A 71,192-nucleotide genomic window follows, 5' to 3' on the forward strand; every position below is an offset into this window, starting at 1 on the left:
TTGGAGGATGTGCTTTCTGCTAGCAGGGTGCCTTTGCTTGCAAGCCTCAGGTGTGCAGAGTCTGCAGTGACCTGGTCACAGCTCTCTCTGGCCCTGGGGTTGTGCACATTGGGTCACTCAGCTGCAGTTGTGTAGAGGGCTTGGGACTGTCAGAGAGGTAAAGCTGACGATCCCCATATTTGTGAGTGGCAGGGATTGCAATGTTGGGGGCAGAGCAGAGATGCCTGATGGCTGAGGTGTGAGACTTGAGGAGGTGAGACATGCAAGTCCAGGAAAAATGCATTTCTTGTGCCTCCTGAGCTGCTTACACAGACTGTCTGTGGTCTCTAGTACAGTTTTGGGATTTGGGTATTGACCAAGACTGTAATTTTTCCATTCTCAAAGTGTAGCTGCTTTTTTCATTGCTTCAGGTGAAATTCTGAGACCTTTCCAAAGTGGAGTGCAAAGATGTATAACATGGACAAATAAGATAGAAAAAAGGAAATCTTTGCTAATCAATACTCTTCTGGAGCAATTTTGTCTTATTGTCATGTACCTCCAATGCCTCTACCTCTCAGTGTTAAATAGGAGCTGATCATTTCAATTCTCTTTTCTTTATCTAAAAATGCATCAGCAGACATGCTTTGTTCTGTATTTTGTAGGTGGTACTGGCAGAAGGAAAAGAGAGAACCCTATGTGAAATTTATGGACACAAATTACCCACCTGGCTTCAGCTATGAAGATTTTGGTCCTCTGTTTACAGCAGAATTCTTTGATCCCAACCAGTGGGCAGATATTCTGAAGGCTTCAGGTGCAAAATATGTTGTCTTAACTTCAAAACATCATGAGGGTAAGTGGAAACTGTGAATGTTAGTAATTGCTGCATTTCTGTCAAGAGATGTAAAAAGCATGTGGCTTTTCTACCTTCTAAGAGACATAGAGAAAGCCAGGCAGGCTTAGCTGCCCCACCACAGCCAAAGAGGAAACAAAAACTTCCCAAGAAATCTGCAGGTGTTTTCCTGACTCTTACACAAAAGCTGTAGCCATGGAGTGTCTATTGCATAGGAGGAGCAATAGATTGTGCCACTGTTCTCTTGCTGTAGGTAAGACAGCCCAAAGTGGTGCTGGCAGCTGAGCTTCCTGCAGTGGCCATAGTTTATTTTCTATTTCTATGCAATATACTGCTGAAGGAACCATAAAAGTGAAATCTGCACTGTTTAACATTTGGAGAGGTGCAGGGAGCAGACAGTTAACAAACTTCTTTGGTTTTTCCAAGGAATTTAGGAACATGTTCCAGGAGTCAACTTCAGATTTAGGATGGTATATCTCTTCCTGATGTAGTGTACAGAAGCCAAAACCTTGAACCAGATCTGTAGTTTTACAGGCACAATTTTTTTTTAGCACTGCAATTGTAAGGTACTTTGTAGAGAAAAGTAAAGAAAAAGAAAGCTTCTGGAAGGAAATACAGTAGCATAGAAAGTATAAAGCATTAAGATATTGTACAATACATCTAATGAATGTTGTTGGTCTTTGTGGGATGTAGGTTTAAGGCTGGCAACTTGTGATGTGTCAATTTTAATCTCAGCTCTGACACACATAATTCTTGATCTTGAATTTCACTTGGGGTGAAATTCCAAGTGACTTCAAAAGAACCAAGATTCATTTAGTCTGTCCAGTAGCCTTGTGCACGAATTTTTAGGTTGTTTAGTCAGTACAGATGCATGTATCCAGTTCACGGAAATAGCACAAGATTGATTAGACAGTGAGTATAAAGGGGTTACAAGGTGAGAGTGGGGCTCCTCTGGCAGTGGTCTGAGTCTGCAGTGCAGTCGTATTTGTAAGTGGTTGTGCTGGACTGATGGATGTCTGAAAGGCCAAATCCCTTCTGATATTTAATCTTGACGTTTTAACAGCTGTTTCAGGAGTTTTTGCCTTCTCCTTATACACAGTTGTTGATTGAGCTGTTGTAAATATCAAGGCAAACAAAAAGTGAGCGTTTGCATAAGATGGAAACAGAAAAGAGGAGAACAGTCTTTGAATGCAAATGATAGCTTGGGCTTTCTGCAGCTGAGAAACAGTTCTATCTTTCACTTGCTGATTGTGTATTTACAGTTCACATTTGATGTAGATGTCTCAAAAGCTGGTGTATTTTTGGTTAATTTCGCAGTCGTAGAGTTAGAGACTGCCGTGTGTTGGAAGGGGCCTTAAAAGCCATCTAGTTAATTTAATTGGCACATATGAATAGACTGAATAATTAAAGAGAAGGAATAATTCTCCTAAGCAGTACACAACTGGCAAATATAAATGTATATGTATAAAAAATACATGGTATTCTGATATTAAAACTACTACCATTGTGCATAAACAGGTTATAGGCACACTTTATACCATGACAGCAATATTATTACATACTTAATTTTTATTATTTTATTTTTTGCAACACTTCCAACCACTTTTCCAGAAAGAACTGTAATGTCCTCTCCTTTTCTTTCTTATCTTCTGATTTTTCTCTTTTTAGGCTTTACTTTGTGGGGGTCCAAATATTCTTGGAACTGGAATGCTGTTGATGTGGGACCAAAGCGAGATCTTGTTGCTGAACTAGCAGCATCTGTTAGAAACAGGACTGATTTGCATTTTGGGTTATACCATTCCCTGTTTGAATGGTTCAATCCTCTCTTCCTTGAGGATGCCACCAATGCCTTTAACACAAGCAAGTTTCCAACCAGCAAATCATTACCAGAACTCTATGAAATTGTGACCAAGTACCAGCCAGAAATAATTTGGTCTGATGGGGATGGAAATGCTCCAGATACTTACTGGAACAGCACTGGTTTCTTGGCTTGGCTGTATAATGACAGGTACATAATAATGCTGGTTCAGCTCCTTATCTGAAATTCTGCTGCATCTAGTTTGTTTCATTTTCTGTTTGTTTTTTGGAACCTGCTACTTCTGCTTAAGAGGACTTTACAAAATATTAATTCTCCTGAAATATAGAATCCAGATTTTTCCTACAACTATCAAAGCTGGTTTTAGAAAAAGACTGGTTTGTATTTTTTAAATACATTTGCAAATTAATCATTTAAGATGGTGTTGGCTATTCTGCTTAATCATAGTCTTCCCTAAGTATTTGCTGTTGCACAAAAACAAAGAATAGCAGGACAATTTGAGAATATGGATACATTGTTGTCATCACAGACTGAACATCTGGCAGTAGTTATGAAGTGCAGAGTGATTTCTGGCAGAGCTCCTGTAAAAGTCTGGAGCTTATTTCCCTAAGAAATTCTGATCTGGACCTTTTATTAGCAAACCATGAGAATAGAATTCCTGACACTGCACTTAATCTTATTGTAGTAAATTAACAGTACAGAAGTCATCCAAAATGTTAGTTCCTGGGAGGGATGTGTGTGGGAAGGGATTACGCTGGCTGTGACCGCGTTTCATAGAATAAGAATACTAAAACTCCTCTGTTCCCAGCCCGGTCCGGGACACGGTAGTGACCAATGACCGCTGGGGAGCTGGCAGCATCTGCGCCCACGGCGGCTTCTACACGTGCAGTGACCGCTACAACCCTGGGCACCTCCTGCCCCACAAGTGGGAGAACTGCATGACCGTGGACCGCAGCTCCTGGGGCTACCGCAGGGACGCGCGCCTCCGGGACTACCTCCCCATCGAGGACTTGGTGAAGGTACCGCGGGCCACAGCAGCTGCTGCTGCTCCACGTTCTCTCTCCTGATTGTTATGTTGTGCTGTTTAACTGCTCGATTATGTATCTATTTTTGTGAATAAGATGATTTTAATTCAATAGTGAATCTGTGAAACAATAAATAATTTTGTTAATTTCCAGCCTTAATGCTGGCAGGATGGAAAATCCATGTAATTCTTTCTCTTTCTCTTAGTCATTTCTGTAGAATTAATTTCTAGTAAAAATTCAGTCAATGTCTCAGAAGCTGTTTTCCCTGTGAGTAACTGGCCAAGGACTGATCTTCACAGTCTCATCATTACCTTTTCAACTAAGTTTCTCTGGTAACTGCATATGCAAGCTGATGAGAAGCAAACAGTTGCAGTTTCACAGCTTCTGTTTAGGAACTCCTGCTGGAAGGCTACATCTTTCCCCCTGTACAGATAGAAACAGTTTATGACTCAGCAGTAGTTTTACTTTGTAGTGAGACACTTTCCTTACAGACATACAGGTAAACACTACCAGAAGCAGACAGCTGATATTATTAGAACATTGATTCTCTTACTAGGCTGAGGTATTAAAAAAGATCTGAAGCTTAGGAGACCGGAATGGAAGGAAGACTGATCAGTCTTCCAGAATAATGCATTCAGTTGCAGAATTCAGCCAGTAAGGGAAAGATTGTTACTGTTGCTTAATATTGTTGCTGTTTCTAGTGCTGTCCTCACAAAAGACAATTTGAATTTGAAGTTACCTCTTTTCAGAGGCAAAAGGTTTGAATTAATTCAGCAGCATGTCTGCAGATGTCTATTTTTCAGACTTAGGCATCTCAGTCTGTGATCTCTGGAGGGCAGTGTGGATGTGAACACAAATTTTGTAGGCTTTGTAGGAGGCTTCCTTGTGTTTTACAGGTGGTTCTATAAAGTAGGAAAGGCATCAAACAGGAGGAAGGAGGAAGCTGCTTTTCTAAGATTCAATAAAGATGAAGTAGCAACTATTTGCCTTATTTTGCTCTGGTGCAGAGAAGTCATCTGTCCTATTGGTAAAACCCTCAATATATTCTTGCAGAAGTTGAAATGATAAAGAGTAGCAGAATCTGATTCTAACGTGGATTGAGGCAGACATGTTGGTGCAAGAAGATATTTGGGGCTGGTTTTGGATGTAAAAATAAATTGACAGTAGAGCTTTGTTTTATGGGACCTGAAATTTTGTATTAACTTTTGGGATGAATCCCACAGTCTCAGCATGCAGCAGTAGCATAACTCATGTGGTTCATCATTCTGAAGCAGTACAGCAGACTTCAGAAAGTGCTTCAAGTATGTGATGTCAGTTCTCATAACCATATGCTCTGTGTTTTTAAAAACACTTCAGCAACTTGCAGAAACAGTGTCTTGTGGAGGAAATCTCCTGATGAACATCGGGCCCACCCACGACGGTCGCATCGCTGTTGTGTTTGAGGAGCGCCTGAGGCAGGTGGGCTCTTGGCTGAAGGTCAATGGAGAGGCCATCTATGGAACAAAACCATGGAGAGCACAGAATGACACTGTCACACCTGGAGTCTGGTAAGTCTCCTGAACCAAAATGCAGGCTCTGGAAAGGAGTGCTAATGTTATGTGAAGCTTTGAAATCCCTAATGATTTGATGCTACAGAAATTACTGTCTTTGTATGTGGTGAAGGAATGAATGCTTTTGTTAGTGTAAGTAACTGCATCTAAAATGGGTATAAAGCTGTAGGTGGAGACTAGTTTTGGGATGATGCTGAGGCTGAAAAGAAAGCTGCAAGCATTTCTTTGGTCATCTTTTGCTTCTTGGTGTAGGCTAATCTGTTAGGTAATGCTGTTGGCTTCTAGCGGGCAACAGAAATGAAAAAAAATCTGGAAATACAAGGTTGCTATGAAGTGTTTATCTGAACAAAGGAATACTCAATGTCACTTGATGTTTAGATAGAAAGTGGGAAGATAACAGCAATTATTTGGTTGCTAAATACAGTCAGTCTCTGGCCTTCCCTCTGCCCTTTTTACTTGTAGCTTCTCTTAACACCTTCATGATCCATCAGGGGCTTGGTCTTGGCCCTCTTTTCTCAGTGGGTGTTTGGCCATCTGGCTTTAGCCTGGAGATGCTGAACTGTTGACTGTTTAGTAAAATCCCTTCCAAGAGCAATAAAAAACTGTAACTAAATAGGAAGGAGGGAGGGATGTTTCAGAGGTATGCCACAAGATTTCCAGTGGCATAGTGATGAAAATAGTATTTTTAAAAACTAGCTATGCAAAGTGGAAACTCTGTTGCTCATACTATTATTAAATGCGTCTAGTCTGCATGTTAGTGTATAGATGGGAGTTACCATGTTTTTCTGAATGTAACAGAAACATGTTATCTGTTAATGATTCCCCATCCTGCAAGTATCTCCTTCCTATATGGCTGAGTTGGTACAGTGTGCCAAAGCTACAACAGATATTTACCTCTGAATTCAGTTCTTTAATAGTTTTCATTACCTCTAGTTTGTTGAAACAAATTTTCAAGGAACAGCACGTTATTAAAGAGCATAATTCATCTGACCAGGTGGTTATGTGTGTGAAAATGTAATTAATCCTGACTTTTCTAATCCATTTTTCCAGTCTTGAAAGCACTCTTATGTATCACTTCTAAAGATTTACAAGGAAAAGCTGACATGCCTTTTTGGTCCCCATTTCCAACCAGGTACACTTTCACCCCTAAAGAAGGGAAAGTCAATGCTATCTTCCTTAACTGGCCAGTCTCTGGGATTCTGGAACTTGGTGAGCCACGGGCTAAGCTTGGAGAAACACAGGTAAAAGAGAGTGCACACACACACCCCTCCCTTCCTTCTAGGATGTGTCATATTCCAACTTGTTTATTTAAGTTTCTGGCATCTTTGGGAATGCATAGCTCTTAGGACAGAGTACTTTGGAAGAGACTCAGCAAAATGTTTGTTTTCTTTCTGGGACCTCCTGGTCATAGTCCTCTCAGTGGGATGTTTCTTATCCAACAAAGTTAGACCGAGATGTTGCTGGGATATGTTTTATCTTGCAAAATAAGAATCACAAAGAGGCCAAGGAGCAGGGGAAAAAACTGTGCCACCCCTCCTGTTTCCTGTGTAGACTCCTAACTCAGCATGACTTTTCTTTAGAAGTGGCTGTCCTCATGACTTTGGTGATACCGGAGTTGCTGTAGTGGTGCAGTTGTTTGTCAAAGCCTTGCAGGAGGGGAATGTACACAGAGGTTTTTGTTGCCCAGGGAGGCTGGAGAGCAATCAGTGTTACCCTAGATGTGCATCTTATACCAAGTGGAGGTCAGAAGATGAGGACAGTGATACCACACCTACACTGGCAAGTAGCAAGTAACCCAATGGAAGCAGAAGTTGGTATCAACTCTGTGCATTTAAGGAGAGATTCACTTTGGCTTAACTCTGCTCTGGTCTCACGCACTGCACATCCATTAGCTGCTGAAATGCATTAGGAGTGTTTCCTGGACTGCCCCCTCTGGTCTAGTTCCATATGAAAGTAGTCTGACTGGTGCCCAGACAGCTCTGTGATAGTGGAGAAGGAGTCATTTCAGAAGTGATGAAGATGCCTCTGGAATTTTAGGGGGGCAGGTCTGTGTGTACTAGAAAGTACTGTTCCCCAGCAGCAGAGACTGGTCTGCAGCCACTCCAGCAGGTCACCAGCGGCTGTAGTGACAAGATCAACCTATTTGTGGTTTTTAGTTCTTCAGATCAGCTTTCTCTGAGATACCTGGCTGCCCTCTGTAACAAAGTCATGCTCATTCAAGACTATAAGTTTCACCACGGGAAGCAGGCTGTTTGGGAACAGGAAATGCAAAGCTCTATACTGTGGCTGCTACATCTCTGCTTAGACCTAAATCCTACTCCAAATGCTTCCAAGAGGTGTTTATTCACTTTCTACAGCCCTAAGTCCTTCTCCTACTCAACATGAGTAGCTTTTTCTTGCATAACTACTTGCAAATGTTTTCCCATTATCTTTAATAATTATCACTCATTTGTTGGTAAGTGGCATTTTTAGGATACTTGGTGAATAAGGTAGCTATGGATCAATAATTATTTTGTCAATATTGCACTTATATGTACTTTAAAAAGGCGCTGTTCTAACTATAGTGTGTGTTTCTATTTTAGGTGAAGCTGGCTGGATACAGGGAGCTGCTGAAATGGGTTGCCCTGGGAGAAAAGGGAATGGTTATTGCTCTACCTCAATTGACTCCTCAGCAAATGCCATGTCAGTGGGGCTGGACCTTACAACTGACTCATGTAGACTGAGCCATACTCTACTGAAGTCCTGGCTAGCAGGGAGTGGTAATGCTTTGCTCTTTCCTATCACTGGTTTTAAACTTGTTTGACTGAGAAAGACCAATAAATTCATTTTTTCTATGAGAGGTGGGCTGTTATTAAAGGATGGACTGGAACAAACCTCACAAAGTCTAGCACTAGATAACCTCACTAGTCTAGCACTTGATCCTCTGCACAGAGTTTGTTTCTCTGAACTTGTGTGAAACACTGAGCAGCTACCCTCGACCTCTACACTTGGTTTAGTCAGTTTCTGGCCAAGTTATGTGAAGAATGAGGTGGGGGGAAACAGGCATAGATTTTCAGAGACAAAAGAAAGAATAAAGCTCAAGCCGGTAATCAAATGCACCTAAGTCAGTTGTACACCCTCTTTAATGCAAGAAATTTACCTTCCACAAAACTGCACAGCAAAACCTGACAGTTTTAGAGAAAAGAATTTACTTTTTCCAGGTGTGTTTAGCTAGTGGCAGCTGGCAGTTTCAGCTGAATAGGGTAATGTCTGCAAGAAGCCTGTAAGGGTTAGGAATTCATCATAAATGCATACAGGCAATGCATATGTACATCATAATTTCTTATCATGGAAGTAATTAATTTTACATGTTCCTATTCTTGAGCAACTCCATCCATTACTGGGACACAGGTAAACTGGGAGAGGGTTGGGTTTTATATTTTGTATAATTTTACATGGCATAAAACTTGCCTCTTGTTTACAGCCTTTGTTTATACACAGTTACCAGGGTGCCTTCTGTAGCCTATTAAGCAAAATATATACTTCAGTGACTAACTCTTGAAAAAGAGAAATAATCAGGAGTTGCTAGGGATCTTCAGCTTTGGCAAAGAAACAACATTTTAAGCAGAGAGTAGACTGCATCCAACTTGAAAAATTTCCAAACTCATCATGTGTCATGATTTGTAGGGACAGACACACAAGGTGAAACTTGCAAAGAGGAGGAGAAAAAGGACAACAAAAAGCATGAATTATTTCTGTTTCAGTGTAGAGATTGAAGGTTTATTTTCCCTGAGTAATGTTTGTGAGTGCAACATTAGTACTGTATAAGTTAAATTTATTCTTTCAACTCTGTCAGGATTTTGAGTTGATTGGATAGGTCAGGTTATTCTCTTCCCTAGTAATGTTAATACACACACAAATTATACATTAAAATATTTTATTACAATACAGACAATTGGGCTCAAAATTAATACAAATTAAGATAAAATATTTACAAGGTAATGTGTACAGTGTAGCTGTTTGAACAGCATAAACAAGAGTATGTCTAAAAAACCACATTCCTTTAGTACTAAGTAACAGAGAGAGCAGACCCCCAGCTTATTCAAGGGGAACATGCATCCATTGCTAAAGGCTTTCTGAAGAATGTGAGACTTTGGAGCAAGATTTGTAAAGTTAAGGGCAAAAATATTTACTTCATGGAAAGAAAAATCTGGGGGAAGAAGAAGAAAAAAGCATTACTTCATTTTGCTGCTCTGCGCTATTCTTAGATCACTATCATTAGTTCTTCCCCAAACTTACACAGCCCAGGCAAAAAAATGGCTTTTTTAGTAACTTGCTGTAATACTGCCACCAGATGCCTTTCAGATGCAATAAAAAATAATCCAAGGAATTACAGAAGAGTTTAACCACTTTTTAAATAGAAAAGTCTTCACTTACAATGTTTCTTTCAACAAGAACATTTTTAATGGGTGAAGTATGATTTGGTTAGAAGAAAATATGGGCTCACTCCCACCTTCCTCAGAGTGCTCTTTCTGCTGGTCTGCCACTCCTACACCATTATAAAATTAACCCAAGTCTCATCAGTAGTCACCAGAGATTTGTTATAAATACATCATCCATTTGTAAAAATGTGCAGGTCATTTCTCTAGTTGCTGAGGGGTACTAAAAGCTTCATAAACATTAGCAGCAAAATCTTTCACTTGTTCCATCATCAACAGGTCCTGGAAGAAATGTATAAAATAAACGTCCTTAATCAAACACATTCCCCACTATTCTGCCTGTACTGCAGTAGAGAATTCCTAAGAAAGGCACCTGGCACTCCCACAGGCACAGCTCAAACTTCTTGCTTTAGAAAGGTTTAGGAGCAGACCTGCAGGTAGAACCAAGGCCAAAAGTTTGTGCTTCTGCATGGTTCAGCAGAAGAAAGTTTTAGAAAAACTGTGTATTTTTGGAAGATACCAGTTGACAAAAAGTTTGTTACGGCAACTGTTTTCAATTTATTTTTTAAAGCCACTGAAATGAAACAAATTCTTAAAAAGAAATTTACAACATTAATTTCAAGATTTTACTTGGGATACTGTAAATAAGGCAGATTCTTACCTGAACAAAGTGACTGGGTGTTTCACTGCATACTGAATGGATCTGTCCATTTATTATTGGAATTATCTTGGCTAAAGGAAGACTGACACTGGAAAGACTAGGAAAGAATAAAAAATACTGACCTGCTCAGACACAGATGAAGCTACTAAACTGTGACTATGTAATTCTAAGTAATTAGAATTACTTAAAAAGTAAGAATTGAAAGACTGTAAACTAAAATGTATGGATGAAGGTTTTTTTCTCCATATCAAGGTTTTCCTTTAATATAGAGAAGTACCAATTCAATTCCAGTCCATGTTCCTATTGCAGTTTCACACTTGCTTCTCATGCAAGAGTATTATGGTTTAGTCAGAGTCATTGCATGTGTATGTAAGTAGACAGGTCATAGACGTGCCTGTCTACAATTTCATACTATTTCAAACTAAACCAGACTTAGGCAGATAGCCAAACTACAGACTGGGGTATTTTAAGTGATGTAAATAGTATATATTTAAATTAAAACATAACTCTCTGAAAGCCAAGTTACAATAATAAACACACATAAACCCAGTTATCATTCCAGGTTTTAATTTTAATATTTGAGAAAGATTATTTCAATTATTTGAACTCAGCTTTTGGATTTGTAATGCTCTCACCACACTGCTTAAAACACAAGTTAACTTCAGTTTAAAAGCTATTTTTAAACACTCTTGTAGGAGGATGTAGAAAATCCTACATGTTACTGCATTTTATCTGCATACCAGTGAAACCTAAAGCTCCATGGCAGCTTTGGCTCCCTGTCACCAGAGGATCAGGGAAATGCCCATCCCCCTTCCCTGAGAACCACAGGAACTGATGGAGGCTGGGGTGCTTGGAGCTCATGGGCTGCAGGGGAGGGAGGGCTCTCCTTCTCACAGCCTCACTGGGCACATCGGTCAGGAGTCACCACCAGAAGGTGAGCCCTCCCCAGCCCAAAAGGCAGCCCGCCTGTACTGTGCTCAGGCAAGAAGTGGGTACAGGTCATCTGATCTCTACTTCTAGGAATGCAAGTAAAGGTGGGAAAGAACATCACCCAATTCTAGTGATTTCATGGATGGGAGGAAACATGAATCCTCCTAGCTGCCTACTTGGCCACAGCAAGGAGAACCCAGTGATCCTTGAAGAAGCAGAACAATATTTCCAGCAAAAGAACTCCAAGAAGGCAGGAAAATCAAGAGCCTTTTTGGAATTCACTATGAACCCAAAGCATTACTGACAAAAGAACCACAACAAATGAAAACATTTACCTATTTACAGAGCTGTTTTGAGAAAGGTCCTTTTCAGTAGGTCTAAAAAATTCTGCCATATTGTCCAGCAGTCGACTGAATCCTCTATTTAAACATGTGCTCAAAACTGTACTGAAGTCTGGACTGAAAAGAAAGAATTCCTCGGTTTAGTTTTTTTTCAAACTAAAAAGCCCTGCAAGTGTTCAGTGCTACAGGTGTGCCTCCCCTCATGGGTGATGTGTGAGCCAGACAAATGCCACTAGCATTGTCACCTCATGAAACACCAGCACCCTGAAGAACCTGAACTCTATGCTAAGGTTACTAAAACCCAGATAAACCTGAAGCATTCCTCACTTCTATTTCTTACTAAGCAATAACATAGAAGTGACTTAACCTTGAAGTGCCCCACATCCCTAGCAGCTAAACTGTTAAGAATAGTTTGGCATTTGTCTCAATTCCCTCATATCCTATTTTTATTATAGGAGCCTCACTTTTACCAGCTCTCTAGTATATACATACAACCACCCTCAAAACCATGCATTAAAAATAAATTCCAGTAAGCCAAAACTGGTGTTCACTTTATCAAAGCAAGTAAATTCAAGAAAATTACTCTCAATTTACCCTGCTTTAGCAGAAGAGAAGTACTCCTCTGTTCCTACATTACTACAGAGTGGGTGAGGAAGAGATAATAGGTCTGATTGCCAAGGACATCCTGGGTATCTCATTAAGACAGCATTATTTCTTTAAAAGTTTCAGAGCTCACAAATTTTGAAAATCCCAGCCTACAACTGATAAATAGAAAAATTTAATGAAGAATGGTCACATTTCTCAAATGAAAAGTTGGCAGCTTTTTGTATGGAAGTAATTGTCTTACATAAACAATAGTTTTGAGGAGGAGTTTAATGTGAATACATCATATTTCTCTATACCTTTCTAGCATATCTCTAGTTTCATTCAGTAATTTAATTGTAGCAATGTCTCTTTCTGTGAGTCCACAGGCCTGGAAAAACCAAAGACAGACACTATTAGCAAGTGCCATCAGCAACCATAACAGCAGAAATAGGAAAGCTGAGTACTATGGAATTAAGTCAAGATAAAAGTACAAGTCAAATATAAAAGAAAATATTGTTGTAAATTAGAGTCTTTATAATTTATTTTTTAAATGGTCACTGTAGGATTTTTTAACTAAAAACAATACTAGCTGGAAATACCAGACTGTTTGAGGAAGTAATTTTTCCAATTCTGACCTTCAGTACTCAAATCATCCCAGGGTATCAGACAAAGTTAAAGCAATAAGCGCATGTAGCCACATGCTGAAGCCCAGGTTTCCTCATTACACCAGTGTAACACCAAGTGAAGAATGAGTTTTCTCCAGCCTGTCATGTGGATGGAGACAAACACCTTCACAAAATTAAAGAAATTAATGTTGCAACTGAGATTAGATACACTTTTCTCTTGACTCCTGTTCATTTTTCAGCCCACAGGACTCCAGCACAGCATTCTCTTGTGCACCAGCCAAGATGCTCCAACACTCCATGAATACTGCTGGTACACAAGTGTGGACAACACAATTTATCTTAGGGCTGAGTTAAGCTGTGCTGTGTCACAGCTTTATTCACAGGCTAAAGGCAGTAAATGGGCTGCATTTCTGAGCACAAAGCTGACATTCTGAGGGTGAAACTTGTTTTCGATCAAATCTGAATAAAATACAACTGTGCCTAGGTTAAAATGATAAGGACATTTGATTTATGATGGAAGAGGCTTCGCCATTTATTGAAGACACAGATGTCATGGTATACTAGAGGACTGTTATGCACCCTTCCTTCTCCAAAAAAACTCCAAAAAAAAAAAGCAGAATGAAAAAAGGTGAAAGGAACTGAGTCAAGTACCTGGCTGGCCAAAGGGTTTTCTTCATCTGGCATCAGATAATGACATAAGGGAGAATAAGATGCAATCTGATCTGAATCTTTATGTTCCACTACTTCCCTGATATCTTTAAGTTTCTGTTCCAGTTCCAGAAGAGACAGGGTCTGCTTAAGGGAAATACTGGAAAGGAAAATGACCAGTTTTGATTGCAAAATAAGTAATGCTGCTTTCTCTTTCTACCAATAACATGTTTACAAGTAACAAAATTCCAATCACCTATGTGGGTTTGCACTGGCAAACACAGCCAGCTATAATAAAAGCATTGTTTTAAAAAAGTCAATATGCCTGCTTTTGTTTCCCCCTAATTCTTATAAAACTCTTTATTTTGGGAACAATCATCACAATAAAACTTAGGAGCTAACCACAGAGAAATACAGGCTCTTACCTTCCAAAAACTTTATGCACAGCTTGTTTAACAATAGTTATTAACTCAGTCAGTCCTAAAAGGAAGAAAGTAAAAATTATTCTAATGATTTCTTCAAGTCCCAAAAAAAAGCAGAATTTTGTAAGTGTAGTTAGGTCTTAATAAGCACCATACCATCTCCTAAAAGGTGCTGAATGCTTGATAAATATTGCTGCTGGACTTCAGGGGGTGCTAGTGGTGTCTGTGGGGGAAAAAAAGCCAACAGGTCTGTAACATGTCAACAGTAGAGAACAATGCAAAAATAATTTCAACAATCATTTCCCTAATCTTTTTAATACTCTTCAGAAAACAGATTGCCCCACTCTCTTCAACTTTGTACTGACTCTTCCTGCCCATCAACCCTTGGATCTGTCATAAGTCTTCTGGAATTCTTTTCTTCAAACCTATACAGATTTCTCTTCCATCTTCAGTGGCACAGAAAAATCTTTCTCTTTTCATTCACCTAAAGGAAACTCTCTTAAAAACCTGCATTGCAGGTGAAACTGGACTCTCCACAACCCCAGAAATTAAATCTAGTGGAGTAAGGTATTTGTGCTGAAATCTATTAAAAGTTTATGTGACAGAAAAGAAGCTTTCAGAAACCAAGACAGGATTCCAGTTAGTCCCAATGTAATGCCTCAGAGTTAGCCCTGTCAACCCACTTCTGTATGAGAAACTAACAGAGAGGGAACATTTCTAGCTCAAACTCATTCTGCCCTTCTAAAACAGCTTTTTCAGGTTTTACAAAATGAAGCACTACCTCAGTCAACTCTGGCCTTCCTATTGAAAGCTCTTCTCCATCCTGCATTGACATGCTGTTCCTTGACTCTCAGCAGGAGCTATCACAGGGGGGCAGATGAGAACTAATCAGCTTGTATCCATTATTTTTAGATGAGCCATTCAGCAATTTGCAGGACCCACTCTCTACAACGGGTGTTTGCTTACTGTGGGAGTGATCTATTTTTACTGAGCAGTGATACACTATATCAACAAAAACCAGCTCTTCTACCTTGCTTGGCCCCACCAACAGACATTTAGGTAGATGATCTTTTGGAGTGAAACCAAACAGTCAAAATTTCAAAGACAATATTTTTCTTCTTCAATCTCAGAAAAAGTTCAGTGGAGAAATTAATGTATGTACTAGGAAGACCTTATATTATGTATACCTTTGCTTTCACATCTTGAATCATTCATATGGTATTACCATTTCACAAAAAAATCAAAGCAAAGAAATAATTTCATGTTGGTGTTTAGACAGAAAGCAGCCTTCTTTAGGCAAGACAAATGCAGACAAAAGGCATTCTCCAATATTGCTGGTATTCAGGTAAGCAACAGTATCACATCATCCAAATTTAGATGCTATTAAAGGACATCAATATATCGCGCTGCCAGTAATGCTCCTATGTATCCCACTCTTGTAAGGATCCTTGGTTTCATTCCAATAGCCCTAAGCTACGCCCTTCTCATCTCACCAAATAATCCTTTCCCTTCCAAGGAAGTCCAAGTCCTACCTTTGAAGCAAAGCAAGACACTTACTGTGCCGTTCTTGCCGAGCGCGGCGTTATCCAGGTAGATGTAACCGCCGATGATGTTCAACTGGACCCGCAAGAGAACCACCAGCATGCAGGTGCTGTACACAGCCACAATGCTGCGTGTGAAACCTTGGGAAGACAGAAGAGAGGCACTGCCAAGTCTGGGAAATAAGGGTGAGTCATGGGGAAAAAGTGCTCTCCAAGACTCAGAAGTGCTGATTACTTTTAAATATGCAGTCACATTTCTCTCACTTGTTGTCATAACATGTTTGCACAACACATACCCAAGATGGTCATGAGTCTAACGTGCTGGATCTACATCGAAGTGTCCCATTTAAAGTCCTATATTAATATCACTTTACACATTACACAAGTTATTTTTGAGAAAATAAAAATCATACAAGTTGTTCCAGAAGGAAAATGTTTGGTGTCAAATCACCTTTCTTCATTAGGCCAGGAAATACTCAGTCTATATATTAGCCCTCATCATGCAATTCAGACACAACTGCAGCTTGTCAAAAGAGTTACCTAAGACAGAAGCAGCTAAGATCTAAAGAAGGAAAATGAAAATGAGCATCAGCTACCAGCCAGTAGGCAATGAGGATGTATAGAAGAAGCATCATTAACAGATACAGAATGGAAGAAAGGAGTCAGATCAAAAGTAGTTTCTGTAAAGGTGTTATGAAAAAGAGAAAAAAACAAAAGGAAGCAAAAGAAGTAATGGTAGAATTTCACTGCATAATTATCTGAGTTTTTTCTTCCCTTCCACTGCTTCCATCAGCCAATAAATAAGATGATCCAAAGGCTTCATGCCCACTGCTATAGTGGTTCTCTCCAAAAGGCTCAAAAAAAAAAGAGGGAACTGCTGGATACGTAAAGGCTGACCTACATTTCTGATTGAATTTCCACTACATTCACCATACAATTTTTGGAACTAGTTTCATTTTATTGCAATGACACAGAAAGGACACACAAAGTTTTACTGAGCAGAGTAGCAGAAAGGCCAACAGAATTCTGCATCTTGGTCTCTGAGCTTCTAACTTCCCATGGGGCTAAAAAAAGTTCCTTCATGAAAAGCCTTTGGGGGTGCAGGGACAGGGAGGGGGTTTGCCATGTGTGTTACACTATCTTCATATCTACTGAAACAACCCAGTGTAAAGTTTGTTTTAAATGGCGTGAAAGACATTATAAATCTACACTAAATAATTATCCAGATGTAATCTTTCATTTCCACTTACTTATTATCTTTAAATCCTCCCAGATTTCTAACTTGTTTGCTGGCCTGTGGGAAAAATAAATGGAAATATTAAGAATTGCATTTTACTTGGAAATTAACAAGTATGTTAAATGACATAGTAGTGCTCTAAGGCAAACTTATTTAGCTACCATGATTACCCAAATCATATCCAGGTCTATATCTCATTCAAGAAAGCAGTATATAAACCACACACTATAAAGGCACAGAAAAGATATTCAAACATTAATGTATAAATGTAGCATTTAGTGATGCATGCAGTCAGAAAAAGCCACTGATGGTACAAAGTGGTCTTTTCTGGGGCCTTGAAATGCTCTCTGTATTTAATGTTGACTCATTCAGCAGGACTTTCTGCTTGTAAAAAATGCAGGATCGGAATTTCATTGTCCTACTTCCTTGCAAGATTTACCATTGCCTGGTGTGTTTAAAGTTCATATTTGATCATCAAAACCAAAGAAATCACAACCACCCATGGAAAATAAGTCTTGCACCATCCACATCAATACATGTTGATTTTTTTTCTTTTGTTGAGGCGTGTTCACTTTTTGACCTGACCAGTTCCTAGAAATTTATATTCTGCAGTCAACAAAGCAAGACTGTAGATTGCATAGATACACCTGAACTGCCTGAAGTACACTGCATATTTATAACTACCATTCAGAGGTAATCTTAGCAATACAGCAGCAGTAGCAGGAATAAGAGCAAGCTAACCATCCAAAATTTTCACCAGCCATTCTCACCTGTTAAGCACTGTCAGTAAAGAATGGCTACTGTATGTCTAGTGTGGAAGATAGATAAAAGTGTAAAAGTCACTTAGGGAAACATTTAGTAATTTCTTAGGATCAGAATTAACACTTAAATATTTAGAACCAAGAGTTCAAATTAACCAATACTTTACAATAACCCAGTTTATTTAAAAAAACCACCCAAACCCCAGCACTTCTCACCAGAAATCATTTCTCTTTACAGGCACAACATGTGCACTTTGGCATTAGTTTGAACATGCAGTCATTTGCATAAATGAAAATTTTTATGTTCACCACTATCAAATAATGGAAATAAACTGATACAATAAACTATTAAGTCTACAACTCTGAAAACTAAAGAGACATTAAATAAACAGTAGCTGAAAGAGATACATGGATCCATGGCAAACATAACCAACCCACAAACTTTTTGCAAGCTACTCTATACAAGTTCTTAAATCTTTGCTAAAACAAAACAAAGGAAGGACTTTGTAAAAAAATACTGTAATATTTCTGTATATAAAAAAATATAATGGAACTCAAAGCAACTTATCAGGGCTAAGTTCTTCATGCAGAATGAAGAGATACAGAGAAGCCAATATATCATCAGCCAACTACACTTGCACGTACTACATCAAAACATTTTCTAGAGCTCATGCTCACAACGTAAGGCAGCAGCCAGATAACAGTTAAAGTCTGCAAGTATTAAGCCTAACAGTGAAAATTCATTTTTCATCTCCTGCAATTCATCTCCTGCAATTTACCAAGACTGAGCTGCTACTCAAAACTCAACTTTTACTTCATAATTATTTATTTGGAAGGCCATTCTTGCTATGGAAGCAAAGGGCAATGCAAACAGAAAACAGAGGTTTGAAATAAAGCTAAGTGCTGAAGAGGTTGGAGATGTGCAACATCTGCAAGGCTGCAGAAGGAGGGACTTCACCATATCTCATCCGATCACTAGGCTTTAAAAAGAGGAGGACAGATCAAGCAAGAACATCTGCGGTCTTGACTGCTGTCCCTCTTCAAAAATTTCTCGGAAGGTCTGAAGACTTCAGCCTCCTTACACCCCCAGTGTACCACTGGCCACCTCAAATTTAAGGAAGTAAGTGGATTTTTAGTTAAAGGAGATTACCAAAGGCATAATATGATGTGTAACATATGATAACATAGATCCATAACATGTCATGTTAAGCCACAACACAAATTATGTGAGAAAACTAGTACATCTTCAGGGACATGAAAGAAAGGTAAATCTCCACATCTGCTCTTTTGTATAGTCAACAACAGCATTCAAGGGTCTGGAGCTGTTTGTTTGATCTTCTCAAATGGAAGTGGAAAGCAAAGAAATCTATACCTCCGTGCATAGCAGACCTTCTTCAAAGAATCACTTCAAAGTGGAGCGAGCTTTGATGGCTGACTCCATTATCTGTGCCTTCACAACCCCTTCCCTATTTCAGTTCAAAACTTTCAAGCATCTAGTTAAAACTTCCTCAGTGTTAGTAAAATAAGAAATATTAAGACACAAATTCCACTCTAAATGGCTATCCATGCTTACAGAATGTTGCATGTAGCAAGCATTAAAAAAAATTTTGTTTTCATAAGTGCATACCAAGAACAACAAAAAAGCCTATTTCTATTTTCAGTAGGATTGTTGGAACTCAGAGGTGCATCAATGTACCCCTACACTGTTTCAATTGGTCAGACAATTTAGAGACAGCAGGTGTATCTTGATAAAAGAATGCTTGCTACAGAGGACAAACTAAGGTATTATTTGTCTTCACCACTGAACAAAGGATTACAAACTGTTTCAGACTATTTGCTGCACAGTTCAGATGACATATCTGGTGATCTATAATTTTTCATTGAATAAGACTGCTGTTATGACAAATACATTTATTTATCATAATAAAATTAACTTTTCCCAGTTTCTTGTTGTTCGGGGTAAATAATATTCAATAACAGTTGCAAATACCCAAAGTTTATTATAAAAACATCATTCAGGCTGCAATTCCCCCTTTAAATTAGGCTGCTCTGTTGTGGAAGTTTTTGGACCAAAAAAAGCAGTGATTGAATAGGTAACCTATTAAATGCTGGACAGCTGAAATTATAATTGTATAAATAAACTAGCTAGAGGTAAACTAGAAAGGCAGTCTGGAGTGACTCAGAAATCACCCAGTTTCTTGTTGTTCGGGGTAAATAATATTCAATAACAGTTGCAAATACCCAAAGTTTATTATAAAAACATCATTCAGGCTGCAATTCCCCCTTTAAATTAGGCTGCTCTGTTGTGGAAGTTTTTGGACCTAAAAAAGCAGTGATTGAATAACCTATTAAATGCTGGACAGCTGAAGTTATAATTGTATAAATAAACTAGCTGGAGGTAAACTAGAAAGGCAGTCCGGAGTGACTCAGAAATCCTGTGGTTAATTGCCTACATAACACTTTTACTCTGTGCCATATGCCAACCAATTTAGGTTTAATATATTCTATTATGCACTTTATGTATTTAAAAAGAGGCTATTTGTCCTTGCAGTTGTAAGGAATTCCCAAGGTGTTTTCTGACAGGGAAGCATTTCTGTTAATGAATGACACGTCCCTATTTGTTCAACTTCAAAAATAAAATTTAAAAAACTACTTCTCATCACTTACATGCACTTATAATCTCATCTTGGATACTTTCCACTACTACTCATGTCTGAACTTGGTAAGTTACATAAACATTTTTACAAACACAGCATCAACAACTCAGTCATACTCAGTCATAATATGCTGTTCTGTTTAAGAGAGAACTAGATCCTCCAGGTACTTTTATCTATCTATCTTATAACCATTTCAACAAAAAACAAGGCTCTCATTGCAGCACCTGAATGGAAATATTATTTCCTGTAATTCTTGGAAAATGCCATACCTATCAAAATACATGTAACATGACAAAATATTTACATAGTGATTTCAAAATACCTTAAGACTAATGATTCAATGGGAGACTAAACCAAAATTCTGCATATTTCCTACCTTATATAATTTGAAAAAAAACTGTCATCAAAACAAATGGAGTTTCACACATTTAAGACAGTCTTACCTATTTTTAAGAAGAGATGTGAGACTCTCAGAGTTTAACTGATGCATTAAGGCATCCCTCAGTGTTGGAAGCATTGACAGTACTGTTATTAAAATGAAAAAAAAACAAACAACAAAACCTGTTAATATTAACCAAAAAAACATTATAAACCCATCCTCAGCTCACACTCAATAGCTGCTATAGGACGTACATCCCACTGCTCAACAGGCAAAGCTGGGAGGACAAGCAAAATAGGAAACCCAGGGAGTACTCAGAAGGGCAATAACCTGTGTGCCTCTCAGGAGCTGGGGCACAATGCTGCCCTTATGTGACCATGTGGTTTTACTGGCTCCAGCTGCAGATGAGTATTCACATCCTGCATACACATGCCTCCAACTCCCCAGAAGAAAAACTGGCAACAACCTACACTGCTGCATTTCTCCCAGTGAGAAGAAAAAAGATCTGGCATTTGTTTTTTCTAACAAGAGAACCTGAGAAAGGTATGTTACAAATGAGAGAAAGCTAGTGGAAAAAAATCCTTTCTTTTCAGAACAATGTCTGATCTGCTGTTACTTCACAGGAACAGGAAATGGAAAACATGACAAATACTAAGGACAAAGTATGAAAAATCTTGTCAGGAATGCATGCTGCCAAACATAAGATACTTTGTACAAAGAAGGACAAAGAAAAACCTAATCCTTGCAGTAAGATCACTCCCAGCAGTACAAAATGGAAAAGATGAAAATAAAACACCAACTGGTCAGGGTAAACAGGTTAGACTTAGAGCCACCCAAGAAGCCATTACAATTTTCAATTATTTATTTAATGAAAATAGTTTTGAATGGCCTGTATTTACTATGACAAGGAATTTGTTAAAATTCTTCTCTGTCATCACCTTTGCAAAAATCCTAAGGCTGGTGCAGTAAGAAGAAGTACTTTTGCTTTTTGCTCTCCAGCTAGTCAGGTACCTTCTAACTGTGTAGGGAACTGATGGCCTGATATACTTCTTATTAAAATTTGCCCACCAAGTTCTCCACGCAGCTTACTAACAATGTGATATAATTAATAAAATAATCCCGCTGTAAATTCAGTATTGTTGGAATCTAAATGCTGTTTCACACCTCAATACCACATGCAGTTTAAGGCAAAAGGGTTCTGGAGTGACAAGAAATTGTTACATGCATGTGTACTTGTAGACTTATTGATGATAAGGGTTCAGATGCACCCTAAAATCCCTTTAATCCTCTACTTTTCAGACTCTTTATTTGCAAAACAACTCCATTTATGCACCAGTAAAAATAGATTTTGAATTTACCTACATTTCTTATTCCTCTTCCATCCTGACAATATGTAGCATAAATCCCCAAATATCTCCCCCTTATCTAAACCAGTAGCTATTTCCTTATCTTACCTGTCATATTGCACGTCCTCTGATTACTCTCAAAATGGTACTGCCTTCGTGCTTGGGCAATGTACTCAGCTGCCTCTCGTTCCTGGATTTCTCTGATTTTCTTCTGCCCATATTTTCCCAGTAAATAGACTCCTAGAGAGAAATAGCCATATTAGAAGATGCTTTTAAAAAGTGAGAGAGGTCCTTTAACCCCTTTATTTGATTTTAAAGCATAAGGCCACATAGTGGGGTTTTTTTTGGATATGGGGGTCTTGAATATTTTAATAAATATTGGTAAAGCAATACTCAGAAGGAATGTTTTCAAAATTAATTAAAATGTCAAGGATTATGACTTGAATCAGGAGAAGAAACTTTCCTGAGAAGAGGTATCTTGCCATTCATGGTACTACTGCAATGTGAACTAGTACTGAAGAGACTGAAACAAAGAAGAGAAGCAATGTAGGGTAAGAAAAGAAGAGAGAAAACCAGAAATGCATAGGTCTAGAGATGGATGAAAACTTAAATTTTTAAAAGATATATTTCTAAAATTAGTGGAAGTAAGAAATAAAATTCAAGTACTAAAGATCACATATGAGAAAAATGTTAATCAACACTTCCTCCATTTGGTCCTGAAACTTCTGTAGGAAGAACCTTATTTCAATGGGGCTTGACTGTGCCTCTTCTATTTTTACCACACCTGGTTCCTACTTTCTAGCCACACTCTTCTCTTGAGGGTCTGACCATCCCTCATCACTCTCACTATGAATATTCATTTCCATTAAGACACACCAAAAATCTTTGTTTTGCATTTTCACCTCTTCCAACATCCATCCATCCCTCTGAACTGCTTGTCCCACACGACCAGGGGCTCAGGTATCTATCCAGGCTGCCCACAGCCCTCTTCCTATCTTTCCTCATCTCTGCCCCCTTTCCTAAGCCTATTCCTCAAGATGCCACTACACCTGCTAGGCTTATCCTCAGCACCTTTGCCCACTGTAAGCTGCTTTCCATGCATTCCTCCCCCTCCACCCAGGGCTTCTTACAGCACCTACCATGTGTCAGGCTAATCTGCTGCCTCCTGTATCCAATGGCAGCAGCAGTTTCCTACTTAGGTGTGTACCCAGCGCTTCCCGTGTTCTCTCATGAAAGATTTGGAAGCGGCACAGAGATAAGGGAGGAACAAACCCATGCAAAAAAAGGCTCTTGTACAAGTTAATCATCTGCTGTCTGTGTGGACTAATACTTTAATGACTGAAGTTCCTCTTCAGAGAGCCAGCTCCAAATCTGTCAGGTCAATAACAGCACACAGAAGAAATGCAAGTAACAAATCAAGTATTTTTAATTTTTTTTTCCTCAAAGTACTTCCTAAAGTTGTAAACACAAAGTTTTCTTCAAAGTCCAATTTTCACACTTTGAAGCCAATATTGGAACAAATGAGGCATTTAACAGTTGCTGAAAGCTGAAAGTTTCAAAACTAATTTCATAAACCAAATATACAAAAACTAAAAAAAATAAATCAAAAAACAAAAAAACCCCAACTGAAAACAAACACACAAACCCCATAAACAAACCCAAACTTCCCAAGATTTTGAATTCAGCTGCATTTTTTAGATTATTAAAACCTTCCAAAATATTCCCCAAAACTATAATCAGTGTTTGAAAGGCCTTGTCAACTTTGTGCTCCAATGTTCATAGCTGTAAAAAAAATTGAGCTATTTATACTGGCATTATGTTTGCTCACAGGCAACTGCAAGTCAGACCAGTCTGGAACAACCACAGTCACTTCCATTTCCCAAAAGCCTCATCAAATAGAAATGGGTAAGTCTCTCCCTCACTTCACAGTCTTTAGGCAGACTGCCCATTTGCTATATGAAATATTCACTTCATTAGATGCAAACTTAAATATTATGGGTCCATATACAAAAAATGCAATTCCACCAATTAATTGTTAATCAAAAATGAGACTTTACAATCAAGACTCTTTTCATCTAAAATGTTACCGATTCCTGCTTAGGCTATCTATTTAGAATACAACTGTCAGGTTACTGATTTTTTTTTCAGCTAACACACTGAAATAGAAACAATTTTTTCAGCATTAGTGATCAATTCTTGAACACAAGATTTTTCCAATCATTTTACCCCACTATATTTTTCACATTCTATTAACATATAGTCATTTGTCCAAATTACTACTTTTGTTTACTTTCCCTGCACCCCAAAATAAATCTTTTTTAACTCCAGGTTTTGTAGCAGAAAAGTCATAAGTACAAAAAGACCCTCCCCGAATGCAGACAGACATGAGTGTCACAGCAGATATGCAAACAGTTCAAGAAGGATCACGCGTGTGCCCTGGAGGGATGTACAGGAGCAGCAGCTCTGAGATTGAGACAGCGGATTGCTCAACACCGGCTGGCCAGGGCCGTGCGCCTGCTCTGCACTAAGAGCTGCCCTGGCCTGGGAGGGTACAAAGTTGCAGTAGCTGTCACCCAGGTTTAACAAGGAGTCTCCAGATTAAAACATTTGTCCAAAACAATGCAACACATCCTTCACACAATATCGTTGCAACATCGTTTCTCCATCCTTTCTCTGAATTAAGTATAACTTTGACCCACTGTTAACAGATGTTGCTTGATCCAGGATTATCCTCTTCTCTGGAATGCGATGCATTAACCAAAGGAAAAGCTGCTGGGCACCACCCACCCGCCCACCTTAAGCAAACCCAGCACACAGCAGAAGCTTAAGGTCTGGTTGCCAGCAGCAGACTCTCTGTTACCAGCTGCAGGGCTTGTGAGCGCCTCTAAGTCACCTGGAGGACACAGCATGTCACTTGTGAAACTCAGGTCTCAGCTGTGACAATGAACTTCTGCCCACTGCACTCATTCCTGAGAACAGCAGTGGAGCCTCTGCAAGTCTCTGGCTTATGAGGCATTTCAAGGAGCTGCCAGCTGGAGGGTGGGCTTGCAGGGGTGTTTGCATTTTTCTTCAGGACAACCACGTGTATCTATATTAACATGTTGCATTAATTCAGAGGACTTGACAATAATACAGACTCTACGTCCAGACTAATTCTGGACTTAGAAGTCCAGAATGAATACATCACACAAAATCATAATGTGGAGTTGGAAGCAGGACCAGAGAAAGCCACATCCAAAAACTGCCATGATGTCAAGTCAGCTAACAAACCTGTAAAAAACTAAGCTGACATTTTAAAAGTCTCTTGTTATAAACATGCAAAGCCAATATAAGCTTTTTATAATAACTAATATAACTTAGTTGTACCACTCAGTATAGGATAGGAGGTCTGCAAAAAGTTGCAGCAGCAAGATTTACTCATGTCTAATGAGCTAAACTATTGTATAGATGGAACTTCATGCTGAATCTTCCCATATGTTTCACATAAAACCAGAAATTAAGAAAATTCAGAAACAGTGAGGCTGTGCAGGAGATAATTCCTATGGAAACTTTTAACTCTCTTCATCAAAATATGAACTATAGAAAATAATATAGTCCCAACACATCTGATTTGGAGGGTTCAGAAACAGATGAGTGATAAAAAAACCCCATCACCTGATGTCAGATCCTTCAAGAACAGGAACTTCAGTAAGGATCTCAAACCACAATTGATACTGTTTTACAACTGATCTAGAAAGTGAAATGTATTTACATACGCACTGGCTGTCTGTGCTGCATTTGGCTGGGATGGAGTCAATTTTCTTCACAGTAGCTGGGAACAGTGTTGGTAGTAGAGAGCTGTTTTTGTAGCTGCTGAACAGGGCTCACACAAAGCCAAGGCCTTTTCTGCCTCTCACACCACCCCACCAGCAAGGAGGCTGCGGGTCAGAAGGAGCTGGGAGCACACACAGCCAGGACAGCTGATCCCAGAAGGTCAAAGGGACACACCACATCATAGGATGTCATCTGAGCAGTAAAATTAGGGGAGAATACAGAGGGAGGGGGGAGCACTGTTCAGGGGTTGCTGAGCATTGGTCAGGTCTGATTCTCTCCCTCATCCCAGCGGAGAAGTGGTGTGTGTGTGTGTGAATGGCACCCTGGTGCTTTAGCTGGGAAGCACCCTGGGGTCTACAGCACCTATATCCTGTGGAAGCAACACTTTGTTTTGAGATAAATATGCTCTGATTTGTCTCCATATCCCTCTTTGGCTGTAGCACTGTATAGTCTCTTCCCACCTAAATGTACGTAATGCAAGAAGTTTACAAAGTCTGCAGGCTCTTACATGTTCACTCTAGTGGTCCCCAAGAGGTAGGGTATTTCTCACATCACAAAAGTTATAGCTTCCCTCTCCCTCAGCCCTTGCCTTTCTTCACAGGTGGATTGGAGAGCTGAGCAGAAAAATGGGATAGGTAATTAGGAGGCATCAAGTTTTCAGGAAGTCTCTTTTACAACCCTAAGTAACCTTTGACCTCACTGCCATACTTACCTCAGGGAAAAAAAAAAGGGAAAATTTCAGTTTTAAGAATTGTATTATATAGAAATTGTGCTGACACACAGAAGCCTGAATCCCTCCAGGACACAAACAGCTCTGTAAGCTGTGGTTTGTCCTTATGTTCAAGCAAGCCATGCATCAAGGGACATACAAGTGTCCTGTGGTGATTGAAAACCATCTTTAAAACACGCAGGCACTAAAACCTTATTCTCTTGGTAACACTGAGTCTCACCAGAATACTTTCAGTGCCCCTGTGCTTACTTACAAACCAACCCAACTTTCTCTTCTTTCTCAGAGAGATTTCTGAACTGAAATGCTTTTTCTGCAAGCCAAAGGTTGCAACAGATTAAATTCAGCAATAATTAATGCACCACTGAAACCAGAACCATACATTCCAGACACACCCTGAGCTGGTTCTTCCACTGTAGCAACAGAATTTCAGGGGTGAATCATTTTGTAATATCTACTGAAATCTACCTTGAATTCTGAGCACTGAGATAAAAACTACTTTAATCAAATCATCCAATAAACATGTGAACCTAATGTCCTTGCAGCTCTTTCATGTTCTCTCTCTCTCTACTTTCCATATTTCTAGTGGGTTTTATCCCAGAACACTAGATTTTGCTTGCTAGAAGAGATTTAAGTCTTTTTAGTATGCAAAGTATCTTATACTGTTAAAGAAAGAACTCCTAAAGAAAGGGTTTGTACAGGGTCTTTGCTAAGGTGAGGCCCTCTCAACCCCACTCTGTGGTTAAAGGGGAGTTACACATATTTTTCAGTTGCTTTTCCCCTCAATTTGAGCTCTTATTTAATGAGATTTTTATCTCCATAAGCAGTAAAATCTGTTGTAGTGTTGGGATTGAGAGAAATTGCACGAAGAATGACAGCCACTGATAACACTCATGGGATCCACTTCATAAAGAGAGGAAAAGTTATCAACCAACTCTGATTTTGGTGCAGTAATTCAGTAACACAACACTGATACAATACTGTATCAGTAACAATGTAGAAACCCTTTTGTACTGTCTAATGAATCATTAAATATTCACACTAATCTCTGACCATGTGCCAGTTAAGGCATTAAAATCACTAAATTTTGTCATGTTCCACTTTCCTTGTTATACCCTCCTTCCCAGAATATGCACCTGCAGCTCTTAAAAAAAACACCACAGAAATGTAGATTCCAGGCTCCACTATTAAATCAGCAGATTTGGATGCTTTCCTTAAATCATTCAGCCACTTCCAAATATTCTGTCTTCATTTAAAAGCAGTGTGTAAAGTTGCATTCCATCTTTCAAGATTCAGCAGTATGTTTTGGCGAGTTCACCACAGATCTCAGAGCTTTGATTCACTGGTGGTGGCATTACTGTAGCTCGTGGGGTTTTTTTAAGATCTGATCCATACCTATGAAGATGACCAAAACTCTCAAGATTCAGCTGCTGACCAGCTGTAAAGCAGCACTCTGCAGTAATTCACTCCAACTCCCTGCCTCCCTTAAAATACCACGGTGCAAAGTTGCTGCTGGTGGCAGCTAATGATGTTCACCTGCTGGTGCAAGCCCAGATTTACTTCAGTCTCAAATGCATAAAACACAATTCTCTACAGTCCTCAAATACTACATGGCCTGAAGAAATAGATAATTGATCCATGCTGCAGAAAATGATAGCATAGTTTAATATTTTCAGTCAGACGTTGACATGATTGGAGGAAGAGCATCTTGGTTGCTTTTTTTGTTTGGTGTTTTTTTGGGTTTTTTTTTTTTTTTTTGTTTGGTTTGGTAATTCTTTAAATGACATTATTTTAGTCTATAATTATTACTTTAAGCGCACTTCATCCAGTCAGTAGCATTTTAGCGAAAGGGACACTGAGTTGTATATAAACAACACCAATCATAAGGAAAAAACTGCAAACTCAGTTATGCTAGGTTGGTTTGCAGGCTGGCAAAAGGCTGTTCATGCATGAGGAATTTAAGATTTCAGGCTATGAGAGCCACAAATTACCAGATACGTGCTTTCCCACTTGGGAATTGATCCATGTTTATCCACCGAAATTGGGAGAAGTGATTTTTTTACTATCCCACCACTCTCACACAGACAGTTGAAGGGGAGGGAGAACATCTTCCAGGTGACAGCCTGGTGTGTGAAAGCATATTTGTTTACTTAACGTGGTGGGCTGCAAGTGTGGTGGTAAACGTGACAGTGTGCTGCACTCACAGAGCCACAAAACCTGCAGGTGAGAGGGTGAACTGGAGGAGCAGTCTGAGCAGTACGGCACTAACCATCACCCAGCCTGCTATCATGGATTAATTGGCACTCTTTGGAAAACCCTAGAAGGAATTAATGATGAAAGAATGCAGACAACACAAGAACCACAGCAATCCAGAAGTAAATACAATTCATCTTCACAAGGGACTTCACCTGAATATGACAAAATATACTACAAAAGCCCTGTAGCCCTCAGAACATTCAACTGTTCCGGCAAGTTCCAGTTCTGTGTCATCTACACTGGATACAAGAACATTTGAAGACTGAGTGCACAAAGACATGGCTGTGCCTTTTGAGGAGTATCTAATCTCCAGCTGCACAACCATGCACTTCATCATTAAACAGAGAGACAGATTCATTGTGCTCTTTCAAATTCATTTCCTACTAAAAACAACCCAAAAATAACTTCAAGGGAAGGCGGAGCTTACTATACCATAACCACCCTACAGGTTCAACAAGAGCCTTACGGGAGAAATTGCTTGAATAATTAATGCAAATCCTCTCTGTGAAAGTTTTGTGTCTGCAACTGATCTATATTTGTCCAGAGAAGGGCAACTAAGCTGGTGAAGCTGCTATAAAGAGCGGCTGGTTGGGGGTGTTCAGCCTGGAGAAAAGTAGGTTCAGGGGGAGCCTTATCACTCTCTACAAATACCTGAAAGGAAATTGTAGCCAGGTGGGGTCGGTCGCTTCTCCCAGGTAACAAGTGACAGAACAAGAGCACATAGTCTTAACGTGCTCGGGGAGGTTCAGGTATGACGTTAGGGATTAGGCATTGGAATGGGCTGCCCAGGGAGGTGGTGGAGTTGCCGTCCCTGGAGGCGTGTAAGGAAAGACTGGACGTGGCACTGAGTGCCATGGTCTAACTGGCAAGGCGGCGTTCAGTCAAAGGTTTGACTCCTTGATCTTTTTTCCAACTTAGTTGATTCTGCGATATTTGACGATTCACCTCAATGCATAAGTCACATAGGAAAAGCGGAGGTTTTCAGCCTCCGTCCCAAAAACACCAGCAGTGTCACCCACGCTTTGCGCGCTTCAGCGTTGTTTCAAAGTAACCCCACCACCCGCCGTAGGAGCACCCGGGCAGCCCGAGTTCCTGTCCTTTAGGGCTCAAGGGACGGCGCGCAGGTTCCCTCCCAGCCTCGGCGGACAGTCCTGCTGGCACCCGGGCTCTCCCGGCGGCGGGATCACTCCGGTGTCCCCGGCGGGCGCAGGGCCGCGGCCCGGGGCACAGCGCCTCCCGCCTGCCCGCGGGGGGACACCGGGGCCCAGCGCCAGCTCCGAGGGGGCCGCTCCGGCGGGAGCTCCGCGGGGAGGCCCCACGGCCGGCACCGCGTTTCCCCCGTATTATCGCCCCCGCCCCTCGACCGGGCACTCACCGCCAAGGACGGTGCCAAGGACGAGGCATTTCTTCTTGTGCCGCTTAAGGAAACTCCAGAGCGACCGGAGCATCCTGCGAGCCCGGCCGCCCCTCGGGTCCCTGCGGCGGCGGAAGGGGCGGAGGCGGCGGCGGCACCGCCCGCGGTGCCCCGGAACCAGCGCCCGGGCCCGGTATGGCGGAGGCGGGGGAGGCGGCCGTGCTGGCCTGGATGGACCAGGCGCTAGAAATGGTCAGTGCGGGCCGGAGCTCTCGCTGTCCCGCGGGGGAAACCTCGGGGAGCCGCGGGGCCCTCACGGCAGCGGGGAGGGGCCGGCGGAAGCTCCTCCCGCTGCCGTAACGCTGTCCTGTGCTTCTCGTGAGTCTGTCTGTCCGTCTGTCCCGCAGGCTAAGGAGGCGCTGGAGAAAGGGGAGGTTCCCGTGGGCTGCCTGCTGGTCTACAACGGCGAGGTCATAGGCAGGGGCAGGAACGAGGTGAACGAGACGAAGAACGTGAGTCCCGCGGGCCGGGGACACCGCGGCTTTGCCGGCCCTGCCCTGCGCCTGTCCCGTTGCTGGGTCTCCAGCGTGCTCCCCTAAAGTCACCCGGGATTAAGAGTGAAAAATGAGTGTGCAGCCTCTCCTGGTGAAGTTCTGTCCACAGGCCAGAACAAAAAGCTATTTCCTGTGCATTTTAGACCTGTTGCAACTTTTAACCATCAAATTAGCTATAAGATCTGGTGCTGAGAGACCCATTAATGCCAACAGGGATTTTGTACAACTGTAAATTGTGTATAAATTAATCTGACTGCAGGATCTGGCCGTAATTTATATTAGGTGTCTCAAATCTGAAAACATAATAAAAAGTTAAAATTAGTCTTCTAAGCTGACAAAATGTAACAGTAAAGATGAATCATAATAGTAATTTGTTCTGCAGGACAATCTGTAATGTATCAAGAGGATTCCAATACAGCTTTAAGAAAGCCATGTGACAGAGAAGTTAGGTGTCTCATGTTACACCATTGTAAACACCATGGGGAAGCAGACACTTCTTGGGAAAATCATGCTAGAGATAGTAATATTCTGTAGAAATCATGTGTTAATGAACAGACAGGACATAACTGACAAGACTGATAACAAAATCAACTTAAAAACGTCAGGGAAGCTTTCACGCATTTTTGGTGTCAGGGCTGTCTGAAGATACATACTAAAATGCACGTAGCCTGATTAAAAAAAAAAAAAAAATCAGCTGGATTTTGGAAACAGTAATCTGTTAATATCTCTGAAACCCAGGCTTTTTTGAATTGTTGCTCAGCTCAAGTTTCAGTTCTTTTGTGTCTCAATTTTCATAAATGTTTATATTATAGTGATTGGAAGTGCTGGGTACTTAGTGCTTCTAAATTTTTTATCAGATACATAATTTCTCCATGTAGTCTAAAAAAAAAAAAAAATCTAAGCTTGAAAGCAGTTCTTGTTATGAAATGTGAATGTAGGAAATTGTTTTCAGTTTTCTCCTAACGATTTCTGGCATTATTTAGGGACCATCCTGGAGAAAAAAAACCCAATGCTCCTGAACCATTGAGGCAGTTCCAGCAGACATCATAAATTAAAACTAATTTATTGTCTCATCTTATACTGAAGGACTTCTCCAGAACATTGTTCCTCAGATGGCTAAAAAATGTCTGATTTCCAGTTTCAAACTTTTTATGTTCTCCTTATATCTCCCTGTTCTTGTGCCAGCACCATTCATTATTTTACATAGCTTGGATGTATTTAAAGTCTTATTCCTTTTCAGCTTTGTTTTTCTCAAGCCAGCTGTTTAATTTCCTCTCAGAAGACAGACTGACTTTCTGTGTTCATTAGAATAATTCTTTCACATAGCCGTTCCAGCTTTGATTCATTTGTTCTTGAATTCACTTAACCAGAACTCTTAAGAACACTTAACTGGAATTTTATTCCAGATGGATTTGTGCTTTGTTTGATTAAAATAGTACTTCACATTCTCCCTGGAAGAAAGTCCACCCATGTTTTCTGGAGCTTCCTTGGTCTTCTATGCTGTTTTGTTATTCTTCATTTGTTATTTTGAATTTTTTTTACTCCTGTCTAGAAGGCCATCTACCTCCTGAATGACACTCTCACCCTGTCACTTCTCGTGATGTCTTTCATCATACAAAAGATATCACATCATCAGCTGTTTTCTGTTGGGGTTTTTCTAGTTAATGCCAGTGACACAACTGAAAACATTTAAGCCACATGATCTTTGAGTGTCTAGGGTAATGAGTTCCCTCCGGACAAATATTTCCCCTGTCAATGCAATGTCTCTTCTTTTCTTGCTCACCTTACATTCCTTGCATTAGGCTGTTTTCCCCACTCACAGGTTGTGCTGTGCCAGATGCACTGGAGATGTCCAGAGAGACTGATGTTTCTCTTGCCTAGAAAAACATTTGTCAAATAAAGTTACTAGGTTAATTTAGTCTCAGCTATCTTAATGTCTTTTTGTTTAATTTACCTTTTATAAGGACTAGCCCTTATAACACTACTTTTAAAGGTTTGTTATCTTGCCTGCTTTACTACTGAGACTCTTCTGGATCTATAGGTGTCAGGATTGTATGACACCTATGTTTCCTGGTATTTATTGCAGTGACTCTGTTTGCTCTGAAGGTTTCACTCATGTAACACTCTGCCTTGATGCTCTAAAGCGTTGCTACAAGACTGGCAGCTTTCTGGCCTCCAAAATGCAGCTTTTTAACTTACTGACTTTTTAACTTCACAAAAATTTAGTTCCTGCTTTGAAGAAGTGATCATTTATCCAATTAGATCTTCAGTCCTTCCCTGCAATTCTGCCGTTGGTCAGGAGTCAGCTTGCCTCTGAGCCTTTTGTTCAATAAATTCTGTCTTCTCCTTAAGCAGGTCCCTGCATCCTCTGATGTAATGGGCTGAAGTCAGGAGCAGGTAGTGTCTTCTTTATGCCCTCTTTCATTATGTGCCTAAACTGCTCATTTTGGCAAAAAAAATTTAGGTGCCAAAAACTACGGTGTTTTCAGGCTATCTCTTGCCACCCTGCATATTTGTTTGTTTTTGTTTTGTTAGTTTGTTTTGTTTTGTTTGTTTGTTTGTGGGGATTTGTTTGTTTTAGTGTTTGTTTGGGTTTTTTTTTTTTGCCTACCATGTCCACAGCAGAACGCATTAATGTCAGAAATACTGCTGCTTACTCTGTGGAAGTTATTTGCAAAATTTCTGATCGTTGCATTCTTCTGGGAGAAGTTGCTTTTGGGAGAAGGGAGTTTGTCTACAGCTGTGTTTGGTTTATTTTATTTTTTTAGGAGCATGGCTGAGGCATCAGCATTTCAAAATAGACATGACACTACTTGTCTTCATTGGGCAACAGTGCAGCAAATGTCTGTGTAAGACATTGGGTTTAGACAGCCTGGTGATTCATTCACAAGCGTGTGCCAGTGCTGTGTTCCCTCTGGCAGCTCCCACACTTGCTTGTTCACAGTCTTGCCTCAGACCAACCTGAAAATTTTCTCCCTTACAGCATATGTGACCCTTCCCATCTAGAAATGGTTCTTTGGTGTCTTTATTCCAACATGTGATCAAATCATTCACTTCCCAGTAAAATGCTCTCTGTCTTAGGTGCTTTGTTGATACACACAGACATCTCCTCTTTGTTCTGTCTTTTTGGGTCAATGTAGCAAGTGTCTTGCAGGCACAGTAGGGGATAACTGAAAATGAAGTATTGTTTGTGTAGTGAAACCACAAAATAACAGAGAAATTTGAGCTTTGGATCCCTTTACTCTCACTTGTTAATTATGGTCTAAAATTTAGAAAGTAAGCTTTTTAGGGCAGTCTGTGAAATGTTTGCCTCAGTTTGGGGCACTGTCAAGGCTTTTTTACCCCACTGAGTCAGCTTTTTTCCCTTGATATATCATTTGCCACTCTGTAGCAATTCTCATTTTCCCTTGCTACTCTCAACCTGCTTTTGCTTTCTTGGCTTTAAAATAGTGTGTAATATTTGGCAAGTTAAGCTTATGAATTGAGTCAGTGATTCAAACTTAAAATAATCCTTCTTGTCTGTTACTTTATACACAGCAAGTCAAAAAAGGCTATCTAGTCATAGCTTAATACAAAACAAAATCTTAAGACAGACCTAGAAGGTCAGTTTTTCCCTTTTATCTTGTCTTTAAGATGGACTTTTCATAGGTTGTGTAAGGAGGGAGCTCAGGAAACAAGTGTAAACCTTCCCCTTGCACATCCTTTCCAGTTCTGAAAGTGAATAGCTTAGGGACTTCCAGAGTCCAAGACTATATCTGGATCATTGTTTCTGATAGCTATCCATGCACATATCCTCCATGAATTTGTCTAAACCTTTTTTGAACTCATTTATGTTTTTGGCTTCCATAGCATCCTGTGGCAATGAGTTTCACAATATAATTATGTAATTTATGAAAGAATACTTCCTTTTGTTTGTTTTATATCTGATAATTTGCTGCCTGATAATTTCATTGGGTGCTCACTTGTTATGAGAAATAATAAATCACAGTTTTAACTGTGATTTTTCCACATTTTTCTTGATTATTTTAGAAACCTCTACTGTAGTCCTCTTAACTTGGAAAATTTAATGACTGTATCTGTTAAGAGCCACAGTCTAATTAGTCTCTTAAGTGGAGACTGTTCTGTAACTTGGATAATCCTTTCTCACCCTGAGGTGAATTTGTCCTGATGTTCCTGTGTGTTCAGGACATGACATGACCAAAACAGTGCATTTTATTTGAGATATGGGTACACAGGTGTATAGTAATGTTCCATATTAGTGTAATCTCGTTTGTGTAGCTGTCTTTCTATTACTGCAGAAGCTGGTAGGACCTGCAGCAGCTGCATGGCCTTTCTAGGAGTTTTTAAATGTTTTTGAACAGTATTAAACATAGCAGTAAGTTATGAGTCCTTTACCATGTATTGCAGAGCATCTCAGTGTTATCACCGCAGATCTTCAGAGTGCTAAAATATTAACCCAAGTTCATGTTTTGAGAGGAAGCTATCAGGGGTCATATAAGGACATACAAAACAGAAGTACAAATACAATCTGGATTGATTAAGTCTTACTCTAATGCTTGTGTCAAAAACATCCTTTTTTCAGAATAGATATAAAAGGAAGGAAAAATCTAACAGTCTTAATTTAAATAAGCATGAGGGTCTAACTGAAGAGTCCTCTCAAAACTAGTATTTCTGAAATTTTTGCTGTGACATTTCATTGGTGTAACACAGTGCTGCAGACATTTCAGAGTGGTACTGGGATATTACTGATTGTTTTGGTCTCTCTTCTATTAAAGTCTGTTCACTGACACTTCTGTTCAGATTTTTGTGCCACAGATATTGAGATACTAATCATTCAGTTATCTTGGATAAAAAAAGAGAAATTAATATTCCTTTGTCCTTTTGTAATCAGTCATATGCTGAAATCCCAGCCTATTACATGGGGACTTACTGTACATGTATCCCCAGGCAGAATTAAACCTGAGGCAAACTGAAAATGTTGTGCGTACAGAGCACACCAGGCAGTTGTAGAAACATGCTGAAATTGTTGCATGTTCATAGTGTATTCATTCCTTGTGAGCACAGGAATATTGTCAGAGAGAGGAAAAGATACCAGCGAGGAGCACTTTGTTAATATTTCCAGAGAAAGTGATCCAGCCTGTATTCTTGCTTTTGGAAGTAGAGCAGGCTATGGGCTACATCAGTTGTGCCAGTGAGCTTTGTGTGTCCCTTAAGCCTCAAGCAGATCTTTCATGTCTTGCCTCACTGTGCTGCCATTACTGAGAGAGGAGAACTTCTGAGCATCCTCTTCTGCCTTGGAAAAAATAGAAGAAAAAACTGTCACTTGTAGATCTTGTGTGCTACACACAAAAGGTTGGGGTTAAATATTTTCTTTCTTGGATTGAGTATTTTTTTCTGCAGTCTGGGTGCTGTAAAATTTCTTTTGCAACTTGAACCAGCAAAGAGCATTATATTACTTCTATAACAAAAGTGAATAAATGCAAACTTTTAAGAAAATACTTATTTTTATCTTCTAGGCTACTCGACATGCAGAAATGGTGGCAATCGACCAGGTCCTTGACTGGTGCAAGCAACACAAGAGGGATTACAGGGAAGTGTTTCCGCAGCTGGTGCTGTACGTAACTGTAGAGCCCTGTATCATGTGTGCAGCTGCTCTGCGCTTGATGAGTATCCTTTCATGCTGACTCACCCTGGGAAACTCTGTAAAACCATTGCTCCTTCCACAGTGAGCCCACAAAGAAAGGCTGGGCAGTGTCAGGGAAAGCCAGGAGGGCTGCTTTGAGGGTCTGCACCCACCTCCATGACGAACAGCAAGGGACTCGAGTGAAAGAGAGATGGTGCAGTTATGGCAAACAGCTGTTAGAGATTAAAAAAACATTTCAGAGATGTTTGTTAGGATGTAAAATGAGCTAAGTGCAGTTCAGTGTTCAGTTTTGAATGTTGTGTCAATCAGTAAACCATGTCTTTGTATGCTCTGCTTTGGGGATTCATGCTTCCGCCTAAGACTGGATGTGCATCTTCAGCAATACATCTTACATCATTCAAAAGTAAGTTCTGATTTTATGAGGGAGGAATTGTAGCTCAAGCTAATTTAGTTTGAAGAGTACAAGCACATTTCAGGAAATCTGATGACTGCCTAGATCAGGCTTCTGTACTTCCTGCTTGCTTTTCACTTAATACCTTGACTCACTCCCATAAATTCCACGTGTCGTGTATGGCTGTCGAAATGAGCGATTTGGAGGCTGTGGCTCCGTTTTGAGCATCTCGTCTGATGATATGGTGGACTCAGGAGACCCATTTGAAGTAGGCTGTAAAATGTTTCCCTTTGTTTTCCAGCTAGGGTACTGTGACTGGCTTTGCTACCAGGCTTTTAGAATGTTATGCATCACTTTAAGAGGACACAGATGGAAGATGATCAAAGTCAAGTAAACTTGGCCTAATCAGAAAATAATGTAAAAACAAGTTAGGTCCTAAAAGAAAACTGAGGAAACCCTGATGACAGTATTAAATTATTTAAAAGGATGTGTCAAAGGGTAAGGGAAAGAATTATGCTTGTGGAACAAGGTAAGAATTAAATATATCTAAAATACATGTAATACTTAGAACAGTAAGTTCTACAGGAAGAGATCAGAGAAAATTATTTTAAGCTGCAGAGTGTACAAACACATAATCAATAAATATCAAGTAACAGCAACTTATAAAATTACTGGGTTTTAGCTGAGCCACTGGAAATGATTGTATTTTTGTTTTCAGTCTGTGTGTTTATGAGGTAAAATGTATTAGCTTAGACTTACTTTGTGTAGTTTAAATCCCAAAATAAATCTGAACTGCAACAGTAGCAGAGGGAATTCAGTTTAGGTATTAAGAAACTTTCTGAATAGTAGGGATACAGAAAGACTGAACAGTGTCTGGGGTGATTTAGGCATCTTTGTTATGTGAGAAAGGCTGGATAAGCATTCACTGGAGGTAGAGTATAAATAAACCTAGGTGCTTTACAACATGATACTACCTATGTGCCTATACCTACATGTAGAGAGTATTTATAGCATTTTATTTATTACATTATTCACAGTTGTACATGATCTTGCCTTATACAGTGATACTGATTCCTGGAGTTCTTTTCCACATTTCACATTAATGATTTAATGAATGCAAAAACAAATAAAGTATTTCAGCATTGTAAATAAGCACTACAGGCTCAAGGTTCAAAGAATTTTAGTCAGGAAAACAATACTGTTTGGTACTCCAGTGTAAACATATTAGGAATCTTTCTGTCAGTGTGTCAGTGAGACCAACATCTGAATTAATTGGTGTAGTCAGTAGTGGAAGAGTGTTCATTTGCTAACACTGGCATGTGGTATTTCATTATTTTATACATTCAGAAGACAGAAAGAAGTTTCTTGATGCTGTGAATCTTTTGTTTCTGTAGGCAACTGTGGAATGTATAGGAGTAAATACTTATTTTGTAGCATAGGTAGAGATTTATTTAGTGTGAGTGACATTTAAATGCTTTGTCATTAGTGTTCATGGCATAGAAAAGTATTTTAGAAGGACCCAAAAGATCTGAAAGGTGACTGTTAGGAATAAAGAACAGATATCTGGATAAGTATTTTCTGTCAGAAATCTTATCTGCAAATACCTAGATGTATCTCTTATGTTTCCAAGTGCTTGAGGAGTATAGGAGGCTGGAAACACATTAATACGAAAGAAATTGTAGATTGCATAAAAAATTTACATAATTTACTAAGAAAGTTTGTTTTACCTACTACTAAGTTATTAGGGAAATTACTTATTCTATTAAGCCACAACATAGTGTTTTTAAAATGTATTAGGTATTAAACCTGAAAAGGAGAAATTTTTTTACCCCTAAGTTGACAGTACAGTTGTTTAAAATTATTCTGTACTCAAGGCATTATTGTGAAGCATGGAATATGTTATTCTCAGATGTGCTCACTGACATCATTCTGATTTGAACAGTGCTCTTCTGGCTATCGTGCTGAAGAAGCAGTGGAATTGTTAAAAGCTTTTTACAGACAAGAAAATCCCAATGGTAGGTTTTACGTTAATGCATCCATTTTGATTCCAGCCTAATTTAAAAGAATGTTGGCAGTGGAATTACTGTAATTCACTTCTGATGATTCTTTTCCTTTCCTGTTTCTTGGCAGCACCAAAATCCAAAGTACGGAAAAAGGATCGTCGTCAGTAGCCCTACCCTGGTGGGACACAGAAGCTTACCAAAAAATTATATGTGAAGGTTTCTTCAGCATGCTGCTTTTTTAAAATGTGCAGTTCAAACAAACTATCTTTAATTTTCTCTACAGAGTTTTTACTAATAGGATACTTAGTACCTGTTCCTGCATTTCTATATTTATGATTTCTTGTTATCATGACAAAACAAAAGACTAAATGGCTGTTTTTAGAAAGAGGAAAATTGGTGGTTCAAGTCCACTTGTTTACAGACAGATCCATTAAAATGGTGCTTTTGTACATCACATTCTAGAATTTTTTTTTTCCTTCTATGTGTGGAGAAGCAACTTGCTTTTCAATAGCAAATGTTTGCTTAGGCAAGCAAGTAACTCTCTTGGAAGGTTACATTTGTAATTCCTTTACAGTTGTGTGTATATTTATTCAAAAGGCATATAAAGGAATTGTACAGTCCTTGAAGACTTAGGACAATTGCAAATGCTTCCTCATTTTTTTCTACCTTAGCATAAGCTAGGTTTTCAAAGGTAATTTTTGAAAGTCACATATCTGTGTAGACAGGGACATACACACAATCACATGTCTGTTTGTGTCTGCTGTTGCTTAATAAGGATAAACAAATATCGCTTGGCTGCACAGCACCTTCATACAAAGTTGTGGAGAAACTCTCCACAACTCTCTTTAGACTGTCTACTCCTCTTGTGAATATCAGGATAAGAAATACTTTATTTTTAAGAATCCACTAAGAAGTTGTTCTGAGCTCCTAAATTCTAAAAATTATATACTAAATATATCTATATAATATATATATTATATATATAAAAATAATTATGTACTAAATTATAGTAAACAAAGTGGGCAAATACAAGTGAAAACCTGGAAATGAAGTTGGTAATAACATGAATAAAATACATTTAAGACACTTATCTTTTCATAGTGCTGGTTGGCTTTGTCATTTCCGTGTACTTTGCTTGGCCATGCAGTAATTTATAATCCAGAAGAGGGCCTTCAAGTTCCACTAATGAATTAAGAATACGAGTACGGTTCAGTCTTGATTGTGTACCTCTTAGTGGATACTTACATGAAGGATGAAATTGTTGGTAGTTTATTTTATGCAGAAGAGTGTTCAAAATTTTGTAGCTATAAAAACTGAATACAGTTAAATTTTTTAGATATTTTAAATAAATACTTTCAAAATGTTTTTAAGGAGAATATTAAAAGCATTACTTTGTCACCATTGCTCTTAATAACTTTCAATTTGTATTTCATGTTTTTACTTAATGTTTACAAAATGACATGGGAAAGAAGTGTTTTTACCATAATAGCTATTTTCAGAGTTTAGAAATTATATTTTTGCCTTAAGCCCTTTAACTCATGTCAGTAGCCTGTCCTATTCTCCTGACCATTACTTAGAGCTATCTTTGAGTCCTTGCCATTCCATAAACAAAAGTTATTACTGTGTTTGTAGATTTAATCTGCCTCAGAGCTTGAATGGCTTGTGAACCAGACAGCTAAGCTGGAAAAGCTATTTAGGAAAAGACCATTTTTAATGACTGGGATGGCTTTATTGGAAAGAAACAGGCATGCTTGTGTTTATGGTATTTGGCTGGTGATAGAATATGGCAATTTATCACTATAGATATATTCACATCTCAGCTGGACCATAACTTTTTTATACCTTGAAGAAATCACTGAAGTCCAAATTAAAGACATCAGACATCTGGCTCATCACTGACATCAGTGACAGTAGGAATCGGAGCCTTCATTCTGTTTTGAACCAGGACCTAAATCTCTCAACATTGTTTCTTTTTCAGAGGGGCTATGAACACTTTCCTTTCCCATTGCTTTCAGAAGGATGGAACATGTGTGACAGTAGGAGCCATGTAAATAAGTAGAAAGATTACTGGTAGTAGGACAAAACACATTTTAAAAGCTTTGTCCAATTTTTCAGCCCTTAAGTTGGAACAGGATTTTTTTGTCAATGGTAACCTGTCACTTAATAAACAGTTTGAGTCTTGTGCAAAGCCAAAAGAGGCTGAAGAGGATGAGAAAAACAAAAATTTCTTTTGAGAGCAATCAAGGCTAATAATGTGCATCTTGGAATAGAGGCATGGAAGAAAAATAGTGTAGCACAATAAAAACTATCATTTTCCAGAAAGGTTATAAAGGATACTTCTGTTTACTGTAATGTGTAATCAAAAGAAAAATGGTCTAGTATTGAGGCAAATGTGGATGGGGGGAGGGGTTTGTTTTGACTCTTTTGGTTGGTTGGTTGGTTGGTTGGCTTTGTGTTATTTTACCATAATAATTAGCTTGAGGAGCAAACTGCTGAAAGATTACACTGGAAGCAAAAATGGAACCCATTCACCTGAAAATCCTGCTACTTAGCCAAGTAAGAACAAATGCAGATACACAGGTATTTTTATAAAATAAACAAATCAGCTGCTGTGTGAACACCAGCCACTCCTCAGAGCCATGCAGCTGGCTGCTCCTTGCTCCCCAGGCACTGCTCTCCTCCCTCCCTGCCAATGGCCATGCCAGCGTGCAGCAGGAGCCCGGGAGGCTGCTCCTGTGCACTGCCCTTAGAGGTGTGCCTCAAGCAGATGTCCCAGCCTGCTGTGCCACAGCTCTTCCTAACCATGACTTTTGACCTTGTCACCGTGTTTTAGAGTCACATTTGCAAACTTGAGAGATCCACAAGAAATTACAGAGCTCCTGGGTAGAAGGTTCTAAGTTCAGGCTCAGAGAAACCTCTCTGTGACTAAGCTCACACAGGGGCTGGAAAAAAGGCAAGAGGAAGCCATGACAATTATAATCTGTTGAGCTGGCTGGTTTCAGTGCTTTGCATCAGAAAGTGAACTTAACAAAAGAATTAGAGAATACAGAAAGAATGTTAGGAACAGAATCAAACCGTTCTTGGAGGCTAATTCAATGAGAAGATGCTTGCTCATGGCTGCAGAAGCATAGGCTGGGTTTGGAACTGCTGCTACCAGGTGCAATCCTGCAGCAAACTGGGTTGCACATCCGGAAGAAGTATTGCTGTCTGTTTGCTGGGGACCTGGTGTCAGGCTTTGGCTCTAGCTTTAGAGGAGTGTGAAGAGCAACAAATTTAATTGTTACTGGCACCTGGAGAACTCAAGAACAGCAGCATATAAATGGTGCTATTCATTTTCACAGTGCTTTTATTTATTTTTATCTATTTGTTTGTAGGTTGCCACATAGCAGGACTCAAGAGCAGCAGTAAATAGATTCAGCTGGTTGGTTTATTTAAAGAAAGTTTAAATGCTTCACCATTTTCCCCTTGCTGCTTGATAAATAAGCGTTTGTGCTTCAGGGTTACATTTACCTTGGACTGCATTTTTGCCAGTTCATTACAGGTAAACATGATTTTATTTCAGCCTTTGGTTTGCTTGTCAATAGTCTGACATCAAAATGTATTGAACCAGCTAGGAGGGCAGGAAGCAAAACAATACAGCTTTGTCTCTGCTAAACCGATTACAATTGACAATCCAAGGCTATAATAAATATGTCTTGTGACTTGCACACTAGAGGAGAGCCTGAATTTAAATTATAGCTTTGGGTTTTGAAATGCTCACTGATCCATTCCATTCCCATTAAGAGTGCCTTCCGCTCTGCAAAATTAAGTGATATCTTTACATGACAGTTTAATTTAATTAATTTGTTTTTCGATACGTACATTTATGGAGTTTCTCCATTAGGCTTTTGAAATGTCTGTAGGTCCTATGCATTAATGTAAATGCGCCATGGCCCATAATTACCTTTGGCAAGCTTAGGGCACTGATAAAAAGATTATATTTTTAAAAACTAAAGTCTTCAAACTTCCTCGGTGCTTGGCAGGAAATCTGTTTCTGTGTTTTATTTGGAGCAAGGCTGTGGAGCCTGCAGCCAACAACTCCAGTGTAGGCAGTAACTGTTACATTTTAGAAGAAAATGCATTTGAGGCTAAATGAGAGAAAGGGAGAGGACAACAATTAGTGCAAGAGTACTAGAAGCAGCTGTTTGTGTGTTTTGCCTTGTGGCTGCCAATATATACTCTTATCATTAAAGTGCATCTAGAAACAAGGTATTTTCTATGAAATTACTTCACAAAACATGGATCTTTGTCTTTTTAAGAGGTTGCTCCAAAGTGAGTTTATCTTCCTTTTTCACAATAGCTCTGCACTAGCCAAGAATACTGGATTCTCCCTTTGCCTCCTCCTCCCTCCTTTCTAAAAATGAACTTTTCAGGAAAATATGGAATTCAGAGAAGTTTGAAGGAGAGCAGATGGCCAACAGTAATCCAATAGGATGTAAAACTTCAGTTAGGTAGTTGCTTGGCAGGCAAGTGCAAGCGAGCCTGTGATGTTTCCATAGTGATGTTTTCACATGGTGCCTTCCTTTTGTCTTTTAAAAATCTAAGTGATTTAAAAAAAGAAACAGGGGGCGTGGGGGTAGGGGAGGGGTGGGGAATAAAATAAAATTAAGGGCTCTGCCAAGGGCAGAAACTTGGGCTAATCTCTGATTTCTGCCTGAGCAGTGATACACTGTCCTCACTTGCTTGTGCCTGTGTGTGCTGTCTTGCTGGATAAAGCAGGAACAGCTTCTGAAATTATGACTGAGATTGTAGTGTTCTTGGAGGGGCACTGATTTTTCTGGTGTCAGCATTTCACATTTACCTATGGGGCAAGGTTTGCCATGGCACTTTAACCCTGAGAGCTTTCTCTGCATGCAAGGAGGCAGTGCAGTAAAAATGAACGCTTTCCATTACTCAATTCCTACTTTCTCCTTTCAAGCCTCAGAGGTAGCCATCACAGCCACATTAGTTTGGGAGGATATAAACAACAGCCATTGTCTGTGCAGTCACATTACGAAAGAAAAACAAGGTTTGTAGGGAGGGGCAACCTCTTCTATTAAGCCAAATGACAGTCAGAAAAAAACAGGCAAGATTTTCAACATCCAGCCGTAGGGACACTGAGTTCAAAAGCTTACCAACTTTTTCCACACAGTTAAAGTAAAATGAAGACAAGTAACTGTGTTCCATCTCCCTGCAAAACCTGTTTTTAGTGAAAGAAAAAAAAAAGGGGCAATTTGATTATTAGCTAGTTTGAGAAGGAGAGGTTTGGTAGGAGGCTGGACTCCTGGTAAACTTTCTAACTCTCCAGCAGAACCCTCCACTGCCTATGCACAGATGTGTCAGCACTTGTGCCAGCACTCCGTGAGGATCCAACACAATTTTCCCCTCTCAAAAGCTTCCCAGCAAGGTGCTGAATGCAGCAGCTCATTTGCTGAGCTCCTCACCCTTAAGCAAGCAAGATTCTTCTGAGGAGAAGCAGATTCCTAGTGGGAATGCTGTGGGATGGGGGAGAGTGGTTCACAATGCCCATGGTTTATGAATCCCAGCATGAACTGCCCTGGATGCTGAGGTACAAGCAAACAAAGTCAGTTTATCCTGTGAACAAAGTTACCTCGGTGCCCTTCTGTGCTCTGCCTCACCTGTGCATTCAGAGCTGCTTGGCAAGGGAGCCCCCTGGTCCTGTATTGAGCAGCCTGCTATTACCTGGCCCTGGAGACAGAAAATAAGTCCTTTCTTGCTCTCTGCAACCTCTTTGCAGCCATGCTGTGCAGCACTTGCACTGGCAGCCGCCTGAATGAGTCATTCAAAACTATACCTTTATTGCACTTTTAAATATTCCAATGTGTTCATCCTGTCAGGGTGCTCCATAAGGATCCTTGAGCTACCAGTAATAAGGGGGAGGGCTGAAGGCTCTCAGCCATGGTAGCCACAAAACTTTGATTACTTACCAAGCAGGACACTTCAGAAGCATTTCTACTACACGGGAAATCTGACATCTTTGGTGTGGGCAACTGCAGCTCAGGGAGAGTCAACCTATGGATTGATCTATAGATGCAGAGAGTCCTTGCAGTGCTGCTGTGCCACAGAGGACACTGGAAATGGCATTGCAGTGGGTCTGAGCTGGGCAAAGCGCGACAGCTCAGACTCCTGCCCATCTTTACCTTCACCCTGTGCCACGGCTGTTCCCTCAGCACGCACTCACTTCAGCATTTTGCGCTGGGAGTTTACCTGCTCGCTCCTGCGAGCCTTTGATCTGCCTTTATCCTCTGCGACAGAGCTACAGAGTGCTGCGTTTGGAGCCCGCCGCCTGCTCACTTCAGCTGTCAGACCACCCTCGGGCCCGCAGCTCTCAGCGCCTGCCGGCGTGCCGAGGCTGCAGCACACACCGAGCTCCAAGGCATCCCTGTGTCCGCTCCTGCGACCAGCTGAACTCGGCTGTACCGCGGAACAGCCCCGCTGCTGTCCTCCCCTGGCGTATTTTCATTTTGTGCCCTCATCCCTCTCCTGCTGCCCCCTGGAAAGCAGCCGGGAGCTGCTCTGCATCGCAGTGGCAAGGAGCTTCTTCCCTCCTGCCTTTCTGCTGCTCCAGCTAGAATAATGCCAGCTACCAAGAAGGAATAACTCACAAGGAGCCTAATGAAACAGCAATCTGGCATTAAGATGTGTATATAGTTGCCATTTGTTAAATTGACAGATGACATTTGGAACATGCAGCCCCTATTCATTTTTTGAAGCTAAATACTCTCTTGAAATAAAGTTGTTGCCATTAGTGTTAAAGCTGATTTGCAGCCCAGACAGGGCCAGCTGTGCTTTTACACATTTCTGGGCACCAGGTCAGATTCCTAGCAGCTGTAAGAGTTCTTTTGTATTGAACTGGACAATTCATGAACAAGATACCCCAAATTACCTCAAGCTCTACCTTTATTTCTCCCTTCCTACCTTTTCATGTAGAATTCCTTCTACAAGGGAAAAAACAGGGTTTTGACAAACAGATTTTAATCAACTTTAATTTCATCATCTGCTACCTAGTCCCACTCGTCTACATTTTATGTGCCTATAATAACAAGGTGCCAAAGAGAGGTTCCAAACACCTTCAGTAGCAGTTCAAAATTTATTCTTAAGCAACAAAAACTCAGCTTTCTTAGAGACAAATACCTCAGACATTGTATTTTAGGAACAGTTAAGAGTGTGAAGGGCTCAGCTCATCCAATTCAAAAAACATAGAAATCATGGTAAAGATGCAGTATTCCTTTACACCTTCAAATTGCTGTCAACACTTTCATGATGACTTCCATTTCCAGCTTCAGAAATACTCAGAAGAAATAGGTGCCCAAAGTTTATCAAAGTTGTACTTTTAGACAAGAACTTGGCTGTTACCTCATACACTGCTTCATCAGTTTTATCAATAAAGGCCCAGAGAAGCCATCCGACATGTTTAATGTCTTTTCAGTGTCATTCCATTTTAACACTAGGATGTCATTCCACCACTACCACTTCAACTTATTTTTGCACACAAAAGAGCAAAAATACGCAGAAAAGCTGGTAATTATATGGCCTCTATTGGCTGAAGGGAGTGAAGCACCTTCCATGGGTGTATGCCTGGCAGAAGAGTGTAGAAGAGAGCAGAGCTTCACCTCACATCCCTTCAATGACTGACCCAAGGCTGGAAAAAGATAAAGTCTCTTGACAGGAGGTGCTTTCTCCAGCTGCTAAGGCAAGAGAAGGTGAGAGCCTAGCCGCCAACCTTCTTATAATCACTCTGATTTGCCAGGAGGCACAGATTTCCTAGGAGTCACAGCCATACAGGAGCCACAAGAGGAGCAAGAGCCTGCAGAATGTTTGAGTCACAGGAATGTTTTCTTTCTTTAAGTTTAAAAAAAAATCTTAAATGATTTACATATGAATTGCTTCTAATGAGGACACATAAGATCAGTTTTCCAGCAGACTTTCAACAAGACCAAAATTAAGGATACAATTACATGGCAGAATACTAGACTGAGATCTTCATGGATTTTATGTCAACAGTGAAGTCAGCCACTGCTGGTGGGTGGGAAGCAGCTCTCTTTAGGGATGTTGAGCTGGTTGATTTTCTGATTACTTCAGAGAATTTTAAAAATAGCAAATTATAATAACAGGCCTATAAGACTCTCTAGCAGCTTTCTGATTAATGTCAACCTCAAGCTATATGCTGAGTTCTTGTCCATAAGGTACACTGCTCAGACATTTTCTAGATGCTGTTTTAACCTGCGTCTTCTGAGTCACATTAGTCAGAAGAATTGGCCTGTAATTCAATTATTGAGAATGGCGCATTGGTGAGTTATTTCCTAGGAGAGAGAGTTAAGAAAACCCAACACTGCAATTAATGCTGAAATGGGACCCTTTTGCTTTGGCCTTTCAAAATTTTTGCCATATGTCAGAAGCCAAGTGAGACTGAGAGAGTTTAGAAAATTCTATTAGAAAGTCATCTTCACCCAGAACTTTCCCAGAGACCAGAGGTTTTATGACTCCTTTTTATTTCATCCTGTGCTCTGGGACTACATAACTCTTCCCTAATTTTCTGAAGAATTACAGGTATTTCCAATTTACTTCAGAGACCTTGAGTCTGTTCAGCTGTTCAAGTGACTCAGACTAGTTAAGGGATTTTAGAATTCAAGAGAGATGTCTTTAAGGTCCACAGTGTTTGTAGCTTGTACAGCAGATGACCATCACAGCAATCATATAACACCCTGTGCTTGCTTTCCTTCCTGAACTGTACACCCAGCAGTTCACAGACCTTGGCTCTTAATAAGACAAATGGCTCTTATTTTCTGTTTTTCCACTATTTTCTAAGCAAAGGATTCTCCACTTTTAATTCCTGTAGAATTGGAATTATGATCTGAGCCCAAATAAGCAAGAGACCCTCACTCTATTGCTTCTGCATAACCACACAGCTTGAAAATTTAGAACAGAAACATTTAGGACCTGAGCAGATTAAACAACAAAATCAGCAGTATAAGGGATTCTCAGGTGGAGTTCAGAGACTCTCCCAAACTAAAGCAAGAATTCTGGAAAGGTTTTTAAGTGCTATGAATCCAAAAGTACCATGAGGTGAAAAGCACAGCAAGTTCTGTGACCTACCCCTCCAACCTTCCTTCTGTACCACCATCTTCCAACTCCACTGTGCAACTTCTGGGTGCTTTGGGCCATCCACACTATACAGAAGAAGAGCAGGACTTGCTGCCCCTCCTGGTGGGCTGAGATGTGTTCTGAGCATGCCTGCCTGATCCAGACAATCTGGGACACTAAGCTGGCAGTGTGCCTGGGCTTCTCCCTTCAGAGATGCAGCGCAGGTGCCCTGAGCTGTGCAGGTGGCACACAGAGTTTGAACAGGAATCAACTCGAGACCCCCTTACAGACACCTGTGTGTGAGGACTCTGCTCCTCAGCAACGTGGCTGAACTGGGCTGAACCATTGCCTTAACTCTCTTCAGTTACTGCTCTCCAGGGATAGCATCTCATGCAACCCACGAAATATCTGTGATGCTTCTTTTTGGCCTGTAGAGTGTGTTTGTCTTCTGTCTGACAAAACAAAAATATCAGAAATAGAAGTGAATAGGAAAAAAATCACAGAATAGAAAAATTCTTATAAATGCAAAAGATAGGGCAAGTCAGAGTGCCACAATGCAAAATGCTAATATCCAACATCCCTGAAGCCTTGATCCTGTGAAATGTGTAGGACATACACGGGACTCTGCTTTACTCACAGGGAAAGAAAACAGCCCTATTTTCAATACATTGATTTTCTAACTTCCTTTTACTAAAAACATATTTGATTTTAAATTAATTACACTGGGAAAAGGCAAGAGAAAGTGGATTTGGAGGAAAAATAAACTCCAGTTGGAAAAAATGAATTGTGCGACTACAGAACCTGGTGGACACCAGGTTTCTGCTCTTCAGATATTTCTGTAGCTGAAGGAGAACAAATGGGCTGAACTGGTTCTTCCCTTCATAGCTGGTTGCACCAGAGGATCTGCACCCTTTATGCTCCAAAGTACAAAGCAAGACACAAGGAGATGTAAACATAATGACCCACACAATCTACACACACCAGGTTTTACACTTCATCTTTAAAACATGCTGCATTTGGAAGACTTGAAGCCTGGCATGCCAAAGCTTGGGGTTGGGCTGGAGCAATCTTTCTGCTGTGGCAGGGCTAGCTGTTGAAAACTATGTCCAGCAAGCTCTGCTCTCCACCCCTTCTAGCCACTGCCTAGAAACTGGTGAGCTGGTGCCTGTGTTGGCAAAGTGGCTTTGCTACTCCAGGTCGACTCATAGTGGGAAGCCCCACCAGCTACAAAATTCCCTTCTCTCACCCCACTGTTCCCTTCTCTCTCCCCCTAGAAGTCCTGCTGGCTCAATGTATCTTCAGCCTACTGGAGCCAGACATATTTCTTTGGCTGCATCCCCAGCTCCCTCCAGTGAGTGTCCGGCAGCCAGGCTGGGCTCTGGCGGTCCCACTGTGCTTGTTCTGCTCTGCACAGACCGGCCCAGAGCCTCAGAGGTTCTGACCACCACACATGTGTTTAGATTTAAGAGCAATTCAGACTTGTGCTTGACTCATCTAGCAGACATACCTTTTGTTTCCACATTTTCAGTGTGTCCTACCTGGCCACAGTTCTCAGATCAGGCTGTTCCTGTGTTGCAGTATAATAAGCGAAGGCAGACGATCCAGTCCTCAGTGGTTTGGCCTGGAGAGATATAAATCACATTGTTGGTATTATTTCTTCACATGTTGTGTCATTTGCTGAACAATTAAGTGCTTGCTACTGAAGGATTAATAAGTGAGCCAAGGCTAAAGAACATAATGCAACTTCACAGGAGGAGATGACAATGCAATTTTTTAATACTGTATTATTATTTAATGTAAAACCAGCTGATGCAAAAATCAATTCCATGCTAAATTGTGTTTTCCTCTTTGATCCTTTTAAACTAATTTAAAAAAATGGGAAAGATACCAACAGCCCATAGACAATCTCTAAATAATTTGTTACAGACTGATGGTAAGTGGCACTCTCACAGACCCATATTTATATTAAAAAACCTCATATGTGTACATTATATAGACCATTAATTATAACAGCTGAAAGTAAAATAAATGTCATGACTGTACATCTACTTTACTATGCATTACATCTCATCTTGAGAAAATGGTATTGTTATTCTAAGCTATATACCTCATAAAGTTAACACAAACAAACTGTACACATCAATATCAAAATCTAAATACCTACATACAAAACATGCACAATTACAAAAAAGTGTGTTATAAACTATATATATTAATAAAACCCATTTGTTTTAGGCCTTTTCTCAGTGTAATGCTATTTATCATGTTTTGGCAGGTAAATTAATAGATTCACCCACACTAAACTGCACTTCTTTCAATAAAGAGGAGTCTCTGGGGTGTGATTTTGGATGGTATGTTTATAATCTAGGGCAGCTCAACATTAAGACCACTGGAACCCAGAGTGGGTGAAAAACCAATCAGACAGTTCAAAGGTTTGCACTCGTGGCTCTCTTTTCAGTAGGTGCATGAGGGCCAAAGGGTGCTGGTCCTTCCCAGCTCCCGGGGTGGAATCATGAGGAGCCCATCTCTGCAGCCAGCACTGGCTCTGGCAGCCCCTGCTTGATAGAACAGAGCAAATGTCTGTGTAACATCATGTGGGTGACACGGACCCACATGATGGGGATCGAGGGCACCCCCAGTGAGTTTGCCAATGACACAAAGCCGTGCAGTGCAGCTGACAACAGAGGGAAGGGATGGCATCCAGAGGGACCTGGGCAGGCTTCAGAGGTGGGACTGTGTGAGCCTCAGGAAGTTCAGTAAGGCCAAGTAGAAGGTCCAGCACCTGTGTCAGGGCAATCCCAACAGATACAGACTGGGCAGAGAATGGATTGAGAGCAGCCCTGAGAAGAAGGACTTGGGGGTGTTGGCAGAGATGTTCAACGTGACCCAGCAATGTGCACTTGCAGCTCAGAGAGCCAACCTTGACCTGGGCTGCATCAAAACCAGCATGGCCAGCGAGGTGAGGGAGGAGATTCTGCCCCTCTGCTCTGGTGAGGCATCACCTGGGCCCCCCAGCATAAGAAGGACATAAGACCTCTTGGAGCAAGTCCAGAGGAGGGTCACAAACAGGAGGGTCATCAGAGAGCTGGGCATCTCTCCTGTGAAAACATGGTGAGAAAGGGGAGATTGTTCATCCTAGAGAAGAAAGAGAAGGCTCTGGGGAGACCTTTGAGCAGCTTTCCAGTATCTAAAGGGAGCTACACAACAGCTGGAGAGGGATTTTTTTGCAAGGGCATGTAGTGAGAGGACAATAGAGAATGGCTTGGGGTAGGTTTAAATCAGCTATTAGAAAGAAATTCTTTACTATGAGGGTGGTGAAGTACTGGAACATGGTGTCCAGAGAAATTGTGGATGCCCCATCCCAGGCTGGATGGGGCTCTGAGCAACCTGGTCTAGTGAAACACGTCCCTGCCCATGGCAGGAGGTTAGAACTAGATGATCTTTAAAGGTCCCCTGCAACCCAAACCATTCTATGATTGCACGAAATCACCGCTCCCTCCTGGCAGAGAGTGTTGCTCCCTTCATCTATGGAATATCCTCGGCTGCTGCCAGCACAATTACACTGCAGGAAAATCCTGTTCCAACTAATTTAGCCTTTGTTTACTCAGAAGAAAAAACTAAAAAGCTAGAAGGTAAAGGCTATTGAAATACCTGTATGGGAATTATTTTACAGGAATAAAATACTTGGCATGTTTCTATGGGCACAACATCATACACAGGTCCTAAGAGAGTCCTTCACAGCAAGGAAGTGAGTGATTTCCTGAGGACCTTGTATGTGTTCACATAACTTCATAGTGGGAAAGATGCTGGTCCATCATCATGTCCCATCACAATAAGAAGGCAGGGTACAAGTAAATTGAAAGGACTAGACACAGCATGTGGAACTGGGGAAAGCAAGCAGGCAGAGAAAACTAATAAGTGCCTTTTGTTTTCATGTTAAAAGATTACATGCAAAATGAGTTTTGAACCTGAGGTTGAAAACTATTCCATATTACATCTCTGTGGTCCCACTGTTTGTCTAGTTTACAAAGCTCCTTCTCACATATTTGCAATGTTTCTAATTTGGCTGCATTTTTAATTAGTATCTTCATATATAAATAAGCTAAACTAGGATATGCCTTATCATGTAACTGGCACAGTGAACTGGGGAATAAGCATGCTTGCCAAGTAGTACCAGGAGCACAGATCAGGCTCCTGGCAACAGAGACTTTGGCTATTCATTGTGATGACACCTAGGAAAGGAATGATGCAATACAGAGCTCGAGGCTTTCATGAGTTGCCTCCACCACCATCCCTCTCAGACAGGGTGAGAGATACTCGGTGTCTTCATTTGCTCCTCTGAATTACAGCACAGTCAGTAACACATCATCTGAGGGGTTTGAGGCTAAACTCTTGTAAACCAGTTTTGATTCCTTCCATCATGTCTCTCATTAAGTGTAAAGCGCCTCCAGGGAAAGGCAGCTGATTAAACAGATTCCTCAGTGACATAATGAATTTACAAAGCCCTCCAGTTTTGCTGGGGATGTTTTGGGATTAATATCTTCAGCCACCAAGGGCAAAGTCCACTGAGAGGGAAAATCACTTTATTTCCTCTGCCTTGGGGCCTGAGAAACATTCCCCACCCAACCTGGGGGCTGAGAGGACTTCATTGTTGAGCATTGGAAGGGAGGAGAAGGGGCAGGGACATGGCTATCCATCCATCCGTCCCTCCAGCACAGCACACTCCTCCTGTCATCACATTGAAGGGTGGGGGTCACAGCCTCCTTGCTTTCCTTGGCAGCCCAGCTCCATCACCCTTCTCCCAGCAAAGCTCTCCAAGGCAAGCTCTGCTCACAGAGAGGTATTGCCTCCAGGCACAGGAAAGAAGTACGAGGCTTTTTCCAGCATTCAGATCCTGTTTTTAGTGTGACTCAGCTCTGCAGAGTCCATAAGGAAGACACGGGTTGTGCTTTATTAGCACTTAGGTTAATGTTTGGAAATAACAAGACTGATGGTTTTATCTGTTTAATCACTTGGTGCTGCCAAGAGCGACCATAAGCACAGCCCAATGGCGCATGAAGGGAGTACAGCCTGACATTAGTTTCCCACCACTAAAATCCAAACATTAGCACACAAGTTGTGTAGCAGGCTGGCAGGGGCAGGCAGCCAGATCACTGCTATTGCAGTGACTCAATGATTGTAATTTCTCTTCATGGAGATTTTGAACCTCCTTGCAATGGAAGGAAATAGGGACAGATTAGGTGGGCTGATTTTGAAGTTTGGAAGTCCATTTGTGTTTGCCCAGCTTTCCTATGCCCTCAGCTGAACTAGGTTACAGTGCTAAGGACTGAAAGACTTCTCTAGATTTCCCCAATATTATTTCATGTGTCTTTCAGTCCTCCCCCTCTTTTTTCTGAACTCCCCTCAGGTACATTCTTTAGCAAGCAGCAGCTGCAGTGCAGATTCCCCACATGTAACCAGGCAATGCTACCGAACTGCCATATGCAGCCAGCAGCAGCTATAGCCATTCATCACTGAAAAGCAATAGGAGGGCTGGATCGTGCGGTCAGCTGGCACCCAGACAACACTGGATGTGGCAGATGCCATCAGTGCAGAGTGCAGAATAAGAGACAACAGGAGTCAACAGACACAGGGATGTTTCCTTAACAGAGGATAGCTACCTCAGCTAGTGTTTATCACCATTCATCACTAAAAAAGTGCAGCTGTTAGATCCACTAATCCTTTGAAACATATGTGGAGCAGAGCGTGGCAAATTTTGGCAGAGTTACTCAGAACACCTCTCCTTCTGTACACAAAATCAAGGGGGAGAAAAGCCACTGAAATAATCACAGTGGCGTTGCGCTCCAAGTAAAGCTTCCTTGGATGTGCAAAGCCACGCCTCAGCCACTGCTGGGAAGGCGTGTGGCTGCACACACCATGGTCTGGCTGCCCAACGCTTCCAGGAGCAAGGGCTGCACTGCTGCCACGGCCCCGCAGAGCTCAGAGCTGGCCACGTGAAGTGATTTTTGTAAAAGCTCCTTAGAAGCCACACAGGTGGGCTGTCATGTAGGGGACTGGCTAAAAGAGACAGGGTCCACAGGGCTGGCAAACCTCAAGGACCTGAGACTCTTAAAGCTTCCACATCAGATGCACTGCATCTGATTTCTTTCTCCTGTTTGTATTCTGTTGGTATTTACTCTTTCCAGTAAAAAAGGGCAGTAGCAGCCCATGCCCTAGACCACCTCATACATCTGAAGATGCTGTCAGGAGCTGCCCATAGCTTTAGCATGTCAGATCAACACTTTAAATCCTTTTTCCTCTGCCAGAGCTATGCTGTTTGCTAGCACAAAAATAAGCAGAGCTTCAGCTCTGCCTACTCTTCCTGCTTTTCCTCAAATACATACCAGAAAAATAGCTGGAGCATAACTCCCACTCACTGTACAAGATCCAGACTTTAGCAGACCTAAAACAAGCTTTTTCCTGTCCCAAGCCTATGCTAGAACTAGTCAAAATTTAACACCTGCAAGATCATAACATTTTTAGAGCAGAGGAGGTAAGGGTGGGAAATCCAAATAAGCCTGAACACACCCAAAACATGCTGCCACTTCCATAACTAACAGAATCCCACAATACTAAGCTAAAATAAAAATAGAATAGTCTTATCAGCTCCTCTTTAACCCTAACCTCAAGGCCACCTCTGCTCCACAACTACATAGTTTCCCTCCAGGTTCACATTTTCAGCCTTGCCATCTTAATGAGAAACTTCTGCCAGCTGGATTCAGCTCCCAAAGCACAATCTGTAATGAGGACAGGCACCTGGGGACCTACCTGCCTATCTCAGGAGAAGAATTTGGTTTGTCTTTCCAATCCCCCGCACTGCAGAGTCCTTTGAGGCTGCGATAAGGGAATGCCAGACCACCTGGCAGCAAGAGCAGATGAAAAGGGAGGGGACTGATGAAGTTGAGATGTGGGTGGTAGCCAGGTTGGAGGAAAGGGTTAGAATTAGAGAATTGTTTATCAGAAGGGATGTCTGAAATTATCAAGTTCAGCTGTTTACTGCCAAGTCCACCACTAAGCCACATCCCCAAGCACCACATCTACTTATCTTTTAAATACCTCCAGAGAGGGGACTTAATCACTTCTCTGTACAGCCCATTCCAATGCTTAACAAGCCTTTTAGTGAAGAAATGTTTTCCTAATATCTAATCTAAACCTCTCCTAGTGCGATTTGAGGCCATTTCCTCTCATCCTGTCTCTTGTTACCTGGGAGAAGAGGCTGACTCCTACCTGCTGCAACCTCCTTTACATAGTTCTAGAGAGTGATAAGGTCTCCCCTGCACCTCCTTTTCTCCAGACTAAACACTCCCAGCTCCCTCAGCTGCTCCTCACAGGACTTGTGCTCCAGACCCTTCCCCAGCCCTGTTGCCCTTCTCTGGACATGCTCCAGCCCCTCAATGTCCTTCCTGTAGTGACAGACCCAGAGCTGATCACAGGATTTGAGGCTCAGCCTCACCAGTGCCGAGTACAGGGGGACAATCCCTGCCCTGCTCCTGCTGCCACACCATTGCTGATCCAGGCCAGGATGCCATCGGCCTTCTTGGCCACCTGGGCACAGCTGGTTCATGTTCAGCTGCTGTTGACCAGCACCCCCAGGTCCTTTTCTGCCAGGCCACTTTCCAGCCTCTCTTCCCCAGCCTGTAGCCCTGCCTGGGGTTGCTCCCAAGCTTGAGAAGAGGATGTAGGGTGCTGGTGCCCATTTGGAAAGACCACCTTTTTTTTTTTAATGTTTTTGTTTCTTCATTATACCTTTGATGTTTTTCCTCTTTCACTTGCTGCCTTTAAGTCACAGCTTGCTGGGAAAGGAAAGCTTCAGCTTCTCATGAAGTAGAGACTGTTCAGTCAAAGCCCAACTTTAAAAATACATTTTCTAAATATGCACTATTCACTGTTGTCCTCAGTGATTTGATTGGCAGAAATAAAAACTGCAAAAGTGGATCTTGTCAGTCATTCTTAAGGCTTCCTTAATATGGAAACAATCACCTGCCATTTAAACCATTTTCTGCAAGGGACACAGTGGGCTTAATGAAATGCACATACCTGCAGTCTCAACTTCTTTTTATTTTCTGGTAAAGTTTCTTTTGTGGGGATTGCAGATGTGCATGGGCAAGATAAGAGACCCTGTGATACCCGAAAACCCATCCTGGCCTAAATTCCATCATTTTCTGGAAATGCTCTGCATATCTGCACACTGGCCCAGCTCTGAGTGTCTGCCTCATGAGATTCAAAGGACGAGGGTGACACAAGCCCTATGTTGTGCAACCTGCTCATTTCAGACTCATCTTTCAGAAGTGGTGAACATCTGTTGCCGTAGCCCATGGGAATCCGGGTTAGCTCTGTACGCTCCAGTAGCCACAACAGGAGTGGGGGAACAGTGGGGGACTGAGGTTTGCCCACAGCTGAACTTGAAGAGCCACAAGCTCTACAGTGCACGGTGTTACAGCCACAGCAGGGACCACGTGAAGAAGGCAACTCTTTGTCTTCAGGTTCCATGGTGAAAGCTCATTCCAGGTGAAGAGCAAAGACAGAAGAGAACACTTTAGTGCAAGGGTTAAATACAGCTACAAACAAGGGGGTGGATACAGAAAATCAACAAATAGGGGGACTTCAAGGGTGGAGCAAGGAGATAACATGAACACTGTGGGACCTATCAGGATAGGGGGAGGAGAGGGAAAGTATTGGAATGTTACCAATATTGCTGAAGCGGAGGTGCCTTGGCTTGTCTGGCCCCTGCTGCTGAACCCGATAGTGGCAACTGTGGTGTTCCACCTGAGACACCTCTGGCTAGCTGTGAGTCGCAGCTGAGCACGCAGAGACAAGTCCTGGCATGCAAGAGCTCTGGTGGCAGCGGGATAGAACTTCCTGGAGCTTACTCTAGTAGAGGGTCGCTCCCCAGGGTTCCCTGTGCCGGAGAAGCTTTAGGGCGATGGTGAAGGAAGGAGCTGGTTCTGATGGAGGGTTTTAATCCAGGGATTTCATTCTGGCACGTAGGCACCTGGATCTAGCAATAGCTCCAACAGAACTCTTAGCACGTGGTATCCTTGCCCTTTTAACCCGGGGGAGAGGCGGGGGAAGGAATCCAAGGACCACCAATCAGGTACAGGGCAGGCAGGTCTCAGGTGAAAGGGAGACCTGGATGGGCCAATGCCTCCCAGGGGTGGAGAGCATCTTTTGAATCTGCCCAATCACTCAACGGTCCTCCGGAATTCCTGGATTGATAGACAGTACCCAGCAGGATTCAGGGTGAGGGAAAGGAGAGGTGATTGACACACCTGGGGAAGGAAACTCCGGGGAGAAACCCGGGGTAACTGAGGCAAACCATGCCATCACACCACAACAGGAAAGGTCACACGGGCCAATGAGGCATGGTGGATTAGGGGATTTCCAAGTGGGTGTTTCAATCAGGGATTGGCCCAGGGGGTGATTGGCAGGGAACACTCAGGGAAAAGGGCCAGGGTCGCCTTGACAGGCAGGGAAGGAACTAGAAAAAAGGGAGGGGAATAGCTTGAGGGACAGCTTACTGAGGTCCCAAATTATGTTTAGAGAATGGTTCCAGAACAATCAAAACTTTTTTTTTTTTTTTTTTTTTAAAGATCTCCTAAGGAAGAATTAAATTCGTAGTGTTCTATGATAAATTTAGCTACAGAGTTTCTGGGACAAGATGTCCATAGAACAAGCATCTCTCATTTATCACCAGAACATCTCAATTCTGACCTGAAACACAAATTTGGTGCCACGTGTAGCAATGTGTTTGTGGTCTGTTGCAAATGCCAGCCAGCGAGGGAATATGTTGGTTTAAGGCACACAAGTAAAAAGCACAGCTTTTAAAAGCTCAGCTTCATTTTCCTTTGCTGGGAAAGGAAATAATTATTCTATTTATTTTGCTTTCAAGATGGGAATAGTAAATGTATTTCTCACCTCACTGAGAGGAAAAAAAAAATCACACCCAATATGGTTAAGGTGCACCCCCTTTTACAGAGCAATGTGACAACCTTGCAACTTCAACACAATATTTTTTTCTTTAGCTCCTGCCTTCTGGATTTTTTCTTTTTAATGTGGTTTGTTCTTGAGAGATCCCTCATGCATGAGCATCTTGGATTGTTTCCTACAGAACAGCAGAGCTCCTAAATAAAAGGAATGGGTAGGGCAGAAGTGAAGCTTGTTTCAAACAGGGCTTTAGAGGAGCTGATTTTGCTGCCATGTGGAGGCAAATATTTGTCCATGGAGGAAGAACATCTTAAAATGAGCTATGCTCCAGGAGTGAGCAGATCAGTCCTTCCTAGAGGCCCGTGGTAATTCATTTCTTGGATGATGTGAGCTGTGATTCTGCTGAGGCTGCTGCTTTGTTTGTTTGCTCTTGCAGTGAACATGTTGCAGTTGAGATCGCCTCTTCCACAGCTCAGAGGCACCTTCTGGAAAGCCAGGGCCCAGATGAGCATTTTGATATTTGTGTCCCATGACCAAGGACAGGGCTCTGGGAGGAAAACTGGAGCACAGCAGATGTTCAGACCAGGAATGCACACAGCACTGCACCTTTTTGAGACGCTGTGTGACCCTTTTAGGGATGCTCCCTTGTTTTTCAGCTACTGGATGCTGTGACACAAATTTCTGTGTGTGTAGTGTGGCTTCCTATGACCAAAAGCCCCGTGAAAGGGGAGCCATTTGGGACAACTCCTGCACAAGTTTCCCCCACCCCTCCCCAGCTCCAGTGACAGCAACCTGTGTCTTCACACTGCTTCTTGGCCTCAGCTCTCTCACAGTAAAGTGATCCACAAAGTGAACATTAGAAGGCATTTTCTGAGCCAAGGGTTTTCCCCCAGCAGCTTGCAGAAAGGCCCATCTGCCTCTCTCAGGGCTGGTGTTGCCTCCATCCAGCCTCCACAGCTGTGTGCAACTTTTGCTTTGACCACAGTGGTGCTGGTGACAGGGGAGGAAACCTGGCTCTAGGTAGAGATATGCCAGAAAAAAGTTGCATTACACATAAGTCCTAAGACTTGTCTGACTGGACAAGGACTCCAAGGCACGCAGTGGGATTGTTGTTCCCGGGGTGGTGGGACCTCAGTCGAGGTGCAGCCTGTTTCCTCCCTGGAGCAGCGATGGGAGTATGGCTCAGCTGGAGGCAGTGGAGCCAACACACCGCCCGGGCGGCCACACCGGGCACGCAGTGGATGAGTTAAGGACATACTTTCAGCCTTAATTCTGAGTTTCCTAGGTTTTGTCAGTTTAAGCCAGATTCCTAATGTTATTTTAATGCAGTTGTTTTGTGTGTGAATAATATGCTTTCTATGCCAAACCACAAGCCCTGGAACTAATATCTCATAAAAATGCCTAGAGTCCAAAGCTAATAGCTGTAATTCAGCTGATCGAGTGATGCCTAAAAAGTTCCGGATTAACGCTATTCTCCAAGGGGAAGTAAAATTAAACTCGCCTTCTGAGGGCTGGGTGCTGCTTTGCACAGCGCCTTAGCCTGGGCTGAGGGATGCAGCTTGCTGCAGACCCTGGCCACCCATGGCAGGGTTCAGTGCCCTGTGGGCAGAGTTGGGGGTGCCAACCGAAGAGTGTGTGGGGTGGTGAGTGATTTGCATCATTTTTTCCCTTAAAAAAGCTCCCACCCTTCCATCAGCACCGCACCCAGCGCTGTGTCACTACAGCTCCTGCTCGCACAGCCCTGATGCTGCGGGCAGTGATTCGGGCGCCAAGAAGGGGCGGGGGCCGGTCCCGCACTCCCAGGCGGGTGGAGGCTGGATGAGTGACAGCTGAGGTGACATCAGGAGCTGTGCCTGCCAGGCACAGTGGGCAGGAGCTGGTGCTTGGCAGGTGCCCCTTCCCCTCCCGAGGGGTTTGGATGAGGCAAGAGTGATTTGCAGGGAGGGGATGGAGGGGCAAAGCTGTCCCTTGACGCTCTTTCCAGGCGGGGAATCGTGCCACAGGATGTCAGTGCAGCCTGTGAGAAAGGACTGTCGCCTCTCAAAAACACACAGGAAGATATCTTTCCCAGAATATCTTCTTTAGGAAACTTGCATCACAACAGCAAAGCAGAATGCTTATTTGGGAAAAGAAAATGAGATGTGGCCCCAAGTCAGCGCTTGCCTGTAGGCTCCTTAGCAGAGAGTTTGAGGAGGCACCAGAGGAGCTGCTGGCTCGCAGCACCAAAGGCAGAGCTGGGTGGGCTGGGGGCCCAGCTGCTGTTTGCTGCCTGTGCCGTGTCCTGCAGTACTGGAGCCGTGAGGTATCAGGGATTTTCCTGTTACAACACAAAGGGATCAGCTAGATTAGCTTCTGCAGAGGTGAGAAGGAAATGTGTCATGTTGACTGTTTATTTTGCTCTAATTGGACTCAGATCCTCTTTCTGAAAAAATCTCGGTTTGCTCCATCTCCTGTGGTTTTTCATGGCTGTGAATGCAGAGGAGCGGTTCCAGTGATTCTCAGCTTCGGTGGGGAAAGCAAAGGGATCACACTGTGGTCACTAGAGGCAGGCAGTCTGCAAACAGCACGGCTGTTTCAGAAGCTCCCATAGTCACATCCCAGATGAGGCTTTGTGGTCATGGACAGCTTCTGGCAGCACGAGGTAAAAGCTGCTCTTTGAGCAGGGAATTTTAAGCTTTTCAATCTTTCAGACATGACATCTACAGCTGCTCTGGGCAAGCTGCAGCAGCACAAGACTCTGACCTGGGGGCAATCCTGCCTGTAAGAAAGCAGCACATGCCGGTCCCCTTCAACAGAGAGAGCTGCGCTGTCAGCAAATCTTCTGCACTTCATCATCCTTCCCTAGCTGGTGTAGAACTCTGTAGGAAAATTATCTTGGTCTGCTGTTTTTCTTGGCCTGCTTGCTCAGAAAACACGGAAAGTACCTGCAGCAGGAGTGGCTTCTCAAGTTCGTCCCTTAAATCTCTGGAAACAAAATAAGCTCAGATGGAAAAGAAAGAAGAAAGAGCATAGTTTAAGAATCCTAGGTCTGGGTAGCTGCAAGTTGCTAATCGACCTCTCTGTGTTAATCCCTCTAAACCAGCAAATACTTTTCATTTCTGTGTCCCTTGCACTATGGAAACTTTTTGACATCTCTGTACTGGCCAATGTGGTTTGAATCCCTGCCTCTGAGTCACATGGGTATCAAAATCCTCAGACCAGCTGGACTAAGTAATGCTCTCTTGATGAGCACAGCAGAAACAAGACATAAAATAAATCATTAAGTCATTGACATTTTTGGGCGATCCAAATTATGCCTGCATATGTGTTACAGAGTCAAGGCTTGATTTTGAAATTCTTCCACTTATTTCTTGTTCTTACAGGTGCAAATGCATGCTATATCAAGAAGACACATTTCTCTGGAGAGCATCTGCTCCTGCAGTTTCCAAACATATCCTGTATTTGCAAATGTCTCTTATACATGAACCTGTGACTTGTCGGAGAGTTTTGTTGTCTTATTGGAATTGGACATTAAAAATTATCTTTTATTGTTCTTTTGGTCACATTGCTCTGTGAAGATTATTGTATTTTCTGTTGGCTTTGCTGTTCTTTAATTGATTACTGAAGGATCAAATCCAGATGCTGGGTACATTCTCTCTTTGAGGTGGGTATTGGAGTACTTTGGTATACAGATTGTCATCGTTTTCAATGGCACCTTTGCCTTGATCATTTGCTCTTGAGAACTCATTTGTTTTAGTGCTTTTAGAACCCATGGGAGGTGCTAAATAAACACTTCAAACTATAAAAAAAGCTACTGGCCAACTGTGAGTTGGTACAATTAAGTAAAATACCCAGCATCACACAGGTAAGCAGAACAACTGTTTTTCTCTTCCTGTGTTGTCCTAATGCCCTGATTAATTTACAGCACATCAGATCAGGATTTTACAGCCTACCTGCAGGGTTTCCTACAGCAGTATCCATCCTGATTAAAAAAAAAAAAAAAAACAAAACAAAAAAAAACCACCAAAAAACCTCAAGATAAAACCAATATGATCAACTAATTTGAAGGATTTTTTTTTTTTTTAAATATGGGCAATACAGTCTGTTTCTGCTTATCTTTGGTTTCGGAGAGCCTGATCCATCTTAGAAAATTTAGCCTGAATCAGACATGTAGAATTTCCTACTGAGGAACATTCCAATCTAGAAAATGAAACTTAGGTTAAGGGAAAATAGCTGAAAACAGAGACTGCTACCAGAAAATATGATATAACATGGACATTGGCAGACACTGTAATACAGGAATCCCTGCATCTACTGAAGTTTGCCGCCTCTACAACAAAGCTGCTTTGCTTTCACAAAACAGTGCTTCAGGTTTTTAGGGAAAGAAGCAGAACAGAGCATTATTTCTAAGGGAAATCACAGGTGCAGTAGGAGAGCTGTCAGTAAAGGCATCCCTTTCCCATGGCAGTACCCACACAGCACAGTGGGAATGGCTCGATAGCAGAAGCAAGGACAGGATGGGCTCTAAGTGTCACCCAGTGAAAAAATTGGTAGGGGGCACCAACCTGCTGCCAGTCCCTCTCCTGCTGTCCTGCCAGGGTGAAGCTTTAGTGAGAACAGGCTACTCCTCTGCAGACTGAAAGTAAAGATAAATTAATTACTCAATCCAGAACTTTATGAAAACAGCAAGATGACTTTTGGAAATGCAGAAAGACCCATCCGTCTGTTGCCTTCTAAGCAAGATGAAAATTGAAGGACAATGTATAAGCCGAGGGAAAACCCCAACACTCTCCAGCACAAAATTCAGTTAAATCTCTGCCGTCAGCAGCTTAGAAATCACATAAACATCAGGAATATTGGAGGGCTGGGGCACAGGGCCTTAAGAGGCCAGGGCAGAAAACAATGTTGTCTCCTTGCAAGAGAAGATATAAATAGTATTTAGCATCTTCAAGCAGGCAAGTTCATAAGTGAGCCTGCCTGACTGTGAACTGGCTTCTTCAACAACTTAGTATTCAGGAGAGAGAAGAATTGCCATAGCAACATTCCCATCTTCTGACATGTATCATGCAGATCATGTAGTCAAGGCAGCGCAGCACCCTCTCACACATGTGCTCTGTGAACTTTTGTGTTCCTGACAATATTAAAGAGAGAACTGTGTCTCATGATTGACACACTTGCCTGTGTGTCTTTATGATTCCTTAAAAAATATATGGAAATGTTTCCCTTCCCCCATCCTCCTCCTTTGAACTGTTTTCTCTTTTCCATCCCACTGAAATGATGAGAACAGCGCCTGCCCCAGATCTGTAGATATATGTTCCTGACAGTAGTCCTACGCTATGCAAATGTGTAAACTGCAAAATGTAGAGGGCTTTAAAAAATTAAGTATATCCAGCAGAATCTAAATTCTGAGTGCTGAAAGGGACTAGAAATCTTTCAGTACCTGCATAATTAATGCTCCATTAAGCAAAGCCTTACATCTCTTTTCTTTTGGGTTTTATATTTATTTATTTTTTGCTTTGAGTTAGCCTGAAATCTCCAGACACACACATCAACCATTCCTATGGCACATGCCAGTATATATGCCACCCTGTGTGGGAGCTGAGCTCACAAGCAGATTAGAATACCTGTTTGCAGGCAGGGTCTGGCTAACCCTTGGGGTGGCTTTGGCTGTCCCACTGTAGGAAAAGCACTACACATCACACAGGGCTGAGATGTGGGCCACTACAAACAGGATGCTGCAAGCACTGTGCAGTGACACCATATCTGTAACCCTGATAGCAGTGACAGCCAGATGCTTGACTTTACAAATGCTCTTGGTTTAATTGTGTGATAGGTCCATCCAGTGGACCTCTTTCCAAGGGGTCAGTATTGTGGCTGCTTTCAAAACCTCTGTAATGCTAGAAAGAGTTGCAATATAATTATACCAATGTATTTATGTGTGTCTCTAACTACAGCTATCCCACCAGTGGTTCTGACATTAAGAGTACCACAATATACTGTCACGTACCTGCATACTGTCTCCTCAGACCTGGGATTTTACACACTGTGCCGTCCTTGGCAGGATGCTTATTGCACCATTTCTGCATACAGGTTGGCCTCAGTAAACTCCTTCTCCAAGGAATGGGCTCAAAATCCTGCATAAATCTAAGGCCTTGGCAGAAAGAGACCAAAACCCATTTTGACTGAGGGCTCTCTCTGGACTGTGTGCACCTAACTGGGGGCTACACCTGAGTGAGGTGTAATTTTCCTAACCAGGTTGTTTTATCCTCTCTTGGCTATCTTCTTACACAACTCCTCAGAGCTGCCTAATAAGAATTCACTGCGAAATATTACCACTGGATGGCAAAAGCTCCCATTGTTTGTGCCAAGAGGGCTCCTTTGTACAACTGTCTTCTGGAGGCAGGTAACCTTTTAATGGTAACAGCTTCTTCTATCTTTCCCCCACCCACATTCCTGTCCTCTCCACCACTTTCCCTCAATGTTTAGGGTTACTGTACAAAGCTTGGTACCTTACATGGTACCAAAGGAGCCAGGACCTCATCATGCCCCAGGCAGGGTGAATGTAATTATGTTGTGGTCAGTGGCTCAGCTAGGACTACATCTCCAATGAGCCATCTCCTGAGCTTCACCCATGTTTGAAAGCCCTCCCTGCCTTGGTGTACTCCACACCTGCCCATTCCAAGATATGAAGATTCTAGAAATTCCCTCTTCATATCTTGTTCCATGGTAACTCTTGGCCGGAATGCACACAGGTAGCTGAGGTTCTCCATTATTGTAATTTTGCTGCCTCACTAAGTATTGTGTGACTAACTGCCTCATCCTACTCTATGACTAATAGCACTCCTGTTAAGCCACTCCATTCTCTAGAGAAAGGTTTTTCAGCTTAATACCAGTCATAGTAGAGGGGTGACCTCCCTCTCTTTTATCCCGTTTCATCTGTCAGGTGTAAACTTCAGAGCCAAACTGAGAACCATTATTATATAAGAACAACTTATTTTATTGTACATAGTAAAGAAACTAAGACAATTATATATAGACAGCTAGCCAGGCACTGTTGTGCCTGCAGAAATGCAGGAACTGCAGAGTCCTGCAGGCACAGACTGTTCCTGTTGCTTCAGGCAGGATGGTCAGTAGCTGACCAGCCTTATTCCCAGGAGAAAAGTAGGAGGACAAGGGTCAGTTTGGAGTTATGGTGGCATTACTGCCCCTGTCAAGAATGATGCCTTCCACAGTGCCTGACTTCTTCCCATGTAAAATAACTGCCCTTTAACATCCGACTGTCATCATTTGTTTCTGCAGAAGATCCTGTGTGTATACATGTGTATATATATGTGTCCATGTGCGTGTTGAACTTCTGTCTACACAATGCACATACAGAGGGGCCTATCTGCTTAATAGAAAGCAAAGAGAAATTCAGTCCTAGAACTGACTGCACTATAGCAATCTCTACATTTAGAATGCACACTGCAGAGATACTTCTCCAGCCTAATGGTAGATGTTTATTTTTTAATTCACAAGCTATATATAAAATGCTGAATTTGAACACCATGGCTAGTTATGACATTAATAACACGAAAAAGATCCTATTTCATTTCTGTCTCATTTTACACAACTCTGAGGAACAGCAGATACCTTCTCCAGTGGGCCACAAAGTCTGTGGCCTACCTTTCAAATTTCTGTACTGGCATTTATTGTGATGAGGTTCAAATCCCTTTACAGCTGTGGTCTGAACAACAAAGGGGCACTTAAGGGAATAAGACTACAACTTGCTCTTCTGGGTTACATTAAAACCCATTGATTTCCATCTGTTACTTAAACAAAACAGAGTGCATTTTTGATAAAAATAAAATTGCTCATTTTGGAGAATATATGCTAAATATATTTCACGTTTGTGGTCTGCAAATTGGGCAGTTCTGTTCTTCCTAGTTACTTAAATAATACGAGCAAGAGGAAGCAGCTATGCTCAAAATGCGTATTTTCACTCTAAGCCCAAACCCCTGTCATGACATCATTAGAAGCACTACACAAAATGCCCCACCTGCCAGTCCACTTGCTCCCTCATTCAGCAAAGCCCCTGCAATCAAAAATCGCAGTGCAAGTGCTGTGAGCTCAGGATGCGCCCAAGAACTTTTCTAAACAGACCTCAACAACTACATCCTTTTACTTTCCAGTTTAGTTTCATCTCCCTTTATTCTTGCTTTAAAAAGAGGAGAGAGAGAGCTGACCAGCTAAACCTCCAGTTGTTCTTTTCTTCCCTGTGACTTTGGTAGCAGTCAAACTCCCAGGTTTCTGTCCTTCCCAGCAAGACCTGTGACCCCAGTTTAACCAGCTGGCCACAGCAGCAGGTGAAGCTCTGAACCACAGGAGCAGAGCACTGGGGTACCCTAGTGGAGATTACCTCCTCTTCTAGGATGCACTAGGCTTTGATCAGGAGCTTTCTTATGCTGCTGCGGACAGAAGACACCTATCACCAACACTTGACCCTACTCACGTGAGAACAGAGAGCATTAAAAGACAGCATTAGTAGCACTTCTCTAAGTCTTCATTCAGAGGTGACCTCACCTGCACCTCTTCTATTGCTTGCTCCTTTACCAGGGCAGGAAAACCTGCCTTGGTGATGCTCGTCTGAGGCTGATGGTCTCTTCAGGACTATACATCAGCTCACATTTTAGATGATGAATCTTTTCAGTGTTCAGTCTAATGGTATCTGAGTCTTCAGTGTTCAGTCTAATGGTATCTGAGTCTTCAAAGGCTACTGAAGTGCAAATCAGTGCAGACAGACCAATCCTTATGGAAAATAAAAGGCAAAGAATAAATTATTGTTAGTATTTGAAGTAGTAGTCTTTGAAAAGCAAATTCAATAGGAAAATGAACTGAGAAGTGCCTGAGTTGTACACTGCCACTACAAACTGCCCCCTGGAGCCTGCAGAATGGTGGGCCATTTGTCAGTCTACTCAGTGTCCAAGTGGCTTTGACATGCACTGGTGGTGATTTTGCTAATATTACTCCAGTGGGCAGAGAAGAAAAGACTAGGGAAATTAGGGAAAATATTTGTAATTTTCCTTCAAAATAAGGCAATGGTTGCTATACAAAGACATCAAATTAGTTTTATCCCACACACGTCAAATCACAGACTGAAATAATTTAATCTGGACATTGTGGCACAAGTTTGCAAATTATGGCAAAGCCTTTGTAACAGAGTGGTATGGGAACTATGAATACGTATTTTTGGGGCAGCTACATACAGGCAGAAAGTAAGGATGAGCTTTCTAAAACCAAATAGGGGACATAGTCACAATGAAATTCATGACAACATGGTGGCTAGACTTTCTAACCAGCCTTTTTTTCTAACCCCCTATTTTGTATTCTATGACTAAAAAAAGAGATTACTAAGTTTGAAAAGTTGGGTATTGAAGAGTGAGGTAATGTCAGAATTTAGGCCATCTGTTCAACCTTAATTTGGCCCCTTGTGAGTATGAATAATGATATTGCCTTTAATTAGATGATCACACAGTGTTTTTTCCTGTGCCTCATTCGTAACACTTGATGGATGGTGCTCACTGAATGATGAAACTGTATTTTGTTTTTTCCACATGGTTCAAGGTGTGGCAGCCTTCCTTATTTACTGCACACTGTGCTCTTCTCTGACAACAAAACTAATGATTCCTTCACAGAGTTTTAGTTTTCTATGTGGTTTATCAGTACAGCTACAACATAACAAACACTACTAATTTCATTTTATTGCAGTCCTCAAGGGAAAAACTAGAGTTTTTTTCACTTAGTTCATCTATCTCGAACCTATTCTCATTGCTCAGGTTGTCATCAAAGGTTGGCTTCCCTCATTTTCTATGCAGCTTTATTTGCATCAGCTCTGGGTAAGTATTCACAATACATGGGAAGCAAGTGGCTTCCCCATTCTGGTCTGTGTCTTGGGTAGTCAAGGCATGGAGAGGATCAACAGACCAGGGATGGCGCAACTTTAATTATTCCCAAAGTTGATAATCACTCTGGAGAATTACCTGTGCACTACAGGGAAATGCAGGCTTATTATTTTTCCTAAAATTTGGACAAAGACAAATAGATATTCCCCATAAATTCAGAAATGCTGCAAACTCAGGCTGAGTTCCACAGCAAAACTAGAGAAAAGTTTTCTGACTTTTTTTTTTAAAGAGACTTTCACTTGGAAATAAATTACTTGTTCTGACAAAAAGCTTTCCACCAAAAAAATAGTTCCCCCAAGAGAAATACCTTTCAGGGACAATTTCAGCCAAGATGGTTGAAATTTGGCAAGTTTACAAGTGACTTTTATTTTAGTCATCATTCATCCATCATCTTTCTTAAGAATGATGGATTGTGTAATCCTAAAGGGAATGAACACAGTCTAGAAGAGTGCTCTCCGGGTACACAGGCCCCCAAGTTATTTATATCATGGTTCATACATCAGAGGCTGGATTTAATGCTCTAAAATGTTTTTGACTTTAAGTACGATGATTCAAAGCTCACAGGAGGTGGAGAACTTTTTGAGATGTGAGAAGACAAATGGAGTTCAAACCTTCTTGGAATACCATAAATTTTCTTAAACCAAATGGAACCCACCACGTTTTGTGTCACATATATTGCCTTTGGCTAACATTGCCAACCTCAGGGGCTTAACTGAGATCTGAGCTTGGTGTCTATTTTTTTCAGGTGTGGAATAGTCACAAATTCAGAGATATGAGGGATGACAACTTTAAACATGCCTATGCTATACCTCTGAAAGGGAGCTTTCTTTCACTTGGACACCTACCTATGGATTCATCTATGCAATCTTGATCTCTGACAGCTCTGTTCTCTTCACATTCTTACTACATTTCCTATATTGCATATAATGACATGGTATTAAAAGAACAACCTATCTTGAGCAGGTACAAAACTTGCTGAGAAGGAGGAATCTTTCCATCAATGTCAGTTTTTGAGATCTCAGACATTCAGTACTCAGTGGTGCCGTATATACAGCAGACATGATCAGAGTGTGCTCTAGCAGAATGGGTACAGCTGTGTGGCATTTTGGCACTTCTTATTTTTATTTAACACATTCTTTCCATCAGAATGAATTCTGGAATTCTGTGAAGGAAACAATACCCGTGAAATAAAATTTAAAAAAAATAAAAATGTCCTAGACTTAACAGCAGAGTATAGGTTATGCAAATTCTTCATATGACAAAAAGTCAACAGTATTTGTGCTTTGGGCTTCCTGCCCTAAGCCACGGTTGCTGCTGTTGGAAAGTACAGCCAGATCCCCCAGAACATTCATTGTCCACCACTGTTTTCATGTGCTACCACAGCTTTCAGAAGCAGTGATTTTAAACAGTTCCTAGCTCACTGAACATGACTGAATCCATGCCTACTTTCCTTCCTGAGTTTTAAAAGCCTATTGCAAGTAACATTGTGCACATGTAATGGGGAATTCAGGAGCAGCCAAACATGATATCCTTAATGCAAGGCCACATGGCTATGGCCATTTGCTTCCAAATTCTACTGGTTTTGTGTGTCCTGTCCTCTCCCTCTGTAGGATCATTAGAGGAGCTCCTTCTTTATCTGGCCACTTATTTCCATGAAATTTCTAGTCATTTGCTTAGCTTTGAAATCTTTGCAACTCTTGATCAGCAAGTTAAAAATAATCTAGCAAATGGACAGACAAAGTATCATTACTGAGTCTTATTTTTGAAGGAAACAAACAAAAAGCACATTGTTGAACTTGTGCTGTTTTGTATGATAGTGTGTACATACATTCATTTAAAAAGTATTGTGGAGGCATGTAATGATCAGTTTTCCCCAGAACTGTTCCAGAACAGAAACATTGTTAAACAGTATTAAAACTCTGCACAAATCCTGTTACTAAAAACACATTTACACTATACATACTAAAAGTGCTCTGCATGTGTTAAAATAAATTACTGAATACACTAATGAAAAAATATGTGATATGAATACCAATACTTGGATTGTAAAGCTACTTTTTAATAAATATTCTTTTGCCAAAAATTCTTCTGTTCACTTTATTTTAGTTCTGGACAATTTTTTCTGCCTACTAGAGATACTTCTTGATTGTCTAATAATTAAACAGAATCATGTTAAACTTAAACAATCACTAGTATTTTGCAATTGAATTCCTTATACAAACAGGCATACGCTTAACTTCAAACATTTACTATGTGCCTTCCTGAGGTAAGACTTACATGCTCTCTCTTGTACAACACATACAGCCCCCCTATTGAGAACTTACAACTTGAAAATGAAGGATTTGTTATTTTAATATGAAAATAAGAAGAAAAATCCTCATGTAGAAATGATATCATCTACAGCTGACACTGGAAAACCTGAAAATGTATCATTCAAATGCCATCAAATCCATCTAACATTTCAAGAATCAGCATGAAATAACAGAAATGCAAGGATAATTTAATCTTTATTTAGGTCTTAAGATCTTAACACTGCAAGTAAGATTTCACTGGACTGGTAAAATTATTAACATAACAAATTTAAGGCAACTGTTACATAGTGTTACATTAATATTTCAGTCAGACTGAACTCTTCTGTAGATACATTCATGCAATTAACTTCTATGCTGTAATTTGAAATATATGGGATTGCTTTGTTTCCCTGTTTTAGACCTAGCTGGTTAAACTTTTCTCAAACAGTACAGAGAATGGACTCATTGTTTTTCTTGGCAGAAGTAAAAAGATCTAAGGACTTAATGGTTAAATGACTTATTTGATTCAAGAAATGCATGTTGAGAATGCCTTGGAGATAAATATACATCTTATATGTGTATGTCACATGCAAGCATGGAGAAATTGAAGGTTGAAACATTAATATTATTCTTAGCTAAAATCATTTCCCCCCCCTAGAAAGTCCAAAAATATCCTTGCACTGAGAAGTGGGCCCATGAAACTTCCTCCTTTCCAAAAGATTCCTCTCCAGGCCAAACTCTGTTGGGGATGAGAAATCTTCCATGCAGCCATAAACAATCCTCTGTGTTGCCTCTTATGGTTCATTCCAATTTTGGCTTTTCTTTTCCTTCTTCAGTACCTGAAAACATATGAGAGCAGCTTTTAAAAACCTCTCAATGAATACAATGGAAGGCTTTGCTTAGAGAGGTTCCTCTAATGCATTAATCTTTCTTTTCCCTTTATTCATGTTGTTTCTCCTGAACTTGCTCACATGTTTCACCTCACCTGCTGTGAAGGAAAAGAGCAGCTGCACACCTGATGGCAGCTCTCTGTCCAGCAATGAGCTGCACAATCCTCCCTCCCTCACTCCCATTTTCAGATCAGCCTGACCCCCTGCCGCACGCCCAGCCTTTGACGTCTGCAGGGGTCTGGGAACACTTAGTTCCCTCATGTGCTCTGCTTACCTACTAGCAAACTAAAACAGATGCTACTATAGCTGAATCTAAGCAAACAACTTTGTTTGAAAGAAAATTTTAATAAGTGTGTTTCAGAATTCAATAATTGAAAGCCCCTCTCCATTTCAACATTGGATTTTTAAATATTTGCAGGTGCATCTCCCTTTTTCAAAAGTACAAGAATGAATAAACAATTACTACTGAGAGGGTGCCTTTCTCTTCTTGT

The 71,192-nt window shown here is 41.3% G+C and overlaps 4 protein-coding genes across 5 annotated transcripts in view; 2 read left to right on the forward strand and 2 right to left on the reverse strand.

Annotated features, from left to right (window-relative positions):
• The window catches only part of FUCA2 (alpha-L-fucosidase 2), a 10,524-nt gene extending 2,501 nt beyond the window's left edge, over positions 1–8,023 (forward strand). Inside the window, 6 exon segments of the mRNA XM_041469782.1 lie at positions 642–829; positions 2,498–2,837; positions 3,454–3,664; positions 5,027–5,217; positions 6,353–6,461; positions 7,803–8,023. Coding sequence (XP_041325716.1) covers positions 642–829; positions 2,498–2,837; positions 3,454–3,664; positions 5,027–5,217; positions 6,353–6,461; positions 7,803–7,943 — 1,180 coding nt within the window. The 3' untranslated portion in view covers positions 7,944–8,023.
• Positions 8,024–9,122: 1,099 nt separating this feature from the next.
• On the reverse strand, positions 9,123–30,072 carry PEX3 (peroxisomal biogenesis factor 3). 2 transcript variants are annotated; one of them, XM_041469784.1, is made up of 12 exons: positions 29,944–30,072; positions 21,881–22,012; positions 20,491–20,572; positions 16,643–16,686; positions 15,409–15,533; positions 14,008–14,074; positions 13,855–13,909; positions 13,433–13,589; positions 12,473–12,543; positions 11,565–11,687; positions 10,300–10,396; positions 9,123–9,920 (listed from the first exon to the last, which is right to left on the reverse strand). In XM_041469784.1, the coding sequence occupies exons 1-12, from the start codon at positions 30,014–30,016 to the stop codon at positions 9,837–9,839; spliced, it is 1,110 nt and encodes a 369-aa protein (XP_041325718.1). In that variant the 5' UTR covers positions 30,017–30,072; the 3' UTR covers positions 9,123–9,836. The 2 variants fall into 2 exon arrangements, with proteins under 2 accessions (XP_041325718.1, XP_041325719.1); XM_041469785.1 differs by lacking the exon at positions 10,300–10,396 and having other exon boundaries at positions 9,779–9,920.
• A 19-nt stretch (positions 30,073–30,091) lies between these two features.
• ADAT2 (adenosine deaminase tRNA specific 2) lies at positions 30,092–40,709 on the forward strand. Its single transcript, XM_041469786.1, has 6 exons — positions 30,092–30,174; positions 30,330–30,434; positions 35,993–36,143; positions 36,673–36,779; positions 38,454–38,526; positions 38,642–40,709. The coding sequence occupies exons 1-6, from the start codon at positions 30,118–30,120 to the stop codon at positions 38,680–38,682; spliced, it is 534 nt and encodes a 177-aa protein (XP_041325720.1). The 5' UTR covers positions 30,092–30,117; the 3' UTR covers positions 38,683–40,709.
• Positions 40,710–70,008: 29,299 nt separating this feature from the next.
• AIG1 (androgen induced 1) overlaps positions 70,009–71,192 on the reverse strand; it is a 123,682-nt gene continuing 122,498 nt past the window's right edge. The window contains exon 6 of the mRNA XM_041470119.1: positions 70,009–70,650. Within this exon, the coding sequence (XP_041326053.1) occupies positions 70,613–70,650 (38 nt within the window). The 3' untranslated portion in view covers positions 70,009–70,612. The remainder of the gene's footprint in view (positions 70,651–71,192) is intronic.

This window comes from Pyrgilauda ruficollis, unplaced genomic scaffold (genome assembly GCF_017590135.1).
Source record: "Pyrgilauda ruficollis isolate IOZ18807 unplaced genomic scaffold, ASM1759013v1 scaffold24, whole genome shotgun sequence".
Lineage (NCBI taxonomy): Eukaryota > Metazoa > Chordata > Aves > Passeriformes > Passeridae > Pyrgilauda > Pyrgilauda ruficollis.

What these genes read in the sequence shown, in the direction of transcription:
- ADAT2 (XM_041469786.1), top strand. Translation starts at nt 30,118, where the DNA reads ATGGCGGAGGCGGGGGAGGCGGCCGTGCTGGCCTGGATGGACCAGGCG. An exon ending in TGGACCAGGCGCTAGAAATG is followed by an intron (nt 30,175 to 30,329) that starts GTCAGTGCGGGC and finishes TCTGTCCCGCAG; the next exon opens with GCTAAGGAGGCGCTGGAGAA. An exon ending in CAGACAAGAAAATCCCAATG is followed by an intron (nt 38,527 to 38,641) that starts GTAGGTTTTACG and finishes GTTTCTTGGCAG; the next exon opens with CACCAAAATCCAAAGTACGG.
- PEX3 (XM_041469784.1), bottom strand. Translation starts at nt 30,016, where the DNA reads ATGCTCCGGTCGCTCTGGAGTTTCCTTAAGCGGCACAAGAAGAAATGC. An exon ending in GAGGACGTGCAATATGACAG is followed by an intron (nt 20,573 to 21,880) that starts GTAAGATAAGGA and finishes TTTTAATAACAG; the next exon opens with TACTGTCAATGCTTCCAACA. An exon ending in GTGCATAAAGTTTTTGGAAG is followed by an intron (nt 13,590 to 13,854) that starts GTAAGAGCCTGT and finishes TTTCCTTTCCAG; the next exon opens with TATTTCCCTTAAGCAGACCC.